The sequence below is a fragment of the Sapajus apella genome, unplaced genomic scaffold (assembly GCF_009761245.1).
Source record: "Sapajus apella isolate SASKATOON/1434 unplaced genomic scaffold, GSC_monkey_1.0 scaffold6, whole genome shotgun sequence".
Classification (NCBI taxonomy): domain Eukaryota; kingdom Metazoa; phylum Chordata; class Mammalia; order Primates; family Cebidae; genus Sapajus; species Sapajus apella.
In genome coordinates this window covers 76,645,565-76,717,653 of record NW_022436946.1, presented here as the reverse complement: position 1 = coordinate 76,717,653, position 72,089 = coordinate 76,645,565, and the positions used below count along the sequence as shown (strand labels likewise).

At 37.4% G+C, this 72,089-nt stretch overlaps 1 long non-coding RNA gene and 2 pseudogenes across 2 annotated transcripts; 1 reads left to right on the top strand and 2 right to left on the bottom strand.

The window, feature by feature from the left end:
- Positions 1 to 20,739: 20,739 nt before the first annotated feature.
- Positions 20,740 to 23,409, bottom strand: LOC116549122 (annotated as a pseudogene).
- An 816-nt stretch (positions 23,410 to 24,225) lies between these two features.
- LOC116549753 lies at positions 24,226 to 27,232 on the bottom strand. Its single transcript, XR_004268046.1, has 3 exons — positions 27,221 to 27,232; positions 26,391 to 26,393; positions 24,226 to 24,315 (listed from the first exon to the last, which is right to left on the bottom strand). It is a non-coding gene; the product is annotated as an uncharacterized LOC116549753 (long non-coding RNA).
- Positions 27,233 to 49,218: 21,986 nt separating this feature from the next.
- Positions 49,219 to 50,693, top strand: LOC116549747 (annotated as a pseudogene). Its single transcript, XR_004268041.1, has one exon. The product of XR_004268041.1 is annotated as a keratin, type I cytoskeletal 19 pseudogene (transcript).
- Positions 50,694 to 72,089: the final 21,396 nt, after the last annotated feature.

Genomic DNA, 72,089 nt, shown 5'->3' with positions numbered 1-72,089 from the left:
TACTATTATTACTAAAATATATTATTATTAAAAGCTATGTAAATTATTTTCTATAAATAGACACCTAAATTTCCTATGTGTAAAATGAAGGGATTGTTTTCGGTACCTATTAGGTCTCTTCCTAATTTAGAATTCTCTACTACATGCTGAGAATGTTTTCATAGTACCATTTAAATTCCTTTTGCTACCTTGATGGCATTCTTTGATATTTTATTATTCACAATCATGAAAGTCATTACTGATATTATAAATGAGAACTTAAAACTTAAAGCATACATTAGGTAATAAGATGGGGAGAAACAGAGATGGAATAAAAAAGATTCTTAATGGTATTTATTATGAAAGTCCATTGAATGTGTAAACAAAGTTCAAAATGTAGAGCCACTCGGTCCAAGAGAATGTAAATTTGTGTGTCTGTGGCCCCAGCCTGAGGCCTCTGCAAGTTCTGAACAACCCAATGTCAAGTCTCATCAGAAAGATCTAGGGAGATAACATTGAAATGTTAAAGTTATTTGCAAAAATTGGAATGTTTAAACGTTATCCTGTGTTAAAATTGGATTTCTAAAAATTTGGTACTTATGAGAACTTATATATTGAAGAAAACACATATTCACATATACATAAATGCATCTCTCTCTCTAATGTTGGTTTCTGCTATTCCTTTGTTTTCTTTCGCCACGTTTGGTGCATAATAAATACCTATCTTCCAAGAAGTTGATTTTATATATGTATATTCTTAATATTCAATCTCACTGTTTTTGTCACGTACTCTAGTGAAATCATCTCTGATGACAAATTTAAACATAAAGTTGTTGGTGAAAGGGAAAATTTGAGCTGAGAGAAGAAATACCCTCACAATTCCAGAAAAGAGTTAATACAAAATTAGAACATGGCAGCATTTTAGGAAGATTGTGTACATGTTGGTGGCCAGGTGGTGACAGAGCTCAGCAACCTTTCAAAGCCAGTAACTCAGGGGAGTGGAATTCACACAATTAGTCTAAGCATGTAGTGTGAGAAAGGATTTGACAATATGTGAAAGGCAAGAACAGGAGGCTATAATTGATTTCACTGATAAGAGGCCAGAAGGGATGTTGTAGGTGAACAATAAGAGAAGTTGAGCGTTTGATGTTATATAAACTTAATGGGCATAGTTCGGAAATGGCATGTTGTGTCTAGGTTACTGTCAATTACAATATAAAAATAAGGAATGGATGCTGTTGCTAGGATTGTTTCTAAGTAGAATTGTGCTATGATTAGGCTAATGGAATATAAAATCTGTTTTGGGGGCTCTTCTCTAAATGTGAAATTAGGGGGTGTGAGAATGGATGAAAAGGAATAAGGAAGTCGAGCTAATGGCTAAGAATATAGACTCAGAGGTGATATTGTGAGTTCTAATTCCTGTGCTGCCACTCTCAAGCTGGGTGAATTCAGCTTTCTACATTTATGTTTTCTCATCTGGAAAAATAGAATAAAAGTGATATTATTGCAAACAGTTGTTAAGATTACTTGAGACCATATGAAATAATAGTCCTCAATGTGTGATGTATGCTTAGTAACTTATGACAATAGTAGTGAATAGTATTACTATCTTCAGGCTATTTTTTCCAGGAGATACATGCATGGCACTGAACAACAAAGAACACCTCAGAGGAGGCAGTTTATCCTACTTACTTACTGGAGGAAATGGCAAATGGCTAAGATTTGCCAAAGGACTAAGAGCCTCTTACTATGGCAGGCAAAAGAATTCCATTCAGGTAATGAAGTCTTCTGGGGAAATACTAAGAGGAGAAGCGCTGCTACCATCCAGGATATACATTTTCTAAGTGGCTTGTCTGTGCGTCCACTTTCCTGTTTAGTAGCGGGGATCCTTCAGAAATGCTGCTCAAGGACTGGGAAGAGTGGACAAGAGTCCCATCTACTGTATCTCTCTAAATTGTTATGGCTTGGGAAAGTGTGTAATTCTTAACAGAGAATTTCACAGATAAGGAAATTTTACTTACAGAGGAAAAATAAAGATGCAAATATAATTGCATACCAAAAATATAGTTCTGCTAAAAGTAGAATTTCTGAAAATTCTTGATTTGACATGAGGACATTTGATTGCTCAGAAGGTAGAAGAAGCAATGAAAAGATTGGAAACTTTAGAGTTTGAACAGGTAATGTGCTGTGGATAGCAAGCAAGTAAATAGGAAAGAATGGGTTAGGGAGGAGTTCTGGCACTTGTGGTATCCCAATTATTCTAGTCATGAAGGAGAAAATTTGAGCCTGATTCATATAGAAGCTCTATAACGGCAGTGAGATACAAGCTAATGGAAAATTACTTATCAGGGGTTTATAAATATGGGGTATGTCCATTGGTTTGAAGTCTTAGTCTTTAAAAAACCTAAGGAGCAACAATTTATTATGTCATATTGGAAAAACCAAATCAAACTTATGAACTTTAAAAGGAATATCCTCTCCAGCTCTATATGAAAAGTGGCCAAGAGGAGCAGTGGTATATTTGCCTACCACTGACATAAGAATCCACATAGCCACGTGCACAGATTTGGACTCCTATACTTGTCTTCACAGAGAAATGCCAGAATTCCTAGGGAAATAGCCGATTCCGTATCTTAGGCAATGGAAAATTCAAAATAAGCAAAGACAATCTTACTATTGCTGGAAAGCAAGAAGTCTTTTTAAGGATGTTTGGGATAGTGTTAAAAAATTAAAGGGCAGCTTAATGAAGCTCCTTTTGACCAAGTTGTGACAATCCAACTTGAATTAATGGAAATAAGTATTTTTAAATTCTTAAAAATTTAGGAAATGTTGGCTGGATGCAGTGGCTCACACCTGTAATTCCAGCACTTTGGGATACTGAGGCAGGCAGATTTCCTGAGCTCAGGAGTTCGTGACCAGCCTAGGCAACATGGTGAAACCCTGTCTCTACTAAAATACAAAAAATTAACTGGGTGTGGCAGTGTGCACATGTACTCCACACCACTGCACTCTAGTCTGGGCAACAGAGCCAGACTCACCTAAAAAAAAAAATGAAAGGAAAGAAAATTTAAGAAATATCAATATAAAGGGCACAATAATTACTAAAGAGAAAAAAAATTAATGTTTATTTTTATTTTAAGTTCTGGGGTACACGTGCAGAATGTGCATGTTTGTTACATATAGGTAAACATGTGCCATAGTGGTTTGCTGCACAGATCAGCCTATCACCTAGGTATTAAGCCCAGTATGCATTAGGTATTTTTCCTAATGCTATCCTACCCCCCCACTATGCCACCCCCTGACAGGTCCCAGTGTGTGTGTCCCATTACTGTGACCATGTGATCTCATCGTTCAGTTCTCACTTATAAATGAGAACAAAGAAAAATTTAATGATATTTGTTGTATTGTCTTGAATTAGTGGGTAATATTTATGTATGAATATCTTGATTTATTATTAAATTTATATGTATAAAGTATAGATATGCATTTCTTTTATTCTATGTAATTAAGAAATGAGTGAGTCAAATAGACATAAGAAGTGTAGTGACTGGACCAAGAACTTTCGGTATTAGTGGGTACATTGAACAACTGGATACAACAGGGTCCCACACATTTCAGAATGTTTGGTTCAAGCAATAACCAAGTAGACAAAAATCAACACTAGGGGCACTAAGATTGCAAATTAACTAACAAGAGCTATAGGAATAAACAACTAAGCAAGCCCTATGCCTTATTTTCTATGAGGGGAAACCTCAATGGTGTCTCTAATAATACGCTATAACAAAACATATGTGAGTTTCCGATAATGTTAGTAGTCCAGGTCTATACAAAATGATGGGATCAGTTATAAAACACTGGCCATACAAGATTGAAGAAGAAACACAGAAGAGACGGTGAGATGCTAGGTTGCAAAAATCCTAGGTGGAAAAATGAAGTTAAAAAGTCTTAGTGACTGGGCGCAGAGGCTCATACCTATAATCCCAGCACTTTGGGAGGCCAAAGCAGGTGGATCATGAGGTCAAGAGATTGAGAACATCCTGGCCAACATGGTGGAACCCTGTCTCTACTAAAAATACAAAAATTCAGTTGGTGTGGTAGCACGCCCCTGTAGTTCCAGCTACTCAGGAGGCTGTCACAGGAGAATCACTTGAACCTGGGAGGCAGAGGTTGCAGTGAGGCGAAATTGTGCCACCGCACTCCAGCCTGGGCGACAGAACAAGACTCTGTCTTAAAAAAAAAAAAAAAAGTCTGAGTGAGCTAAAATATAAAGTTTAACTATAAAAAGCAAAACAAACAAACAACTCAGAGAGCTAACTAGATAACTAGTAGCTCACATGTGACTCATTTTGGGAGAGGTAGGTAGATTCTTTGCCTAGCCAAAAAGCAATTAGTTGGTTATCCAAATCCTGGAACCTCAACAAATCTGAGATGTTAACTGGAGAAGGAGGAAGCACGTTCATTTTCAAAAACATGCTACAATAAAAGAAGGTATAAAAACAAAAATGAGAAAAATATAAAATAATGGAGAAATACTGAGAAAAAGTAAACTCAGTCTAACTTTTTACAAAAATAGGTGTAGGTGCAGCAATAAATTTTTTACTCATTGGATTTATACACATTTTGTCTCTTGGTTTTGGAGTTTAAACATATTCAAAAGAATTAGTGATAGTAGATTTATAATTATTGTTTAAATCATTGAAGAGATTTTAATTAAGTAAGGCTTTAATCAATGTTTAACTGTTTAAAGAAATTTAATTTTCATAGTTTTGGAAATGAGATATGAGTTCAATGAATTGGACATTAAATAAAATAAAAGTGATGGTAAGTGTTTCTTTCAAATAACAAAAGCCCTCCCAGATATTAACTAACCTAGTCATTAAGTTAAATTAATAAAATCTTTAATTTAAATTGATAATTTGATTCCAATACTGCAGAAACAGGACTACCAGAAGCCAAGTAGTGGGCGCTGTCGGTAGTAACTGACCTGGTATTCACAGTGGGGTTTAAGAGTGGGTCAGATTGGGGGTGGAACAAGGAGTGGGACCACAGGTAGAGGAGCCTAGCCCAGTATTGTACTTTCTGCCATTATTGGCAGGAATTGGTGAGAAGTGGTTGGGGAAGGTGGCTTCCTTTTCATAAAAAAAAAACTATTTCAAGAATGATTTAGGGAAGATTTCTTCTTTCTCTATCTTTTGGAATAGTTTCAGTAGGATTTCTAAAAATAAAGATATACAAACAGCCAACAAACATGAAAAAAAAATGCTCAAAGCCACTAATCATCAGGGAAATTCAAATCAAAACCATAATAAGATACTAGGTTGGTGCAAAAGTAATTGTGTTTTTTGCTATTACTTTTAATGCAAAACCACAATTACTTTTGCACCTCTATTACCACCTTGCTTTTGCAAGAATGGCCATAATTAAAAAGTCAAAAAAAGAGTAGATATTGGCATTGATGTGGTGATGTGGTGAAAAGGGAGCAGTTCAACACTGCTGGTAGGAATGTAAATTAGTACAACCACTCCATACAAATAGTATGGAGATTCCTTAAAGAACTGAAAGTAGAACTACAATTTGATCCAGCAATCCCATTACTGGGTACCTATCAAAAAGAAAAGAAGTCATTATATTAATATAAAACAGATACATGTGCATACATATTTATAACAGCACAATTCACAATTGCAAAAATGCAGAACCAACCTAAGTGCCAATGGACCAATGAGTGGATAAATAAAATATGGCATATATACACCGTGAAATGCTACTCAGCCATAAAAAGGAGCAAAACAATGTCTTTTGCAGCAACCTGGAAGGAGCTGGAGGACTTTGTTCTGGATGAAGTAACTCAGGAAAGGAAAACCAAATATTGTATGTACTCACTTAAAAGTGGGAGCTAAGCTTGAGGACACCAAAGCATAAGAATGATGTAATGGACTTTGGGGACTCAGTGGGGAAGGTTGAAAGGGGGTGGGGGATAAAATACTACATTTTGGGTACAGTGTGCACTGCTTGAGTGACGAAAGTGCACTAAAATCTCAGAAATCACCACTAAAGAAACTGTCTATGTAACAAAAACCCACCTTCCCCCAAAACGACTGAAATAAAAAAATCATTTTAAGCTCTTCCCGAAGATGGGTAACAATAAGGTGAGGCTTGCTGCCTTTTCATGTGTTGGTTCTCATTTATCTGAATGTGAAATGTGGTTCTTATGGGGTTAGAATATGTGTAGGTTGGACAGGGGTGAGAGGTGAAGAGGCAAATGCCAGTTCAGCCACCCCCAGACGCCATGCTATTATACAAGGACAGATATGAGTGACAGAATTTTAAGGCATATTCTCGAAGCTGCCCTGTATTCTGCATGAGCAGCTTTTCAATTCAGATTCTAAATTTAATGCTTGATCTGTCATCCCGACAAACAGCATCATTACTCACTTTTCTGCCTTGGATTGCAAAGATTTTCAGCAGTTTGAATTGAGTAACAAGGAGATTCTCTCTGTTTTTTTTTTTTTTTTTACTATTTGCTGCTCAGAACTAGTTTCAGGAATGTCAGTAGTTATTGGAAACCACTAGATGAAACTTAATTAAAACTATTTTCTTTACTGTGAGACTTTCTTTAGGTGAGGTTTCATTTTTAAGGTAGCCACTTGTAAGCCTGAGGCTCTGCAGAGCATATTTTGGAAATTGCAGCTACTTCTGTTTTTTTTTCCCATTCCCAGTGCTCTGAAGTCTGATTAGGGGCAAAGAGTAGATCAGTAAACAAAGAGTAATAAACAAGCAAAAAAGAGCTAAAGGTAAACATGACCTATCACTTGCATGATAGTGAATAATAGACAAAGCAAAACAAAACAGAACAACCTCTTCTCTCTACTAGATAAACAAACAAATGGAAACAATAAAAACGTGGTCTAAGGTAGTAGAGAAACCTGGCTTTGCAAGTGTCTTTATTGCTTATGAACCATATGCAGGCACTGGGGACTAGACCCTGCCTGCCCAAACTAAACTAATAGTCCCTTGAAGGATTGTGTTGAGGGCTCAATGAGGTTACACAATGTAAAATGTCGAATATAGTGCCTGTTACATGGTAGATGTTCAAAAAATGGTAGCTGTTCTTGTAAGTTTAATATAATCACATTACATTAACTTTTTTTGATATAATAAATGCCTTTGAAAAAATTTCTTCAAATTTTTACACTACAGAGTACAACCAGTGTCTCTAAATCTAGTTGACTGAAATTAAAGTAATGCTGTTGATAAATTTCCCAAAATTTCTAGGTAAGTCTCAATTTTAGATGTCTACTGTAATTTGATTAAAGAAAAACTCCTAATAGATTCAGGATATGTTTAAGAGAGACTGATTGTCCACTAAAAGTTTCTTGAAATGGTCAAATTTGGGAGAAAACTCTGCAGTACAGATATAGGCTCCACCAGCTCAGAATCTTCCAACTACTGGGAAGTGATTGATCTCTCAGGGTTGTACTGAGAGTATGGGAACTTAGAAAGACTCAATGGACTAACTACATTTACAATAAAAACAGCTGCTGAGTGGACTAGGTTCCTAGATTCTTGTGTTTTCTGGCTGACATAGCCTTCCTCTGAAGTCAGGAGAGAAGGCTAAATCATATTCTGAAGTTGGCTTGATGAGTGAGTCACAAAAGGGAAGTGGTTTATAATAACAACTGGTTTAGTGTCTACCATGTGCCAGATGCTCTGCAAACAGTATCTCATTTAATAGCTTCCCAAACATTCTGTGCATTTGGTACCATTTGAGCCCCATATTACCATGGAGAAAACTGAGAGATAAAGTAAACTACCAATGAAGACATGGCTAGTAATGCCTGGAACCTTTCAGGCCAAAAGCCTTGGAGTCATTCTTGACAGTTGTCTCTCTTACATTCCACATCCAGTCTTTCAATAAACAATATTTTCTCTCCTTCTGAAATACATCCAGAATATGACTTCCTACTACTTTAATTACTATCAGAATATGACTTCCACCACTTTCATTACTACCACCCCAGACCCTGCCACTGTCATCTCACACTCAAATTACTGCAGGCGTTCTTACAATGGCCAACAGTAACCTCTTCTTTTGATTGTATCTCTTGCTGCCTTTCTATGTCTTCACTCAACTCCTGTCATCCTGGCCTTGAAATTTATGCCAGCAATGTTCCTATGTTTGAGGCAGTTGCTGTAGCCATTCCCTGCATGGAGTATTCTCCCTCAGATAACCACTTGCAGACTCACTTGCCATCTTCAGATCATTTCTCAAATATCACTTTTCAACAAAAACTCCTTGATCATTCAGATTAATTATATGTTGTTTCTTGTTTTCATTTTTGTAGTATTTTGTTTCTGAAATACTATAAAATTTACCTGTTATGATCAATGCTTATTGTCATCTGTTACATAGAGTAGGGGCTCTCTGTTTTGCTCACTGACACACCCTGTCTAGAAAAGGTATTTGGCACATAGTAGGTGCTAAGAAAATATTCGTATGGTGGATGAAAGACTTATCTGGTTATGAAGCCCATAATCCTTCTGCTGTATGGCCATCATCTCAATAATACAGGAACCAACCAGTCAGATACTCTATTCAAAGACCCTCTTATCCAGAGACTTCTTAGATGAATAATACCAAAATTTTCATTTCTCATCTTGCTTCCATAGCAGATCAGTACCTTTCTGACAAAATTTTTATTTGTATAAAGAAAATCCTTATATATGTATATAATATATACAAGATTTTAATATATAACAGCCAATCCTGGCATACCTGACGCTAGTATCTTTAAGGTAATTTTGTATATCTATGTTTCCTGTTGAGAATCATCTCAGGTTCTAGTTTCTGAGCAGGGGCGTATTACATAACACCTGGAAACTGCCAATTACACGGCTGATGTCCTAGTACCCATAAGTCATTGAAATGTACCAAATTTACAATGTTGTATTCAAAGTAAAGTTTGCCAACACCTAGGAAGACCATTAATTTTTTTTTTTTTTTTTTGGTCAAAACCTTTTCTCCAGATTTTATTTTGGTTTGCTACATTTAGTTATTATACACATTGGTGAGAGCCTTTTTTTTTCTTCAGGGTTAGTTATTTTCTTTGCATATTTTGAACAGATGAGAAAACAACTGGTGCTCAAAGGCTTCAAGCAACAAGAAAGTGGTTGTCTACTTTGGCCAGCTGGTGGCTCATTCAAGTGAAGAAGCAGGAACAAGGGAAGAGGGAGCACCTCCTTTCCTTGTACCCCCATCTTAATAAACTAAAGGTCTCATTCTTCTTTGCTTTGGGATGCTACAAAGTAAAACCCATTCAGAACTTTACTAATCTCAACATAACTAGCACAAGTTGTTCAATTATCTTTTCATTTTTCCTTGTTGGCTTTGAGAAGAAAAGAGGAAAATGTCAAGGGAAGCTGTTAGGAAACTGAAAATATCTAGGCAGTTTCAGCAGATATCTGCTGCTTTTTTTTCTCTGCCATGCATACCGTTTTTTGGACATAGGCAGGAAAATGTCAATCATGTTCCTCTCCTACATAAGGGATAGAAAACATGAGCTGGCTAGTCAGAATGCTCTCTTCTGCTGGACACAGAGATTGGTCCAGTCTTGGGTACACAATCCAAGTAAAGACAACATTCACTTGGCAGACTAATAGGGATATTGTGAAAAGAGGAGTGTGGCTTTTTCTCTGGAATACTAACTAGCATTATAGCTATAAGGAGAATCTAAAGTTGAAAGTATAGGTGGACATCTTCTCTGACATGGAAAAGACCTGCCCAAGAATTAAGGTACCATTAAGAAAAGTAAAACTAAGAGAGCAGGGGGACAGAAAATGATATTTGAATTCCTAGCTCTGGCTGTGGCAAAACAAAACAAAACAACAACAACAAATTAGCTTCTTTTTGTGGACTTCCCAATTAATTACATGAGCTATCACCCTTAATCTCCCCCACCATCCCACTGTTTAACAAAACTGGTTTGATTTGGGATTTTTTTCTCTTGCAACTGAAAAGTCCTGAAATAAAACAAGGTTCCACAGTAGAATTACCTCAATGCCCTGCATCTCATTCAATCACATATAGAAATCATGTATAAAATAATGACCTGATGTTTTGAAATAATAAAAAAAATCAATTATGTTTTAGTTTCTTCTTTCGCCCCTTCTCTTATTCCCTCTTCTCTCTTTCCTTCCCATTTTTCCTACTCTGTTAGCCCGTCTTTATTCCGAAAGGTTTGAAACTGGCTGCATCCACTACACAAAAGAGAAGAAAAGTGGATATTATGAGCAGATATTTAGTGTCAATTGTTATAACAGCATATTTTCTGATTATTCTTCAGTTATCAAGAAATTAAATAAAGCAGTATTCCCATTCCGCAAATGCCATGTTACCCGGTTAACAAATTTTCCTAGCAAGTAAAGAGTAATTCCATCATTCCATAAGGTATTTTGTTTGTTTGTTTTATTTTGTGCTTTGCCACTTACTAGTTGTGTTTCCTGTTTAAATTATTTAACCTTCTGAAACTTGGTTTTCTTATTTGTAAATGAGATGAAATCTGCCTGGAATGCCCCCAAAGTGTAATAATGTAATAAGACATTATGTAATAGATACTGGTCTAGAGTAGGTGCTCAATAAATGGCAGTTATTTTTATATTATCACTGTGAAATTACTTTTGCCCACTATTTTTAGAATCAGGAAGGAGAATGACATAAAAGTGTTCTTACTTAGTCTTTAAGAGTAGCTAAGGAAAATAGGACATTGCTAACTAAGCAAGAAAATTTGCATTCCTATTTTGTGCTTACACTTGCAACAATGTAAAAAAGCTAAAAAATTAAGTTTCTTTTATGGTAACCTCCAAATTTTCTATCCCTGTACCAATGATTTCCTGTCTCTTGTTTTAAAGATTTGACTTGAAAGATAAAACCAGTGAGGTGTATCTGCAGAAGTGACAGAGTCCTCAGGGAAAGAATGTTCTTTACTCTCATGCAAATTTAGCATGCCTTTTCTATAACAGAGCAAACCAAGCTTTACTGGGTTAGCTGCACATTTGACTGTAGATATTGTCCCTTAAGCCAGATTTTTACCAACCACTATAATGGCATCTATTTCTGTTGCATCATTTCCATTCAACAAATATGCATATTTTCAATGGCCTAAAACTCCAAATATGCAAAGCATGCAGCTAGGAAGGGTGAAAGAATGCTGAAAGAAGATTGAGAAGGACACATGGCATGACTTTGTTTTATTGGTTTTTGTTAGGCAAAGCTCTTTTGGATTTTTTTTTTTCTTCTTCCAGTAACTGATTAAATGTTCATGCCTATAGCAATGAGGACCCTTAAAATTAACTGAATATCTTAAGGGACGAAGTTTTTCATAACTATGCAATATGTCTTGAATTAATCTTTTATTTTTCTCATAATATCAATACAAAAATAATGTCTTACATTTGCACAGTATTGCTCAGAGATTTACAAAGTACCTTCATGTGCTTTCTCTTGTTTTATCCTTTTACTAAAATAGTAATTGAGGTAGAGTTTGCCTGCATCTCTCTCTCTGCTTTAAAACTGTAAAATTTGAGGTTTATTGTGTGTAAATATTTGGCCAAAGGTCACAAAGTGTGTAACTGACATATTTGGTACAGATTGCTGGGCCTGTAAGTGCAGCACCTTTTTTGCTATAGTATCTTTCAAGGATTTGTTTGTTTGTTTGTTGTTTTGTTCCTTTACCTATTTTATCTGTTTTAAAACACTAATCTTGAATATATTCTTTGTGCTAGTAAAGTCTTATTTTTCAGAAGAATTCAGAATTCCTTTGTTTTCATTTGAGTGAAGGAGTCCCTTTACTTTCCTACCAAATCACTATCCTATAAGATACTGGTTTGCTTCATCATCTTTTAATAAGCAGAAAGTGGTTATTTGGGAAGTACTAATAGCTGGCTTACAGCACACTTACTCCACTCCCTTGCCTACTAAAATCCTCATTTAGTTGTACATAGTGAGGGCATAAGACTATGCAGCAAATTCAGCACATTCTTGGGGCATGTGTTTTAGAGTAGCTGTGCATAAGCAGGGAAATCTCATGAAAGTTTTCCTGTTCTAAATTACTGAATATTGATAAAGTGAGAGAGAGAGAGAGAGAGAGAAGTTCCATGTATGTATTCCCTCTTTATCCATGTTTTCGTTTTTTCTTCTTTAGTTGGGTAATGATAAAAACTGGATGATGATATAGTATGTTGAACTACAATGTCTAGGAATATTTGTCTGGACTAAGGATGCTGAATTGAGAATAAGAGAAGTGCTAATATTTCTAAAAACCCAGGTTCTATGCAATACTCCCCTCTATGAACCTTGTTCCCTTCCATATTCCCCCACTCTTTTTTTAATAATGGACCTTCCTTTTGTTTAATATCCAAATGGTTTCTCTCTCTCTCTCGAGCAACAGCATACCATTAGCTGTTACTCAAGAGTAAATTCAGCCTTCTATTCCCTCACACCTAATGGTCTGAGGAGTCTACAAACTCATCTGGAACAAGTACTTGATATTCCACTACATCGCAGCTCAACTGAGTGTTCTTGCTCTGGCTCTGTTACTGTTAACAAGGTTTCTGAGAAAGTCACAAGTATCAAAAAGCAAATGAAAATGGAAGAACAGCATGAGACTGAGTGAGTAGATTAAAGTTTTGTATAATTGAAATTTCAGAAATGGAGGAGAGGATGAGGCAGAAGGAACATCTATGGACATAACTATGTTAAATTGTCTAAAGGTGAAGATTCAGGAAGCACTACCAAATTTAAGCAAATTCATGTTGTATTAAAATGGCCAAAAATCAAAGACAACGCTAAGGAAAATAAAGCATTAAGGAACCACTGGTAAGAAACAGAGCTGACCTCTGTAACGAACATTCCCGACCTCAGAGTTGTGGGCTTTGACATGTGCCTGGCAGGAGTGCATAATTGTTATAAATCAGTGACTGCTATGATGCCTCTTTTGCTCCCTCTTTGGAATGTGAGTGTTTGGTTGAAGTTATCTTTTTCCCATCTCACCAATATATTTTGGATTTGTGGCATGAAAATAGCTACTTAGTTCACAGATCCATGGCTTAAGAAGAGCTTCAAAATGCTGTTCTTGAGAAATTTCACCCAAGAAGCCTCATTTGCATCAGGACCTCACCCAGATTTCCATAGCCTGGACTTTAAGCCTTATGTAGTGATGGGATGAGATTTTGGGGTTCTTCAGAGGTGGTTAGTAAATCTTGTATGTGGAAGAAATGTGAATCCATGGGGCCAACAGAAGGACTAAGATAGATTTTCACAATAATGCTCCCAGTGAATCAAACCTCCCCGTATCCAGGTGGCATAAAAAGTAGCCTTAGTTAGCTAGGGCTACCATAACAATGTATTGTAATATAAATGACTTTATTATAGTTCTGGAGGCTGGAAATCTGAGACCAGGAAGATATAGCTGGTCTTCACCTCTGTTGAAGGCTTGCTTTCTGGCTTGCAGATAGCTTCTTAACTCTCTCTGTCCTCACATGGTAGAGAGATAAATGGAGAGAGCAAGCTCTCCGGCATCTCTTCTTGTAAGGATGCCCATTCCATAATGAGGGCACTGCTCTCGTGGCCTTATCTGACCCTAACTAACTCTAAAAGGTCTATCTCCAAATACCATCATGTTAGGGATTAGGACTTCAACATATGAATTTGAGGGAAGCCGCACTCAGTCCAGAGCAGTGGGGAAAGAACAAAAAACAAGGAACCAATGTAACAAATAGAAAATAGTTATAAAGACAATAGATATTAATCCTTTTATGTCAATAATCACTTTAAATGTTAGTGGTCTAAATATATCAACTAAAAGACAAAGATTGTTAGAGTTGATTAAAAAAATAAAACAAGACCCAAGTAAATGTTGTTGGCAAAGAATCTCTGTTAAATATAAAACACAGATAAGTTAAAAGTAATGGGATGGAGGAATAAATACAATGCTGTTACTCATCGAAAGAAACTTGAAAGAGCCACATTAATATCACACAAAGTGTATTTTAGAACGAGAAAGGTTATTAGGTATATGAAGGAGCATTATGTAATGATATAAGAGTCTATTCTCTGAGAAGATACTGAAATACCCTAGCTTGGCTGTGATGAATACATTTTAAACAATCCTGCTGACTCCATTTTACCCACCCTTAGCTATGTCGGGCATTCTGTTCCGAGAACTTTATAGTCTCAGAAACCTGGTATCTTTGTAACCAATTTTCTGAGAAACAGGGCCCACTGGCCCATACATCCTGTACCTGCAACTGTGTAACTGCCTATCCCACATCCTCAGTGAAAAACAACTTTAAATAGAATTTTGTTGTTAGGCACCACCCTCTTCCCCTAACCTGCTCCTTCTGCTTCTGTAATAATCTGCTTACCACCCCCTGACCCTAAAGTGATATAAAAATGTTGACTGCCCTTTGTTCTGGGCCCTGGCTGACTCTTGGACACCAGCCATTAAAGTGGACTCTCAACAAACTCAGAGTGTGGCGCTTCTGTTTAAACTCACTGGGGTGTAACAGTTTAACAACACTAAACTTTCATGAACCTGCGAACAGATTGACAAAAAACATGAGGCAAAACTAATAAAACTGAAATGAGAAAGAAAATGTTCCACCATTATAGTTGGCAATAGATCTCTACAAGTACACATATACTAACAAAGTGATTTTCAGTTGAGAGAGGAACTGTGTATCTGGGGATGAAGATAGGAGAGTGACTTACTTTTTATTTTATGTCATTTTTTACCTTTTCACTTCTGTATCCTTTACATCTACTGTGTATTAACAATGAATACATAAAAAAAGAAGAAAAAAGTGTTTGGAATGAGACTTGAATTTAACAATTCTGCTACATAATTCTGCTCCAAAATTGCTGTGATGATTGAGGTACATGCGTATGTCAAGTGGTGATGACAGTGCCAGACCCTTGATAAGCTCTTGATAATTATTACTTTTGTCTTAGGTATGATTCACATAAAACTTAACTGTGGCTGTTCAGCAGCAAAGGTCTCCGTTATTTATTTTTTAGGGCCCCAGGTTCTCTAAATTGTATTGTGTATGTTAATTATATGACTTCCTGCCACTCAAGTAGGATGATTCATATGCACAGTACTCAGGAATTTATTCTCGTGTCACCAACCGACATCACTACATTAGACAACCAGAGCACACATTATTTGTGTCATCTTAATTGTGTCATTTTAATTGACACATAATAATTACACATATTTATGGGGCACAATGTGATGTTTCAATACATGTATAAATTATGTAAATGATCAAATTAGGGTAATTAGCATATCCATCATTTCAAACATTTCCCATTTTTTCATGGTGAGATCACTGATAATCCTCTCTTCTACCTATTTCAATATACTCAATATATATTATTAACTATAGTAACCCTACTGTGCAATACAACATAAGGACTTATTCTTCTTGTCTAATTGTAACTTTGCACTTGTTGGCCAATCTGCCTCGATCCTCTCCTCTCCAGTCTCTGATAACTGCTGTTTTACTCTCTATTTGTATGAGATCAACTTTTCAGTTTCCATAAATGAGTGAGATAATATATTATTTGTCTTTCTGTGTCTGTCTCATTTCACTAAATGCAAAGTCCTCCAGGTTCATCAATGTTGTCACAAATGTCAACATTTCATTCTTTCTGAAGATTGAATGGTATTCCATATATACTTCATTTTCTTTATCTTCTCATCTCTTATTGGACATTTAGGTTGATTTTATGTGTTGGCTATTGTGAATAGTGCCACACTAACCATGAAAGTGCAGATATATTTTCAACCTACTGATTTTATATCCTTTGGTTAAATATCCAGCAGTGGGATTGCTGGATAATGTGGTAGTTCCATTTTTTGTTTTTTGAGGAATCATCATACTGTTTTCCATAATGGTTATACCAATTCAGTTTCTCACCAACAGTGTGCAAGAGTCCCCTGTTCTCCATATCCTTGCTAACACTTGTTTTTCTTTTGTATTCTTGATGATATTCTAATTGGAGCAAGTTGATATATCATTGCGGCCTTGATTTACATTTCCCTTATAGTGATGTTGAACATATTTTAATATAACTGTGGACCATTGATTTGTATGTCTTTTTTTGAGAAATGTCCACTAAGCTCTTTTGCCCATTTTAAAATCACGTTATTTGTTTTTTGGTTATTCAGTTGTTTGGGTTCTTTATATAGTCTGGAAGTTAATCCCTTTTCAGATTTGTAGTTTGCAAATGTTTTCTCTGAAGAGGTTGTCTCTTCACTCTGTAAATTGTTTTCTTTGCAGAGCAGAAACTTTTAGTTTGTCTATTTTTGTTTCTGTCGACCATGCTTTTGAGGTCTTATCCAAAAAACTCTTGCCTGGTCCAGTGTTATACAATGATTCCTCTAATTTTTTTTCTAGTAGTTTCATAGTTTCACAATTTACTTTTAGGTCTTCTCAAGTTACAATACATTCATTTTGAGCTGATCGTTGTATAGGGTCAGAGATGGGCATCTATACTCATTTTGCAAATGAATGACCAGTTTTCTTAACTTTATTTATTTATTTATTTATTTATTTGGAGATGGAGTCTTGCTCTGTGCCCCCAGGCTGAAGTGCAGTGGTGCAATCTCGACTCACTGCAACCTCCACCTCCCAGGTTCAAGTGATTCTCCTGCCTCACCCTCCCTAGTAGCTGGGATTACAGGTGTGTACCCCCAGTCCTGGCTGATTTTTATATTTGTGTAGAGATAGATTTTACCATACTGGCCAGGCTGGCCTTGACCTCCTGACCTCAAGTGATCTGCCCAACTCAGCTTCACATAGTGCTGGGATTATAGGCATGAGTCACTGCTCTTGGCCCCCTACCACCATTTATTATACAGACTGTCCTTTCCCTAATGTGTGTTCTTGGAAACTTTGTCACAAATCATTTTGCTATAGATGCAGAAATTTATTTCTGAGCTCTCAATTCTGTTTCACAGGTCTATGTTTCTCTTTTTATGCAAGTAGTATGCATCTTTGGTTACTATAGCTTTGTAATATATATATACATACATACATATGTGTGTGTATATATATATATGCATATGTATACACACACACACACACACACACACACACACATATATATATAATTATTTTTTTAATTGTACTTTAAGCTCTGGGGTACATGTGCACATCCCACAGGGTTGTTGCATAGGTACACACATGCCATGGTGGTTTGCAGTCACCATTCCCCCATTGCCTACATCAGGCATTTCTCTCAGTGTTTTCACTCCCCAGTCTCTCTGCTCCCTGGTGTCCCTCCCCTAGCCCCCCACCCCTCAACTTACCCCAGTGTGTGATGTTCCCCTCCCTATGCCCATGTGTTTTCATTGTTCAACACCTGCCTATAAGTGAGAACATGGGGTGTTTGATTTTCTGTTCTTGTGTCAGTTTGCTGTGAATGATGGTTTCCAGATTCATCCATGTCCCTACAAAGGACACAAACTTGTCATTTTTTTATGGCTGCATAGTATTCCATGGTGTATATGTGCCATATTTTCTTTGTCTGGTCTATCATTGATGGGCATATGGATTGGTTCCAGGTCTTTGCTATTGTAAACAGTGCCGCAATGAACATATGTGTGCATGTGTCTTTATAATAGAATAATTTTTAATCCTTTGGGTATATATGCAGTAATAGGATTGCTGGGTAAAATGAAATTTCTATTTTTATTTTTTTTATTTCCCCCCACCCCGGAATTTCTATTTCTAAATCCTTGAGGAATCACCACCCTGTCTTCCACAATGGTTGAACTAATTTACACTCCCACCAACAGTATAAAAGTGTTCTTTTTTTTCCACATCCTCTCCAGCATCTGTTGTCTCCAGATTTTTTAATGATTGCCATTCTAATCGGCATGAGATGATATCTCAATGTGGTTTTGATTTGCATTTCTCTAGTGACCAGTGATGATGAGCATTTTTTCATGTTTCTTGGTAGCAGAAATGTCTTCTTTTGAAAAGCATCTGTTCATATACTTTGCCCACTTTTTAATGGGGTCGTGTGTTTTTTTCCTGTAAATTTGTTTACGTTCTTTGTGGTTTCTGGATAGTAGCCCTTTGTCAGTTGGATAGATTGCAAAAACTTTTTCCCATTCTGTTGGTTGTTGGTTCACTCTAATGATTGTTTCTTTTCCTGTGCAGAAACTCTTAAGTTTAATTACCCCATTTGTCTATTTTGGCTTTTGTTGCCATTGCTTTTGGTGTTTTAGTCATGAAGTCCTTTCCTATGCCTATGTCCTGAATGGTATTGCGTAGGTTTTCTTCTAGGATTTTTGTGGTGTTAGGTCTTATGTTTAAATCTTTAATTGATTTGGAGTTAATTTTTGTATAAAGTGTCACAAAGGAATTCAGTTTCAGCTTTCTGAATATGGCTAGCCAGTTTTCTCAACATCATTTATTAAACAGGGAATCCCTTCCCCATTGCTTGTTTTTGTCATGTTTGTCAAAGATCAGATGGTTATAGGTGTGTGGCATTGCTTCCGGGACCTCTGTTCTCTTCCATTGGTCTATATCTCTGTTTTGGTACCAGTACCATACTGTTTTGATTACTGTAGCCTTGTAGTATAATTTGAAGTCTGGTAACGTGATGCCTCCAGCTTTGTTCTTTTTGCTTAGGATTGTCTTGGCTATGTGGGCTCCTTTTTGGTTCCATATAAAGTATAAAGTGGTTTTCTCCAGTTCTGTGAAGAAGGTCGATGGTAGCTTGACGGGGATAGCATTGAATCTGTAAATAACTTTGGTCAGTATAGCCATTTTCATGATATTGATTCTTCCTAACCATGAGCATGGAATGTTTTTCCATCTGTTTGTGTTCTTTTATTTCCTTGAGCAGTGGTTCGTAGTTCTCCTTGAAGAGGTCCTTCACGTCCTTTGTTAGTTGTATTTCTAGGTATTTTATTCTCTTTGTAGCAATTGTGAATGGGAGTTCACTCATGATTTGGCTCTCTGTCTGCTATCAGTGTATAGGAATGCTGGTGATTTCTGCACATTGATGTTGTATACTGAGACTTTGCTCAATTTACTTATCAGCTTAAGAAGGTTTTGGGCTGAGACGATGGGGTTTTCTAAATGTATGATCATGTCATCTACAAATAGAGACAATTTGACTTCCATTTCCTAATTTAATACCCTTTATTTCTTTTTCTTGCCTAACTGCTCTGGCTAGAACTTGGAATACTATATTGAATAGGAGTGGTGAGAAAGGGCATCCTTATCTAATGCCAGTTTTAAAAGGAAATGCTTCCAGTTTTTGCCCATTCAATATAATATTGGCTGTTGGTCTGTCATAAATAGCTTTTATTATTTTGAGATATGTTCCATCAGTACCTAATATATTGAGGGTGTTTAGCATAAAGAGCTGTTGAATTTTGTTCAAGGCCTTCTTTGCATCTATTGAGATAATCACGTGGTTTTTGTCTTTGTTTCTGTTTATATAATGGATTACATTTATAGATTTTCATATGTTGAACCAGCCTTGTATACCTCTGTTGCAGAGGCTATGGGGGAAGCACAATATCTGGTCCGGAGTGCTGCAGGGGTAAGGTCTCCAATCCTCTGGGCCAGTTGCACTTCCCAGGTGGGGCAGTGCCCCACCCTGCTTCTGTTAGCCCTCTTTGGGCTTCTCCCACCCTGCTTCAGTTCACCCTTTCTGGGCTATTCCCACTGTCCAACCAGTCCCATTGAAATGAACCTGGTACCTCGTTTGGGAATGTGGAGATCACTTGCCTTCTGGGTCTCTGTCACTGGGAACTGCTCTCTGGAGTTGTTCCTATTCAGCTGTCTTGGCTGAAGTCCCCCAGTCAAGGTTCTTAGGTGTGGACAAAAGAACACTCCCTAGCCTGTGTCAAGATATTGAAGAGTGTATTCCCACCTCTATATATGAGTTACCAGTGAGATGTCTGCTGTCCCTTTCCATGTGGCCCCTTCATGACTGTAGCTCTCTGTTTCTTTTCCAGTCATTGTATATGAGCCTCTTCCTTAAAAGTGGTGGGTGATCCCATCTGTACTATGCAGCTCGCTTTGTAGTATATTTCGAAGTCAGGGAGTATGATGCCTCCAGCTTTGTTTTTTTACTCAAGATGCCTTTGGCTATTTGGGGTCTTTTGTGATTCCATATGAATTTTAGAATTGTTTCTCATTTCTGTGTAGAATGTCATTGGTATTTTGATAGGGATTGCATGGAACCTATAGATTGCTTTGAGTAGTATGACATTTAAAAAATATTAATTCTTCCAATCCATGAACATGGGATATTTTTCATTGATGAGCAGTCAAAATCCAGTGTTTCTGTGCTGATTTTCTGTGTGGATGATCTGTCCATTGTTTAAAGTGGGGTGTTGACATCCCCTCTTTTTTCCCACTTTCCCACTTGCAAACACATATTGAAAGTACCACAAAAAATTATAACAACACATGCGACACAGGCTGGTTTTCAACATACATAGAGCCTAAGCAAGAAGGGTAAGTAACTGAAGCTCTACAGAGTTCATTCTGGGAGCCCTGCTACAGGAAATTTTAATCTACCAAAACAAGTTTTTCCTCCCACAGTCCAGGCTCGTCACTTCTTCCTAATCCAAGCTGGCCTGTCCACACACGGAAATCAAGGTTGCTCCATATATGTTAATACTTGGTCAACTGTGTTTCACGAGGCATCTCCACAAGTCAAGTCTTGGTTCAAATTCTGTATAGGAAGTTCCTGTTGCTGTCAAAGAACTCTTGCACCCTCTGCACTACTTTGCTGCTGAAGTAACCTGGCTCCCCTGCCCTCAACTCTTCCAGCTTCTGATAATTTGGAAATCTACCATTGTCAGTTCTTCTGGTGCTCTCAGAATCACTGGAGTACTTCTGCAGCTCTCTCTGATGACCTAGGGCTGCAGCAAGAGACATAGAACTCTCCTTCTCCAGTTTCTGGTTTCCTTATTCCTTCCCTTTTGTCTCCTTGGTACATTTGTCCTGTGAGTGTTTGACTTTATCACTTTCAAAGCTGTGGTGTGATTTGGGTCTTTGGATGAGGCATCATGACCTGACATAAGCAATGAGCCTGATACAGAGTGGCCCTCAGGGAATGGCTTTTAGGTATGTACAGAGCCTGGGAGCTGCTGGAGCAAGTAGGCAAGCCCAGTATTCTTAAGGACTTTTTGATCCTGCTTCAGTTTCACCTCCAATGTGGGCACAAACTTGCTTTTTAAAACTCTTTGCATCACATAAGTGCTGACATCAAAGCCTTCAGTCAACCTGGGAACTGACCAGGACTCTGACAGGAAAATGTGAGAAAGTTTGGAACTTCCTAGAGACTTGTTAATTGGCTTTCACCAAAATGATATTCGTGATGTGGGCAATCAAGTCCAGGCTGAGGTAGTCTCAGATAGAGATGAGGAACTTTTTGGGAACTGGAATAATGGTGATTCTTGCGATTCTTTAGCAAAGAGACTAATAACATTTTGCCCCTTCCCTAAAGTTCTAGGGAAATTTGACCTTAAGAGAGATGATTTAAGGTGTCTGGCAGAAGAAATTTCTAAGCAGCAAAGCATTGAAGAAGAAGCAGAGCATAAAGATTTGGAAAATTTGCAGCTTAATGATGCAGTAAAAGAGAAAAACTCTAAAGAGAAATTCAAGTCTGCTGCAGAAATTTCTATATATAACGAGGAGCCGGATGTTAATCACCAAGACAATGGGGAAAATGTCTTCAGGGCATATCAGAGACCTTCACAGCAGCCCCTCCCATCATAGGCAAGGAGGCATAGGAGCTAAAAATGGTCCCAGGGTCCTCCTGCCATGTGCAGCCTAGGGACTTGGTGCCTTGTGTCCTAGGTGCTCCACCCATGGCTAATAGGGCCCAAGATACAGCTCTGGTTGTGGCTTCAGAGGATGCAAGCCCCAAACCTTGGCAGGTCCCATGTGGTGTTGAGCCTATGGGCCCACAGAAGTCAAGAATTCAGGTTTGGGAACCTCCACCTAGATTTCAGAGGATGTGTAGAAATGCTTGGATGACCAGGCAGAAGTTTGCTGCAGGGGCAAAGCAGTCATGGAAAACCTCTGCTAGGGCAGTGCAGAGTAAATGTGGTGTTGAAGCCCTCACAATGAGGCACTGCCTAGTAGAGATCTGAGAAGAGGGCCACCATCCTCCAGACTCCAGAATGATAGATCCACTGACAGCTTGCACTGTGAACTGGAAAAACCACAGACACTCAATGCCAGTCCATGAAAGCAACTGGGAGAGGGGCTGCCCCTGCAAAGCCACAGGGGAGGAGCTGTCCAAGGCCATGGGAACCCACCTATTGCATCAGCATTACCTGGATGCAAGACATGGAGTCAAAGGATATCATTTTGGAACTTCAAGGTTTAATGACAGCCCTATTGGATTTCAGACCTGTATGGATCTGTGGTCCCTTCATTTTGGCCAACTTCTCTCTTTTAGAATGGGTATATTCACCCAGTGCCTCTATCCCCATTGTATCTAAGAAGTAACTAACTTGCTTTTGATTTTACAGGTGAATAGGCAAAAGGGACTTGCCTTGTTTTAGATGAGACTTTGGACTGTGGACTTTTGAGTTAAATCTGGAATCAGTTAAGACTTTGGGAGGATTTGCGGAAGGCATGATTAGGTTTTTGTTTTGTTTTGTTTTTTTGTTTGAGTCTGTTGCCCAGGCTGGAGTGCAGTGATGCAGTCTCAGCTTACTGTGACCTCCACCTCCTGGGTTCAAGCAATTCTTCTGCCTCAGCCTCCTGAGTAGCTGGGACTACAGGTGTGTGCCATTGCATCCAGCTAATTTTTGTATTTTTAGTAGAGATGGGGTTTTATCATATTGGCCAGGCTGGTCTCAAGCTTCTAACCTTAGGTGATCTGCCCACCTCGGCCTCTCAAAGTTCTGGGATTATAAGCATGAGCCACCATGCCTAGTCTCAACATGATTAGTTTTGAAAGCTTTTCTTGTCTCAGATGAGACTTTGGATTGCAGACTCTTGAATTAATGAGTTAAGACTTTGGGGCATGATTGGAAGGGCATGATTGTGTTTTGAAATGTAAGGACATGTGTTGAGAAATGCTAAGTGTATGACTACTGAGAAATGCTGAGTGTGTGACAGAATATACTGTTTGCTAGGAAGAACAATGGCAAGGAAAACCTAGCCAGCCCTCCCCAAGTGGAAAACTACTTGGAGCATTTCAAAATGGCAGGACAATATATAAATATCATATACTGGTTAAAACAATTCTTAAAGATATCTGACCCAGCCCCCTTGGCTCCCTCATAAAGAATACCTTTTAATTTGTCTGTGATCAGTGATAAGCAGGCACCAGCTACCTACAGAGCATAATTTGTGTTATGAGAAAATACCGAACATCTGTTTGCTAATAATAATCACCTCTTCAGAGAGAATAATGGCATGGGTCAGAGTCTACTTGGGGCCCTTCAGCCTGGAATGCTGTTAGCCCCTGAGGTTCTCAGCTCAGAAGGCTGCTGGTCCCCTGGAAACAACCACTTTGCTGTTCTATCTGGGTATCTGCCTCTCAGTTTCCTTCAGTGCCGCCTGGGTGGGGGTCTCTCTGGCCAAGCTGGTACTTAATAGACATAAGATTTGGGAGGGGCCTGGGGTGGAATAATATGATTTGGCTCTGTATCCTCACCCAGATTTCACCTTGAATTGTAATGATCCCCACGTATCAAGGGTGGGACCAGGTGGAGATAACTGAATCATGGACACAGTTCTCTCCATGCTGTTCTTGTGACAGTGAGTGAGTTCTCATGAGATCTGATGGTTTTATAAGGGTATTCTCCCTTCTCTCAACACTCATTTTCCTGCTGTCCTGTGAAGAGATGCCTTCCACCATGATTGTAAGTTTCCTGAGGCCTCTCCAGCCAGGTGGAACTGTGAGTCAATTAAATCTGTTTTCTTTATAAATTACCCACTATGGGAACAGACTAATATAGGAGGTTCTATTTTTATGTATTTTAAGGTTTTGTTCCAAGACTTACAACTTTTTTTTAGCATTTCTTATAGTGCTGGGTTAGTAGTGGTGAATTCTCTAAGCCTTTGTCTGAAAAAGACTTTATCTCTCCTTTGTTTATGAAGCACTGTTTATTTTTTAAAATCTTTTCTCTTTGTCTTTGAGTAGATTAATTCTAAAGCCTTGTCTTCAAGCTCTGAAGTTTGTTCTTCTACTTGTTCTATTTTGGTGTTGAAACTTTCCAGTGCAGTTTGTACTTCTCTAAATTTGTCTTTCATTTCCAGAAGTTGTGATTGCTTTTTCTTATAAGACTTACTTCTCTGGAGAATTTTGATCCATATCTTGTATTGTTTTTAAATTTTCTTTAAGTTATTTTTCATCTTTCTCTGGTGTCTCCTTGAGTAGCTTAATAAGCAACCTTCTGAATTATTTATCTGGCAATTCAGAGATTTCTTCTTGGTTTGGATCCATTTCTGGGGAGCTGGTATGATTTTTTTGTAGGTGTTACACAGCCCTGTTTTGTCATCTTAACAATTACATTTCTGGTTCCTTCTCATTTGGGTGAACTATTTTATTGCGAAGTCTGGAACTCAAGGCCTGCTGTTCAGATTCTCTTGTCCCACAGGTAATTTCTTGATGTGGTACTCTCCCCCTCCTCCTGGAGATGGTGCTTCCTAAGAGCCAGACTGCAGTGACTGTTACTGCTCTTCTAGGTCTAGCCACCCAGCGGGGCTACGAAACTCTGGGCTGGTGCTGGGTGATATCTATAAAGAGTACTGTGATGTGATCTGTCTTCAGGTTTCCCAGCCATGGATACCAGTACCTGCTCTAGTGGAGAGGTGAAGTAGACTCTGAAAGTCCTTGATTATAGAGATGTTTAGTGTTCTGGCTTTCTTAAATGCTGGTTATGCTAGCAGTGAATTTGTTGGGTGGACACATTCAAAACTTCTGGTTGGTCAGCTGTGGTGGCTAACACCTGTAATCCCAGCACTTTGGGAGGCTGAGGGGGATGGATCACCTGAGGTCAGAAGTTTGAGACTAGCCTGCCCAACATGGCAAAACCTCATCTCTACTAAAACTACAAAAATTAGCTGGGTGTGGTGGTGCACTCTTGTAGTCCCAGCTACTGAGGAGGCTGAGGTGGAAGAATCAGTTGAACCTGGTGGGTGGAGGTTGCAGTGAGCTGAGATCACGACACTGCACTCCAGCCTGGTGACAGAGTGAGTCTCTGTTTCAGAAGAAAAACAACAACAACAACAACAACAATAACAACAAACCTCTGGTTAGCCAGGATGTTGCAGGCAGTGGAATTAGCTGTTATCTTCTCTTTCCTGTGATTGGGATTATTCTGTCATGAGTTGCTGTAATAACCTGAGTCGTTTAGTATCCAACCAAGATATGGCACTTTTAAGAGAGCACCAGCTGAGGTAAGGAATTCTTTGTTATTATAATGTTTTTGTAAGTAGATCCAAGATAAGGGGGCACTCCAAGCCACTCAGGACCACATGGGGAAACATCAGGTTGGTTAGGAAGCTGAGGGCACATTATAATTTTTATTTGGCCATATCACCCACATTTATTTGTCCATTTCTAGGCTTCTGTGGATCCTGGCATCTTAGCTATGGCTCTCCTAATACCTGCTGGTCACAGAACCATAGAAATTGAGTGTCTAGGAGCAGAGAACACAGACCAGTGATAACAAGATGTAACTTTTTTTTCTTTCAGCACTTTGATTATATTGTCCTATTGTCTCCTGGCCTGTAAGGTTCTGCTAAGAAATGTGTTCATAGTCTAATGGGGATTCCCTTATATTTGACTTGACACTTTTCTTTTGCTAATGTTAGAATTCTGTCTTTGTCTTTGACTTTTGAAGTTTGATCATAATGTCTCTTGGGGATGACCTGTTTGTGTTGAATTTGTTTGGGACTATTAAGCTTCCTAGGTCTGATATCTATATCTTTCAGAAGATTTGGGAAGTTTTAAGCTGCTATTTTGTTAGATAAGCTTCTTGTGCCTTTCTCTATCTCCTCCTTCTGAAAATTACATAGTGAATATTTACTTAATGGTGTCTCATAAATTCTGTAGGCATTCTTTGTTCTTTTTAATTTTTATTTTCTCCGATTGGTTAATCTCAAAAGAGCTGTCTTTAAATTCAAAAAGTCCTTTTTTTTTCTTGATCCAGTCTTCTGTTGTAGCTTGAGTTGTATTGTTCATTTTATTTATTGTATTTTTCAGCTCCAAGATTTCTGTTTGGTTCCTTATAATAATATGTCTCATCTCTGTTGACTTTCTCATTCAGATTGTGAATTTTTTTCTTCATTTTATTTCCCATATTATCCTGTGTCTCATTGAGTTTCCTTAAATTATTATTTTAAACTCTCTTTCAGCCATTTTGTAAATTTTCTTTTGCTTTTCGAGGTCAGTTATTGGAGAATTGTGCTCTTTTGAGGGTATTATGTTTTCTTGCTTTTTTATGTTTCTTGTATTCCTATCTTGATATCTGCACATCTGGTGGAACGGTTGTTTCTTGCATTTTTATGGAGTAGCTTTTTAAGAGAAGGGTTTTTTTTTTGTTTTTATTTTATTTTTTTCCTGTATATGTGTCCTAGAATGTCAGTTGAGTAGTGTGCATTGGCTTTGGTTCTAGGTAGGAGCCATAGTGCACTTCTATGAGGTTTCTTCAGCTGTAATCAATACTGGTGATGCCTGTGAGTTTCTCAGTGGCCTAGGATGTAGAAATTTGTGGTGGCAGTAGTATGGCTTTGTTGGGGCCAGGACAGTTGGCTGCATCTCAGACCAAGGGTGTTCACTGGCTTTGGCTCAGCATCTCTGTTGTGCATAACCACCTGTACACTGGAGAATAGGACACTACATGGGCTTAGGTACCGCGCTTGCAGCTGTTATACGGCCTAGCTTCCAATTAGTTGATATTGTGGCACTGTAGCTAGATGATGAACATGGTGGAATGGCAGTGCAGCCTCAGGGGTGCAGTGGCTACTGTCCCTCTGAGCAAAATGTACTGTAGCAGTGACTTCAGTTTCAATTTGGCAGTGTGCCATAGCACCTTGCATCATAGTGGGCTTGCTGAGTCCTGGGGATTTGGGGTAGGTTCCTCCCCTGGAATAATGCAGCCATGTGAACTCCAGGCAGTTCCCTAAAGTGGGCTTAGGGCCTTGTATTACCTCAGAATTATCCAGTAATAGGGACTTCAGGTATCTACAGTGGTAATGGAGTATCAATGGTGTAGCAAACAGTGGTAGCAAAGTGGTAAATGGAAGGGACCTCCTGTTTACCTTTTCCCTGCAGAGAGAAGTCTTTCTTAGTTTGGAGCTGATCTCAACTGGGGAGATGGAATGGAAGACGCATGGCATTTTCTCCCCTTGTCTATGCTGCCAATCTGAGTTTCTGTGCCCCATATCATTTTTCTCTACTGTCCTCCACCCCCGCCTATATTCCAGTGCTCTCCTTTAGAGTCTCTAGTTGGAATGTAGTTGTTTATTTATTGTTTTGGTCCTTTTTATGAGGTAACAAGCATTAGGCATGTCAGCATCTTTCTGACATTACTCTTCATCTTCATCTTCATCTTCTTTTTATTGGGTTTAGTGCCCTGTTCACTAAGACCTTATTGCCTCTGCCATCTCTTGGGCACAGTTCTTAGTAGTGAATACCTGCAGACACTTACATAGGCTTATTTTGTTTGTTTGCTCAAGCTTTACAGGGGAAAGTGTACAGCAACACTGAGTAGAAGCTGAGTGTAGGCAGGAAATAAGGGGTCAAATATTTGGACGGATTTTCTGGTTGGCTTAAATATTTTTTTTGAGATCAGTTCCAAAATTATTTGCTTAGTGGTTTAGGTGTTATTGTTTAGATGTAACATTGTAGTAAATTGAATCGATGCATAATCACTCTTAAGTCACTTCAACTTACAATGTATATGAAATATAAGAAAGGTAGTATAAGTTAAAACAGGTATAATAATCATAGTCACTATTCAAAAGCACAATGCAGAATTTGACCATGAGAAGAAATTACATCACTTTGAGTAAACTTTTGAAGCTTTTTGACATTTTGAAGCTAAGAGTTTATAAAATGTTAAAGGATCAAAAATTAATTCTAAATAAAGGTTGATTCATGCATTTTAAGGCAGGTCAGCCTTATATAAATGTACTGTGACCAGATGATGCTGCTAGTGCTGTGGAATGAAATATTTAAAAAGGAAAAATCTTTGTGCTTTGTTGATTCAGAATTATTTATAATGTGCTATCTTTTCCTGTTATCCCCTACCACTTGTGTTTTTGTATTGTTCTTGAATTCTGTAAAATGTCACCTTTTTGAGCTTTATTTTTTTATCTGGCAATTTTTTTCTTACCCCTATATGTCTAAAGTAACCATATTTCTAATTGTGAAAAACCATGAGGAGGTTATATTTTCAATAGAGATGTAATAGGAAGTGGATTTACAGTCTGGCCAAAAAAAATGTACAAATAGGAAATAATGGTTTTCAATATATTGGGCATCAGGAAATGCATCACAGTGATTCCTGGGAGAGAGGAAATGAACAAGGTATACCACATTAGAGCCTTGAGAGTGTTTCCAGGTTGTGGTGTAGGGAGGGGAACCCAGTGATCTCCCTGGGTTGAGGAGACAGAGCCAACAGTCCAAGAGAATATAGTTACTAGAGTTTGCTAGAGAGAGTACTGGATAGGAGAGATCAGTACAGAGAAATAACTCTGAAGATCTGAAGAAGGTATTCTTTGGCTATTCAGTAGAGTCCTGATCAGCGTATTTAAGTGAGCAAACTACTCAATGTCCAGAAAATAACTCATTGAAAGGATTAAAGGAAATGGCACCCAACAATTATACAGGGCTAAGAATGGTGCCAGTTTCTACCTGCTGGAATAAAAAATCTTTATTTAGTACGGCACTGAGTAAAGTACACAGAGTCTTTCTTCAGTTGTAGGAAATAGCCTTAGACTGAGCACTGCTCCACTCTTGCTGAACAAATCTTAAAAGCAGGATCTGACTAACCCCAACTATTTGCAAATAACTTAACTTCATCCCAGAACAAAAGCTAAGAATATTTATAGTAATACCAAAAATTCATTACTCAACAAGGTAACACAATGTCTGGCATCCAATAAAAATTACAATGCATGCAAGAAGCAGAAAATCATGATCCATAATGAATAAGCAATCAAAACTGACCAAGAATTGACACAGATAATAGAAGAGCAGAAGAGGACATTAAACAATTATTATGATTCTATGTAATATGTTCCAAAAGTTAAGTGAATACATGTAAGATATTAAAAAGGCCCAAATGAAATTTCTAGAGATGAAAACTAAAATGTGTGAGTTGAAAAGTACACTGGGTAAGACTGATGAGAAATTAGCACTGCAGAAGGAAATGTAGTGAACTTGAAGTTAGAGCAATAAAAACAATTCAAAATAAAATACACAGAGGAAAAAGAATCAAATAACAAAGAACAGGACATTGATAAGTTGTAGAAAAATATTAAGTGGTCGATGTATGCCATTCAAATCCCTGAAAAGAGAGGAAATGGAAAAATATTTAAAGAAATAATAGTCAAGATTTTTCCAAATTGATAAAAACTATAAACCTACATATTCAAGAAATTCAATAAATCCCAAGCACAAAAATTATGAAGAAAAAATGCATAAAAGCACATTGTTATCAGATTGCTAAAATTACTAAGAACAAAAAAATCTTAAGATCAACAAGAACAAAAAAGACACATAAGAGAAACAAAGATAGGAATGACAGAATTTTATTTTCATCAACAATGCAAATGAGAAGACAGTGAAGCAAGATTTTTATGTGTTACATAAGAAAAAGCATTAACCCAAAATTCTATACTAAAAATATATTTGAAAACTTAAATGAAATAAAAACTTCTTAGGATATTTTAAAAAGCTGAAAAAATTCATTATTAGCAGGTCTGCAATATAGGAAACATCAAAGAAAGTCCTTTAGTGAGAGGGAGAAGTATATCAGATGGAAATATGGATTTACACAAAGAAACAGCAAGCACTGAAAGTTATAACTGCATGAATAGGTGTATGAAACTTTTTTCCTATTGTAAAAAATCTGTTCAAAATAATTGGCTCTTAAAACAAAAATAATAGCAAAGTAGTGTGGAGTTTATAGCATTTGAACATGTAAAACATACTGCAATAATAACATGAAAACAAGGAAGAGAGATAGAGTAGTGTACCACTGTAACATTCTTATGCCATAGCAAAGTAGTATAATATACCTTGAAAATATACTGTGGTAAGTTAAAGATGTATAGTATAAATCCTACAGCCACCACTAAAATAGAAAATAACAGCTAGATCTAATAAGCCAATTGAAGATGTAATTGAATCATTTAAAATTAAATTAATCCAGAAAGGGCAGAAAAAGAAAAAAAACAGATGTAATAAATATAAAACAAATATCATAATGATAGGTTTAAATCTGACCATATCAATAATAATATTTAATGTGGATTGTCTAAATACTTCAACTAAATCAGCAGTTATCAGATTGGATAACAAACAAAGACCCTACTAGCTCTGTGCTGTCCACAAAAAAACCTACACTTTCAAAATAAAGAAATGAACAGATAAAATATAAGTAAATGAAAGCATGGAAAACATATGCCATATGAACACTAATTAAGAAAAACTGGACTGGATTTATTAGTATCAGAAAAACTCTTGCTCTGAAATCTATGTATAAATATATTCATGGATAAAGAATATATATATATATATATATATATATATATATTTTTTTTTTTTTTGAGACTGAGTTTCGCTCTTGTGGCCCCGGCTGGAGTGCAATGGCGCGATCTCGGCTCACTGCAACCTCCGCCTCCTGGGTTCAGGCAATTCTCCTGCCTCAGCCTCCTGAGTAGCTGGGATTACAGGCATGCGCCACCATGCCCAGCTGATTTTTTGTATTTTTAGTAGAGACGGGGTTTCACTATGTTGACCAGGATGGTCTCAATCTCTTGACCTCGTGATCCACCCGCCTTGGCCTCCCAAAGTACTGGGATTACAGGCGTGAGCCACTGCGCCCGGCCTAGAATATTATCTCTTAATGATAAAGGATCAATTATTTAGGAGGACTTAGAAATAGGAAATGTTTTTATGCATCTAATAATAACTTCAAAATATATGAAGCAAAACTCATAGATGGAATCTCTTTAAAAAACTGACAGGACTGATAAGTGTTATTTGCAGGGTTACAGGACACAAGATCACTTTAAAAAATTAATTATATATAGTAGCAATGAAAAATCTGATATTGTAATTTAAAATATCATTTAAAATAGCATCAAAATATTTAATACCAGGGATAAATCTGACAAAAGCTGCCCTAGATCCATGTGCTGAAAATTGCAAAATGTAGCTGAGAGAAATTCAAGAAGCCCTAACTAAATAGAGAAACACAACATGTCTATGAGTGCAACGACGCAATATTGTTAAGATGTTAAATCTCTCAAATTGATTTACAGAATCAATTCAATAAAAATGCCAGAGAGCTTTTGTTTTTGTTTCACAGAAGTTCAGAAGCTGGCATTAAAATTCATGTGAAAATGCAGAGGGTAGAGAATAGACCAAACAACCTTGGAAAAAGAAGGAAGTTGTAGAGTTAAAATTACCTGATTTCAAGAATGTTTATAAAGCTATAGTAATTAAGACAGTGTGGCATTGGCATAAAAAGAGGGAAAGAGAATAACAGAAAAGGATAGAGAACCCAAAGATAGATTCACACATGTATGAACAAAGGCTATTCAACAAATGTGAAGAGAAAATTCAGTTGAGAAAGAATATTTTTTACACTGAATGATACAGAAAAAAGACCATATACATATGCCAAAAATGAACTTCGATTCGTAGCTCATAACATACATAAAAATCTACTCAAAACAGACTATACAACTAAATGTAAAACTCAAACCAAGAAACTTATAGAAGTAAGCATATGAAGAAATCTTTGTTACCTTGGGTTAGGCAGAGATTGCTAAGATAACACACCAAAACTATAATTAATTAAACTTCATCTAAATTTAAAACTTCTGCTTTTTCAAATATACTATTAAGAGAATGAAAAAAAGCCACAGATTTAGAGAAAGTATTTGCAAATCTAATAAAAATCTTGTATCCAGTTTACACAAAGAACTGTTAAGCTCAATAGGCTGAATGTTTGTGCACTGACTCCCAACTCATATCTTGAACTCTTAACCCCCATTATGATGGTTTTATGAGGTGGGACCTTCAATAGGTGATAAATGCTCTCATAAAAGACACTTAGGAGGGCTCCCTCACTCCTTCTGCCATGTGAGGATACAGGGAGAAGATGACTGTCTATGAACTAGGCAGCAGGCTCTCACCAGACACTAAATCTGCTGGTGCCTTGATCTTGGACTTCCCAGCCTCTAGAACTATGAAATAATTTCTGTTGTTTATCTGCCACCCAGTCTATAGTATTTTGTTATGGTGTTCCAAATGTGTTAAGACAGAAAACAACCTATTTTAAAAATTGGAAAAATGCTTGAAGAGACATTTCAGTAATCAAGATAGAAGGATGGCAAGTAAGCACAAAAAAGAGATGTTGACCATAAGTGGTTATGAGAAAAATGCAAATAAGAATCACATGATATGACTATAAGCCTTTTAGAATGGTTAAAATAAAAAAGGCAAACTAAACTCATGAAGTGTTGGCATGTGTGTGGAAGAACTAGAACTCATGTATTGCTGGTGGCAGTGTAAAAAGTTGCAAACACTTTGGAAAATAATTCGGCACTTTCTTTAAAGGTTAAATGGATACAGTACTTCTCTCTTATTTTTGAGTTTTATTTCCCACAGTTTCAGTTATCTGCAGTTAACTGTGGTCCAAAAATACTAAAGAGAAAACTTTAGAAATAAACAATTGATAAGTTTTAAATTGCAAATTGAACACCATTCTGAGTAGCATAATGAAATCTTGTACCATTCTGGCCTGTTCTGCCTAAGACGTGATCACCCCTTTGTCAAGTATTTGTGTGCTGTATATACTACATGCCCATCAGTAACTTAGTAGCCATCTTGGTTATCAGATGTACTCTCTTGGTATTATTTTATTATTAATTATTATGGTTAATCTCTTACTGTGCCTAATTTATAAATTAAACTTTATCATAAACATGCATAGATAGAATAAAACATAGTACTCTATATATAGGGTTTAACATTATACATGGTTTCAGGCATCCACTGGGGCTCTTGAAACACATCCTCCATGAATAAAGGGGGACTACTAAAATATATTTCCTACTATAAAATCCAGCCATTCTATTCCTAGGTGTTTACTCCAAAGAAATGTAAACATATATTCACACAAAGATTTTTGTACAAATGCTCATAGCAGCTTTATTTGTAATGTTCCCAAACTGGGAACAACAGAAATGTCCAACCAGATGTGATTAAATAAATATACTGATGTCTGTTTTTCCAGTGAGATACAACTCACTAATAATAATGAATAACCTATAGATACATAGTATAACTTTCAGCTGTGTCCAACCCTTTGAATGTGAGAACTTTTTTGCTTATCTGTGGTGGCAGATATCATGAAAATTATGCAGAGACCTTTTTTTTTTTTTAAAGCTCATCAGCTATAGTCAGTGTATTTTATACACTTGGACTACAGTCCAAGACAATTCTTCTTCCAGTGTGGCCCAGGGAGGCAAAAGTTTGGACACCCATGAATGAATCTTGAAATAATTGTGCTGAGTGAAAGAAGCCATAAAAATAGAGTATAAACCTTGTGATTTCATTTTTTAATATACAAAATTCTAGCCAATGCAAATTAATCTACAGGGACCAAATTAAGATCATTGGTTGCCTGATCATGGGAGAAGGGTGGGTGATATGAGGAAGGGTGGGAAGGAGAGACATGAGGAAGCTTTTGGGGGTGATAGATATGATCTTTATCTTGACTGTGCTGTGATTTCATAATACATCCATATATATATAATTACATACTGAAAACTATCTGAAACCATATATTCACGGATATCCAAAATGTATAGTCATGATGTGCATATCCCCATTTAACTTCTACAGACATTGATAGTTATCTGACAATTCAAGCTTTCTAAAAGCAAATAACCTTTTTTCAGGAGATAAATTTTATTGTTAGATAACATTAGTAGGGTATTACAGAAAGAATCTGCTGTGGAATCTTGGCTCAGATTCTTGTTGTCTCTGTGAATTTTAGCAAGTTACTTTACTTTCCAATATGCAAAGTTGTGCTCTACCTAAATCTTCTGGTGTCCCTTTTACTATCTTGGTGGGCCCTTACCCTGTCTTCTGTGGGGCTGCTAGTTCATTTCCATACCCAGTCCCCATCCTTACATTTCTGTGGTCTTTAGCTGATGACCGACAGATGTGGGAATTAGAAAGTCTTGCCGGCCATTTCAGAAGTCTCTTGCCATATGAGGTTTTATGAAGCAGGACTTTGAAATCCTATGCATGCCTGGCTTCTTTCTGTCATATTCCCTGCTTCTGACACCCTCTTTCCTATTTTTTTTTTGGGGAGTGCTTCCTTCAAAAATCACTCACACATGAATCTTCATTTCAGAATCTGATTCTGGGGAGCCAGATCCAGGGTAGTCCTCATAAGTAAAGGAGATGGCAAAATGTATCTTGCAAATTTGTTGCTAGAACCATGATATAAGATCCAAAGCTGCTGACACACAGGGCCTTCATTAAATAACAAAAACACTCCACTTGTTACCAAGTGCAAGTTAGCTTAGCTTAAATACAGCATAATACTGCAGAGAAAGAGTATTGCCAAGTAGAAAAAAATCATGAGCTTTCTAATCAGAGCTACTTGGGCTCAAATTTCAGTCGTGTCATGTACAAGCTATGTTGCTTCACAAGTTACTTCATTACTTTGTACCTATCTTTTCCTGTAAGGTGGGGATAATAATGTTCGGGGTTGATAGAAGAAGTATGTTATGTGTTACAACTGAGACTTAGGTCTGACATCAGTTAAGCAATACTCCCTCTTCCCTAAGTATCTATTTAAATACCCCGTTTTATCTTTGAAGTGAGAAAATGTCTAAGAAATACAAGTATGAAATGCAAATAAAACAAACAAAAAAAACAATAAAAACAAAAACAAAAACCCTTGACCTTTGTTCACAACCAAAATTCAGACATAAATAATTTTTAGCTGGCTTGAGCAAAATGTAACAAGACAGTTTTGGTGATGTGTTTTTGGAAGCCCTGAGAATTCACGAAGGGGAGAAGTATAGTACAATGAATCCACTTTAGTCAGCAATGGGAAGTGCTATGAGGGGATTAGTCATTGTGGACAGAGCTCAGGAAATGATTAGAAAAAGTTCCGACCCAGCTACTCAAGAGTTTCCTGAGACTTGAAGGTGTTCTCAAACTTTGTAACACTCTAGGTTCCCACTAACTATGCTGTTCCACCCCAGAGCGTTCCTTAGTAGAGCTGTGGTGGTTTCCATCTCACTCCCTTCATGCTACCAAATGGCAGGAACCATCTCGGGAGCAGAGGTGAATTGGGAGGATTCTTTTCTTTTTAATTGTGGTAAGAATACTTAGCATAAGAACTGCTCTCTTAACAAATGTTTAAGTGTGCAAGACATTGTAATTTATCAGAGGTACATGTTGAACAGAGACTCTTTAGAGCTTATTCATCTTGTTTAATCGAAACTTTAATCTTATTGATTAACCCTTCCCATTTCATCCTTCCTTTGGTCCCTGGCAACCCACATTCCATGCTTTAATTCTATGAATTTGACTACTCTAGATACCAGATATAAATAGAATCATACGATATTTACCTTTCTGTGACTGGCTTATTTCACTTAGCATAATATCCTCAAGGCTCATCCATGTTGTCCATTTTGTGGATTTGTAGATGCCCAGGCGGGAGTGCAATTGCGCCATCTTGGCTCACCACAGCCTCCGCCTCCCGGGTTCGAGTGATTCTCCTGCCTCAGCTTTCCAAGTACCTGGGATTGCAGGCATGCACCATCACACCTGGCTAATATTGTATTTTTAGTAGAGAGGGTTTTCTCCACGTTGGTCAGAGTGGTCTCAAACTCCCGACCTCAGGTGATCTGCCCACCTCAGCCTCCCAAAGTGTTGAGATTACAGGCATGAGCCACCACACCCGGCCAGAATTTCACTTTTTTTTTTTAAGGTTGAATAGAATCCCATTATATGTATATGCCACATTTTCTTTATCCATTCATATTTCAATAAAAACAGGTTGTTTCTACATCTTGGTTATTACGAATAGTACTGCAGTGAATATGGGAGTGAGGATATCTCACCGGGATCCTGATTTCAGTTCTTTCACATATATACCCAGTAGTGGAATTGCTGGATTGGATGGTAGTTCTGTTTTTAATTTTTGAGGAACCTCCATACTGTTTTTCCATAGTGGCTGCACCCTTTTACATTCCTCCCAACAGTGTGCGAAGGTTCCAGTTTCCCTACATTCTTATCAATACCTGTTGTCTTTTGTTTTTATGATAATAGCCACCCTGACAGAGGTGAGAGGATATATTATTGTGGTTTTGATTTGCATTTCCCTGATGAATAGTGACTTTGAGCATCTTTTACATATCTGTCATCCATTTATATATTTTTGGAGAAATGTCTTTCAAACTTTTAGCCTAATTTTAAATCAAGTTATTAGTTATTTTTTGCTATTGAGTTATAGGAGTTTCTCATATATTTTGGAGATTAACACCTATCAGATATATAGTCTGCAAATATTTTCTCCTACTCCACAGACTCCACAGGCTCCACAGGCTCCACAGGCTGCCTTTTTTTTTTTTTTTTTTTTTTTGAGACAGAGTCTTGCTATGTTGTTCAGGCTAGGGTGCAGTGGTGTACTCTTGGCTTACTGTAACCTCTGCTTCCTGGATTCCAGCAATTCTTATGCCTCAGCCTTCCAAGAAGCTGTGTTTACAGGCGTGTGCCACCACATCTGGTTAATTTTTGTATTTTTAGTAGAGATGGGGTTTAGATATGTTGCCCAGGCTGGTCTCAAACTCCTGGCCTCAAGCCGATCCACCTGCCGTGGCCTCCTAAAGTGCTGAGATTACAGACATGAGCCCCTGCACTCTGCCTAGGTTGCATTTTTGTTCTGGGAAGATACTGCTCTTCTTGGAGGCAGAGGCATCCCAGGGCAGTGCAGAGGACAGGCAACATCAGTGAAAGATGTGGGAAAGAAGCCAATGATAGGTGATCACTTAGTGAGTTGATGAATATATGTTGTATGTACTATATATCCAGCAATACATGAATGGAGGTTGTCAAGAGATTAGGAGTTCTGCACTGAGCAAGTGGGACACAGAGTAAACAAGACTGAATATTAACATTAATACAACCTCATTCTTATCTATGAACAGTTGAGGCCTGGGTACATTCATGTTACATAAGAATCAAGTGACAAAATAACGGTAAAAGTCTTAGCACTAGCCCTAACTATACTAGGCACTTATTTTCCTTATTGCCTGCTGTCTTATATCATACATATATAAGAGCAAGTTATATATATGTATACACACATCTATGTACACTCATAATATTCTAATTGACATTTTTAGGAGAAATAAAATGGCATGAAAGATATTAAAGAGGCAGAAAGTCAGGAAAAAGCATGCTCACTTCTAAATTAGATGAACACATTTTGTCACATAAGCTTCATGAAGAAAAAGCCTTGAAATAAGATTTAATTCTTGAACCTAAATTTCTTCAATAATTCATAATAGAAAAGCCTTGAAAAATATGGTAAAACCTCCCAACAGACTTATTACTTTAAAATGTGAATACGAATATTCACTTTTGTAAACCTCTCTTCCCAAACAAGCCTTTTAGAAACAGTGCAGCAGTCTAGAACACAGCAGTTTGCAGCCTGTATTTCACAGAGCCTTAGGTTTCCCAAAAAAAGGTATGAAAGGTATAAAGTTGTAAAAAGGAAGCACTGGTGAAAGGTGAATGATCCCTTCACACTTTTCCTGTTTTAAATATTGTGACTCAAGGCAAGATTTCATTTGAAAAAATAATTCCGCTATTGAAAAATAAAGAGAACAAAAAGAGGAGGAGTAAAAGCCACCATTATAACAGAAAGATCATTGACTAGGAATCATGACATGTGGTATATAATCTAGCCATGTAATTTTGGGCAAATAATTTACATTTTTAGTTTTGACCTACGAAGATTAAGGGCAATGTAGCCCCTTTAACACTTTTAAAGGACCCTAGAATGGATTAACAAGTGATGCTAGTTTCAGCTTAAAAAAATGATAATTTGAATTTCAATTACTTGCAATTAGATATGTGCAAATGACGATAATTAAAACATCTATGTGAAACGTTTGTTTTCAAAATTATGTTAATATTAATACCTTGCCTATCAATGTTACTATTTATTAAAGTATTATTTCATTTAATTGAATTCTTCCCACAGTCCTATGAGTTGCTATTATCTCTATTTTATTCATAAAGGGTAATGAAGCTCTGAGGTATTCAAAGACTTGCCAAAATTACATTATTTTCCAGGGCTTTATGAATGATGAGTCTGTCCTTTCTACCCCACAGGCAGCCTTCTTTTAGGATAGTTTTGGACCAGTTGTGGAATTTATTTGTGGAATCAATGCCTGAGTGTCAAGGATACTTTGGGTTTCTGTAATTTAATGAATCCGTGTCTAGTGGAATCAGTCTTAGTAAGAACATATATGATGACTGTGTGGTCAAGATTTTTTTGAACAGACTCAATTGCAAGTGTTTTCACCCTGCTTTATTAAAGTAAAATTGAGAAATAAAAATTGTAGGTGTTTACAATGTACAATATGATGCTTTGGTATCTATACATTTTGAAATGATGAAATCAAGCCTATTAGCATGACCTTTTTCTCACATACCTATTTTTTTGATGAGAACTATGAACATCTAACTTCTTATCAAATATACAATACATTATTATGAACTATAGTGACTATACTGTACAATAGATCTTCAGAACATATTCATCTTAACTGAGACTTTGTATCAGTTTAACTAGCAACTCCCCTCTTTCTACACCCACAGCCCTTGGCAACCACCATTCTACTCTCTGTTTCTGTAAGTTTGACATTTTTAGATTCCATATATAAGTGAGACCATGAATTGCAAGTGTTTCTTCCCTTTTGTTCACTAATGGCAGAATTTCATTAAATATAACTTGCTTGGCTAGGTAAGTGGGAGAGCAGAGCTAAGATCAAAACCTCCGTCAGATTCAAATAGCTATGCTATTAATATTTGGCTTCCCAATATTTTCTTATCCAGTGAGTGCCAACACACCTACTATTAACACTTTAATTCCAAAATAGTAATCCAGTTACAAAAATCAAACTGAAAGGATCTGAAGACATTGAGTTTCTTTCTCTCCTTTTTAGCACTCGACTTGTTTAAATGCTGCATCATTAATCCTGACAGAGATCTTATGTCTGTCTGGGCAACTTTTAAACTATTCAGGATATATATTAACTCATTCTCTAAATTGTGGTGTCTGGATTAATAATGAGTTATATTTACATGCATATAGAGTTATGTAAAATGCTGTGCATCAATAAAATACATTTATACAATTGATTAGGCTTTCTTACTCTTGGGCTGTTTAATTGTTACTAGATAAATTACATTAAATGATGACTTTACTCACTATTTGAGACAATGGGAAGATGAACATCTTTGAAACATAGCTCAAAATCATAACATTCAGTCAATCACACTGTTTATTGTTACTTTAGTTTTGCTTCCGAGATGGGAAGTTATTTTTCCTGATTGTTAATCCAATATTATAGCTGGGTCTCAACTCTCATAGATTCCCTAAGCCTAAATATTTAGTATATTAGCCTGGTTAAAATGCAAAATGGCTGAGCTACAGACTGCCAGCCTAAGGCCACAGTTTGGATTTTTGTCTTTATTTTTTTTCCCTGTATATTAAACATCACAGTAGGGGCCTGTTAACAATTGGGGTTTATTGGTTATGGGATTTCTGTTTTATAGTGACAGAAAAATTCTGCACATCAATAGGTACACAGCAAAAGACTTCTATAATGAAACCTTTTTTAATTGGGTTGCATTTTATAATATCCAAAACTGACATAGGAGGAATTAGAATTCAGACATTTACCCTCAAAATTTAGAATTGGATTAGTTACTAGTGCTACTAAATTCCTTTACCTTATTCATTTCCAAAATGATTATAAACATATATTATTATGGCAGCTCTCCTCCAAAGAGTCTAAGGCACTTTGCAAAGAATAATTCTCTCCTTGCCTCTGGGTAGAGGGGAGGAAGCTTACCAGAAACCACTCTCACCCTAGTTCTATTCCATAGTCTCAATGACCTAAGTAATATAATGGAAGATCTGGATTTCCAACCCCATAGGCCAATGGTTATGCATTAAATCAAACATATTCCAGTACTATATAATTACATGAACGTGATAGACTGAAAAGTAAGATACAAATTATTTATTAATATTATTAAGTGTTTTAGGGAAGGTAGTTTTGCATGAGTGTTTAAAAGCTCGGGTTCTCTTTTCAGACTGCCTTGAATTTGAATTCAGGGACCATAAAAAATAGTTTGTGTACATTAATTACAGTGAATATAGATGAGATCATGTCTCTCTCTCACCCCTCGTTTTCCCTTCTTTATTCTCAATTCTCCTTGTTTCTTTATAAGGAACAATATGAAGAAACACTCTACCATGCATTACAGTGGAGTTGGTGCAGCATTCCAGCGAACCCAACTTCTAATTACAGCTCTGCCTCCAAACCAACTGCATAATTCTGCTTCGCTTCAATAAGGGGGTTGCACTAGGCCACTAAATATTTGTTTACTTTGAGACTAGATGGGAACAAATTTAACAAGGTTTTTCTTTGTTCATTCTGAACCTGTGCTACCCATCTACTTAAACAGGCTCTGGAAATATTGCTCACCTGCATCCCATGGAATACTCACTCACATTTTGTCTGGGAATGAATGGCAAGAAAACACATTATTTTTGTAATTTGTGAGTAAACCAGACTCTTTCAGTTGTAGAAAATTTTGTAATTTAAATAAAATTAAATTGAATATGTGTTTTTAAATTTAAGGAGTATGCTCCTTCCAGTGGTTAAAAAAAAATTGTAACTTAATTAAATGCATTCATATTCCCATTCTACTTCTGAACAAAATTTCTAATTCTGGAACTGTCCTTCCATATGTATGTATGTATTATTAACATCAAGAGTGATATCTTTACTCTTGTTTTTTTTCCAGCTTGGGTTTAATCTCTGTCATACCTACTCCTATTGTTTAGCTGTAGCTCTTTCAGCTTTCTTTCCCCTATCTTTTATAAATAAAACATGATCCTTAAGAATGAAATATTATTAATGTTGTTTTATTAGACTGAAGGCAGCATGATATTTCATAGGCATGTCTTATAATGAATGAAATACAGCCACACAGAGATGTCCACAAAGCAAACACATAACACAGAAACGTGTATTCAAACTGAGGATGGAATGCTGAACAGGAATTCTAGTCACTATATTTTGTAATTTTGTTTTCCCTTTTGCCACCAACCTGGGACAAATGATTTAATGTTGTGTCTTAATCCTTCATTTGTAGAGTAAAACCAATATCAAACTTGTTTAAACTGCAAGATGAGAGTTGCTGCTGCACAACTTTGGCATTGGTAAATCATATTCTTAGTAAATCTGAAAACAGTCTGAATCTTGAAGCAGTTAAACCTGGGGATAATCATTTACCTTATCCAAGAGATATATCATTCATTTGTAGAACTACACTATGAATGTCAGTGGACACGTATATGAAGAAATATATTGTGGACAAGTATAGGGGACAAAAGGGGGGCCTAAATATACTATACCACAAAGCAGAAGATGATGATGTGTGCTTCAACACTAGCATTAAGTTCTACAGGAATTGAAACGTAGAAGACTCATGGAACAATTTTACTATCTCACTGGCAATGTAACCAGAATTATCTGAATTGGCAAATTAAAGGAGTAAATTACCAAATATCAAATACTGCAAAAAATTAGGTAATATTGTACTTTCCCAAAGATACTTCTTGATATTATATGGGTTACATGTTAGATGGCCATGTACTTTATCTTTCAAAACAGGGACGCTTTTGAGAGTGAAAGGAGATATATTAATTACTCTGGATAACAGGCATAAACTAAGACTGTCTCGGGCAACCTGGGATGCAGTGTTAAGTTTGAAACTGGACAGAGTTAGGAGACATTAACGTACTTGCAAGCTAACAAATTAGCCTGCAACAGCATGTCTGTGTATGTGAATACTTGTATGTGTGCATGCACATATTTATGTGTGTGTGCATGCATTTACACTCTAACAGAAATACGAGACCTCTAGTCAGATCAGAAAATAGGTTTCTTATCTCTCTTAATAGAGCATCTTGTGTCAGTTCCCATACTCCTATTCCCCATGTGGCAATTTTTCGAGAGCCAGATATACCTGCTCAGGTAGCACAAGAGAGAACACCACATTGTGAAACTCAGAACTTACATAGGCCAGCTGGCATGCCTGCACATCCTCTTTGCTGGGGAGAGAAAGAGTTAGAGAGATAGAGATACCTTTGCTCTGGAATGTGAACCAATCCTATTTGGGGAAAAAAGAGGAAGATGTCTACTTCATCACCTTCACCACTCTGGAATGTAAATAAGTGGCTCCCAGGAGCTAAATCTCTATGGGTCTCTGGAAGTATATATCTTTAGGATTGCTATTCAATTATCTGTTTTTTTGTTTGTTTGTTTTGTTTTTTGCTTTTGTTTTTTTTGTTGAAGTCTCACTTGTTGCCCAGGCTGGAGTGCAGTGGCACAATCTTGGCTCACTGCAGGCTCCACCTCCCGGGTTCCAGCAATTCTTCTGCCACAGTCTCCCAGGTAGCTGGGATTACAGGCATGCACCACCACGTCTGGCTAATTTTTGTATTTTTAGTAGAGACAGGGTTTTGCCATGTTGGCCAGGCTGGTCTTGAACTCCTGATCTCAAGTGATACACTCTCCTTGGCCTCCAAAAGTGCTAGGATTACAGGCATGAGCCACTAAGCACAGCTCCAATTATCTGTTAACCCAGGTGCCAGTGCTCTTTGCTCGGAAACATTACAGCATTTATGAAACTCTTGTCTACCAATAAGTCTCTCACCCTAGTTGAATGCTGGGTACATGACAGTCTTTTAAAAACCAAAGACAGTTATGTTAAGTTCAGAATTTTCTGTGAAACCTAATCCTTCCCTAGGTTTCTCAGATAGCCTATTTGGGGCTAATTTATGTATTTATATCTGAGTTGCACATCCAGAGTGAATCCAGTTGAATTCCCCACAGATTTCTGGGATGAGAAACATAAACATTAGGTCTATTTTTGGTAGTAAACTACAGAAGTCTGATTTGAGCTAGCTTAAGCCCCCAAAATACAATTTGTTATAAGGCCATTGGGTGTCAGAAAACCTAAGGGAAAGATCAGCTGAAATGAAGGCTTCTGCTTCTCTGCATCTTTTTCCTGGTGCTTCTGCCTCATTCTTCTGTCTCATTGCAGATCAGCTCCCTTTGTGTCTCTGTCTATACAGCTTAATATGTAAAATAAAGAACACTTTTGTTTCAAAAAGTCCTCGCATAGCTTTTAATGCATATTTTACATATCTCTCTGTCTTAGGCTTTGTGTCAAGAAACAAAGATTCAATCAAATTACTGTGGGACATTTGTGTAATAACAAGAGAGGCCATGTGGAGCTTAAAAAAAGCAAGAGTCATGGGTTTCTAAATAGGCAGACTCTAACACTGAGTCAGAAGCTGGAACTGGGTTAACTTTCAGTCCCTAGGAAGTTAGATTTTGTTCATCTTTTGTGTTTAACATAATTCAGAAGCTCACTCTGCTCCTTCTACAGCTAGCACTGGTGCTACCCAACAAAAGCCATGTTACCATGAGGCCGTCTTTATGAACTTTCCCACCAGAGCACCCTGGCCTCCTTTGTATGTTTCCAGCTTCTGGTAAGAACTACTCAAGTCTCCTTTCAGTGGAACCTTTAGGATTTCTGTATGGGTGAGACTCAAGGGCAGGCATGAGGTTTGAAAATTGCCTGTTTTTTTGTTTGTTTGTTTGTTTTTAAGGAATTGAGGTGGGAAGTGATAAAGATTAAGGAGTAGAAGTGAGCCTTTTTCCCAAGCCAATGTCAGGTCTAAAAATGTACACATTTTTGAAAAAGAAAATCTGATTGGAATGGAAAGTGGCTGTCATCTCTGTTTGGGCAGAGCCTTTGCACTGTCCTCAAGTCATGTGCTCCCTCCCTGACCTAATCGGGAATGTCCAGAGAGGCATGGTCACATGGCATAGCTCAAGATTACTCCCATAGAAGGAGCTGCCTGGACCATATTACCCAGGGTTCCTGTATCATCACCATTGGTGTTCCTCTGATTAAAGCAGAGGGAAGCTTATTTGTAAGAGTACCAAGTTATAAACCTGAACCCCAGCTCTATGGTTTGAAGCGTTGGTGACTGTAGACAAGTTATTTCCTGTCTGTGAGGTTCCATTTTCTTGTCTTCAAGATGGAGACACTAACGCCAGTTGAGACCAGTTGTGAAGACAAAATGAGACAGTGGATATAAAAGAATTTTGTGGTTGGTAAAGCCGTGTGAAAGTAAAGGGTTAACATTTGCAGTACTGTAAAACTTTCAGAAGACTTGAGTAATATTAATAATTAAATAGCTAACACTTCCTGAATGCTTCTGTTCTAAAAACATTGTGCATATTATTTTAATTAGTCATCATAATTACTCTATGGGGTACATACTATTATAGTTTCTATTTTCAGATGACAAATCTAATGTACACGGAGGTTAAGTAACTTGCCCAAGGTCACACAGCCAGTAAGTAAAGTTAGGCTCCAAAACCAGTACTCTGTTCTACCTAGGTCTCTAAGACTCTAACAAAGTTTCATGGTAACAAACAGTACAAAAATATAAATTAATCTATAAGGTAGAAAAATCAACTTCTTTTACTGTCCTAAGGAGGTAGTGATAACCTTAAGAACCTGATTTTTGTATGAGAAGAGAATCTACTTTATATATAGCGAATCTGGCCAAAGTTATGCCACTTGCTGGTTTAAATGATTACTTTCATTTATTTTTTTGTTTTCACATTTATAGTAGGTGGGTCTCCTCACTCTGTCAGAAATACTTATAGGTGTTAGTGAACACTGGTGGGTGAGTTTCTGGATTAAAGAAGTGCTATGCCAACAAATTAAATCTTTTGATCTTTTGTAAAGAAAATAGCTCTATAATTGTTAACTCTTTTTGTTAAGAAACTCAGTTCCCTTCAACCATAAGCAATCATATGGCTGAAGTGATAATAGCCCATACAAACATTGATTTTTCTGAATTCCACAGTTTTCTAATTTTCCCAGTTAATATCTTGATGTATACATATAGATTTTCTGAAAATAACATAGAAATATTCTACTACTCCAAACTGGTTCCAGAATTATTATGCAGCGTTTTATAAATGAAAGGGTAGATGGACAATTATTTTGTTCTTTTTACATTTATTTATTCATTTAAAAATTAAAATATATTTCATATTAATACATAGTTATGTTTAAGTTAAGGGATCTGAATACTTCTCATGATTCTCACTGTCCATGAAGATCGAGTACAAAAGTGGTAAGAAAACACTGGTGAATAGTAATTCACTACTACTGTATTGTTATTGTTTTAATAGCTAACAATCATCACAGGTTTACTATGTTTTAGGCACTGTTTTAAATCTTTTTGTGTGTAATTCTTTTAATCTGCGCTGCTTTAAATCATTGGTGTAACAGAGATTACTAGTTTCCCCCCTAATTTCTGTTCTCCCATCTTGCTATAGTGATAAAGTTTTAGCAAGGCATGTGGCATCTCTTGAAACTAAATGTGGCCATTGACTAGGTTCTGGTCAATAGGATTGTGAGTGGGAATGATGTGGGAACTTCTGGTTCATCCTTCTAAAGGAAATGAAGACATTCCCTTTTTTCTTATCCTCTTCTGCTGGCTAGAATGCAGATATCCTGGTGGGAGCTGAAGTAGCCATCATGGTTCAGGAGATGGAAGCCACCTTTTGAGGGAGCAGAAGAAAAAAAGACACAAGAAGTCAAACTCCACAGAATCATGGTGCCACCTTACCAGCCCTGGACTCCTATATTGAGGGGAAGCAAACTTCAATTCATTTAAGTGGCTCTAATTTTTGTTCTTATTATTATACAGCCAAACCACTACTGTAACTACTGAAGTTGATGTCATCATTATTCTCATTTTAAAGATGGATAAACTGAGACACACAGAAATTAAGTGATGGAGTGGCAGAGCCAGGTTTGAACTAGAGAATCTGGCTCCAGAGTCTTCCCTGTTAACCACAGCCCTCTATTTTTCTGATAAGATGCCATGCACACTTGTGTTTAATTAATTTTAACACGTGATTTTCTGCCATTTGTGACTTAGGGATGGGAAAGTCAGAAGGTTTTTTTGTTTGTTTTTGTTTTTTATGCCTTTCTGCATTTTGTATCAGTGATCAGGTTGAAATCAATATGGATGTGTCTAGATTCATTCAGGTAAGGATGGTGAGGCTGATAATGGAACCAGAAACAGGGTGGCACAAGTGATGATGTGCAGAAGATAAGGATGGGGAGGTAATGAAATTAAGATGAGAATGTGACTAAAGAGGGCCAATTTCTGCACGGCTGATATGGAAAGCAAATAAGTGTGTGATAAAGCATAAGGAGATAAAGTAAGTATTTTCACATCACTGACAGATATGACCCCATGTCAGGTGCAATCAAGATTGCCTGGCATCTTGCATTTGGTCCTTCTAGCCAGCAGGTTCCCTGGGACAACAATGATCCTGCAGCCTAAAGGAACATGTAATGTTCTGGAAACTTGAGTTTCAGTGTGACCCTCTCCACAGCAATCTTTTCAGCTTTAGGCCTTCCTGGGAAGCCTCAGAGCAGCGTTTCCTGCAGCTTCATTAAAGATACTGTTTCACTCACCTGTCTGTCCTGGCTTCTCCTTCTGTCAGCTTTTTGGCAGCAAAGGCAGGATAACCCTTGGTATTAGAAAGGTATGATGCTTAAAATTAGAAGACTCTAAAATCATCTCAAATTGACTCCTAACTTTTCATATAGGTTGACCTAAATTTCATGTGAGAACAGAGATTCTTCCTCTTCTCACATAATTTTTGAGCATGTTCTTCACTTTTCTCTATTTCATTTTCCTTAGGTTTGAACAAAAGACTTGAACTAAGTGAGTGCTGAGGGCATTTACAGGAATAGCTTTCCATGGTTTGCCCTTCTTCATAGCTTTGAATTTCCAAACCACTGAAAAAGAAGTCACAAACCATGCATTTTCCTTAATACATCCTTACTTTTCACTGCCTCAGTCACTTAGATAATGGGAAGTTTTGTGTGTTCATGCCTTTGTCTAAGAAATCATGAAAGAGGAAGTGTTTCATTAGGAAAGGTGGCTTGTATTTACTTACACTATGATTAAGGCAAAAAGACAATTCCATCTTTAGGAAAGTGGAGTTGTTCCAGGGAGAACAAGGAGAAGATGCATCTGGACTCCACATTTCTGCCCTCTAGGCTTGCTCTCTCATTGAAAGGAGGATTTCCTAACTTCTAACTTCATAAACATTGCTTTAGGAGAGAAGTAGTGATGACCCTCACTGACAGAGAAGGCAATGCAACTCAGAATATGCTTGATGCAAATCATCATCAAGTTGATAGTGCTTTTTACACTTGGCAAAGTGTTCTCACAGTAGAAGGCCCCCTGCCCAATGTGGACAAAACACAATGAATAAAATATGATCCCTGCTTAGAAGGGGCCTATAATCCAGGGTAGAAAATAGACAAGTGCATAAATAATTCTAACTCAAGACAGACCCCCCCATTTATGCTTTATTAGAGGTACAAAGAAAATAATAGCAGAACAGCAGAGGGAAAGGTTACTTCCCATAGAGTTACAAATGAAGGATTCTTGAAAAAAGTGAGAACTTGTCAAGGTTATTGCTAATAGCAAACATAATTGGTTACTTTACCTATTTCTTTAATTTCTTTAAATTTTTACGATAACCCAAACTAGGAAGTACAACAGGAAGAAAAAATTTGAAAATGCAGGAAATTTACTGTCTTATGTAGACAAGACATTCTCTGGGGTGAATAGCAGCATCAACCTGTTCTACCTAAGGTTAATGCTGCTATTCACCCCAGAGAAAACCACAGAGTTGTCTGTGTGAGAAGCATCTAGATTATAGAGCACTTCCTATAATTGGAGAGTGTGCCTGATGACTTTTGATTTGTGGGTACATAAAGTAAATTTTATGCATGCTTCAATCTATATTTTAAGTTTGACCATACCTAACATGCCTATCAATAGTAGTCATTTTAGTACAATGAGAATATGTGATTTTTTTCCTTTTATTTATTTTCCAAATACGATTTAAGGGTATGCTTTTAATAGAGATAGAAAATAATAAAAAGAAATAAGAATAGTGACAGAGTAAAAGCAAGAGAGTGAGACATGAAGATGTTTTTCATATATAGGTTTCTTACATTTCATTTTTTTGTGTGACTGAATGTATTGCAGTTCTTATCTTGATCCTTGAGAGTGCATATTGTTGTTAGTAGACACTGTCAGCTGGTGAAAAGGGCACAGATCCGGAGACTTAGGGAGCTTAGGTTTTAAACCTGGCTCTCTTGCAAAAAGAAAAAAGAAACAAAAAAATCTTTTGGTAATATGCGGTTATGTGTATCCCTCCATCTTTCTTCTTCACTATAATTCTGTGTTTTTTGAGATGGAGTCTCACTCTGTTGCCAGCCTGGAGTGCAGTGATGCGATCTCGGCTCACTGCAACCTCTGCCTCCCAGGTTCAAGCGGTTCTCCTGCCTCTCACCTCGAGTAGCTGGGACTACAGGTGCGGGCCACCATGCCCAGCTAATTTTCATATTTTTAGTAGAGACGGGGTTTTCACCATATTGACCAGGATGGTCTGGATCCCTTGACTTCGCGATCCGCCCACCTTGGCCTCCCAAAGTGCTGGGATTACAGGCGTGAGCCACCGCGCCCGACCAGTTAATGTTAATAAGCCTTTTAACCTCAGCCTCAGGTAGCTCTTCTGTTGAGCGGTCATTTCCCTCATCAAGTGATTGTACAACATTGATAAACATATAATCTGTTATTTATTTTAGCTATTTAAAAAATATTTTTAGGCTCCTCCCGCTAATCGCAGCCCCTGGGACTTGCTCCATCTGTGCTCCGCCTCGCAATGACTTCCTACAGCTATCTCCAGTCGTCCGCAACCTGGTCCTTCCAGTATCTGCGCGGCGGCTCCGTACATTTTGGGGCTGCGCGTAGCGTTTCGCGCGCTCAGCATGCACCGGGAGTTCCAGCGGCCGCGACGTGTCTGTGTCCTCCGCCTGCTTCGTGTCCTTGTCCTCCTCGGGGGGCTACGGCGGCGTCCTGGCCGCGTCCAACGGGCTGCTGGCGGTCAAGGAGCTCACCAGGCAGAACCTCAAGGACCGCCTGGCCTCCTATCTGTACAAGGTGCGCGCCCTGGCGGCGGCCAACGGCGAATTGGCGGTGAAGATCCGTAACTTGTACCCGAAGCAGGGGGCCTGGGCCCTCCCGCGACTACAGCCACTACTACAAGACCATCCAGGACTTGCCACCATTGAGAACTCCAGGATTGTCCTGCAGGTCGACAGCGCCCGTCTAGCTGCAGATGACTTGCGAAACAAGTTGGAGAAGGAGCAGGCTCTGTACATGAGCGTGGAGGTCGACATCAATGGCATACGCAGGGTGCTGGACGAACTGACCCTGGCCACGACAGACCTGGAAATGCAGATCGAAGGCCTGAAGGAATAGCTGGCCTACCTGTAGAAGAACCATGAGGAGGAAATGAGTGCGCTGAGGGGTCAAGGGGGAGGCCAGGTCAGTGTGGAGGTGGATTCGGCTCCGGACACCGATCTCACCAAAATCCTGAGTGACATGCGAAGCCAATACGAAGTCATGGCCGAGAAGAACTGGAAGGATGCTGAAGCCTGGTTCACCAGCCGGACTGAATAATCGCTGGTCACATGGAGCAGCTCCAGATGAGCAGGTCTGAGGTCGCTGACCTGTGGCGCTCTCTCCAGGGTCTTGAGATGGAGCTGCAGTCACAGCTGGGCATGAAAGCCGCCTTGGAAGGCACACTGGCAGAAACTGAGTCTCCCTTTGGAGCCCAGTTAGTGCAGATCCAGGTGCTGATCATTGGTAATGAAGCCCAGCTGGGCGATGCTCGAGCGGCAGAATCAGGAGTACCAGCGGCTCATGGACATCAAATCGTGGCTGGAGCAGATCACCACCTAACGCAGCTTGGTCAAGGTCCAGGAAGATCACACTGCAACAGACTGTCCGCCTCCAAGGTCCTCTGAGGCTGCAGGCTCTGGGGCTTCTGCTGTCCTTTGGAGGGTGTCTCCTGGGTAGGGGTATGGAAAGGAAGGGACGTTTACCCCCAGCTCTTCCCCTGACCTGCCAATAAAATTTTATGGTCCAAGGAATATATATCTATACACACTCACGTATATATTATATAAAAATATATTATAAAAATATATATTATATATAACATATCTATAAAACAAATAAAAATATAAAAACAACACATGATCATTGTAAAAATGTGGAAAACACAGCAAACTAATCAGAAATTCATAAATATCACCCCTGACTTTACCACTCAGTGAGATCCACATTACTTGCACTTTGTTGAATCTACTTTCCATTTGTTTCTCCATTACACACTAAGAAAGGTAAAAGCAGGGAATCCATCTTTATCTGGCTCAATGATCCTGGTCAGGCAAGGAGGCATTTAACACATGTGTTGAATGGATAGGATATAAGCATGGTTTCCTTATTATGTTTTTTTGTTTGTTTGTTTTTGTTTTTTTTGAGATGGAGTCTTGCTCTGTCACCTAGGCTGGAAAGCAGTGGTGTGACATCAACTCACTGCAACCTCCGCCTCCCAGCTTCAAGCAATTCTCCTGCCTCAGCCTACCGAGTAGCTGAGATTACAGGCACACCACCATGCCTAGCTAGTTTTTGAATTTTTAGTAGAGACGGGGTTTTACCATGTTGGCCAGGCTGATCTTGAACTCCTGACCTCAGGTGATCCACCCACCTCAGCCTCCCAAAGTGCTAGGATTACAGGTGTGAGCCGTCGCCCCTGGCTGTTTCATTATTATCTTTTTCAAAACTCTCTTGTGCCTCAGGCTGAATTTATTGCATGCCGTAAAAATAGGCCCTCTCAAAACTTGGTATCTCTTGTTTTTTTTCAGGGCCTGCTCCTGTTTACCCTTTAATCTCCCAATTATCTTGTGAGGCTTCTAGGACAGACTTCCCCTGCTCTGGTGCATACTTGTAGAATGATAGAGTGGTGGATGTAGACAGGCCCAGGGAATCTTCTGTTCTCTTCTTTAGTTTCCAAGAGGGAAATACAAGGCATCCAGAGGGAACTAGATCAAAGTTATAGAGAAGGTTCTTAGTGGACACTGGACTCATCTTGAAACTCCTATAGCCCTCACCCCAGAACAGAACATCTAGAACCTGATGATATAGTCAATCTTGAGATATTCCTGTCCTTGTGTAGAGAAGTCAACTAGAGTTTAATTTATATCTCTACTTCAACTTATGAGGCATTTCTTTGCTGATACAAGGTCTGATTTAGATTTTGTAGGCTTTTCTCCCCACTAACACTACAAAGAAGACTCCCTAGGGAGTCTCATAACTGTCACATTGGTCTCTGTTGACCTTAAGTTTACCTCTCAGAATATTCTGAGGTGCTTCATTTGCTTTCCTTCAGTCTTATTTTTCTGTTTTTAGTATTACATGTTCTGTCATCTATATGCATTTTTTTGAGCATAGCCTTTAATGTAGGAATACAGGAAAGATCTGAAGAAGCTCAGTCAGCAGCCATGTTACGTAGTAATTCATGTTAGTGCTTGAAATTATTGTGTCAATTTTAATGGAATTGATAGAGTTCTGGTATAAATCTGTGTTGTTTTAGTGCTCAGCTCTACAAAAAACCTCCTGCTTAACAATTAATAAGAAACGTTCACGTTATGAGAGATAATCCTCTGAAGTATATTTTCAGTGTGGAAAGGCAGGGACAGTCCATCTTCCATTCATCCTGAGTCTTCTGTCAGTTGCCTCCTGTGAAGACGCCAGTTGCTCAGTGATCAAGATTACAGGCCTGATTCTCAAGGCCCAGAAGCAGCTAAGTGCATTAAAACACACACTTTGGGAGCTAAACAAACCACACAGTAATTCTGGGAGAGTTTTAGAAACATTTCTGCTTTGCAAAGTGCTTCAATCACATGATCTCCCATTTTTGTTTCTTTGTTATGCATTTTTTGCTTCTGATTATTTTAATTTACAATTCAAAACTATATTTTTATGATATACAACATGATGTTTTGAAATATGTATATATTATGAAATGGCTAAATCAAGCTAATTAACATATGCATTACCCCACATATTTATTAATTTGTGGTGAGAATACTTGAAATTCACTCTCGGCCGGGCGCGGTGGCTCACGCCTGTAATCCCAGCACTTTGGGAGGCCGAGGCGGGTGGATCACGAGGTCAAAAGATCGAGACCATCCTGGTCAACACGGTGAAACCCCATCTCTACTAAAAATACAAAAAATTAGCTGGGCATGGTGGCGCGTGCCTGTAATCCCAGCTCCAGGAGGCCGAGGTTGTGGTGAGCCGAGATCGTGCCATTGCACTCCAGCCTGGGTAACAAGAGCGAAACTCCGCAACAAAAAAAAAAAAAAAAAAAAAAAGAAAAAAAAAGAAATTCACTCTCAGCAATTTTCAAGTATACAATACATTGTTATTAATTATAGTCACCATGTTGTACAGTAGCAGCCGCTTCAATAAATGATGTTGGAAAACTGAATAGTTTTAGACTCTTATCTCACACTATATACAAAAATTAACTGAAAAATAAAGACTTAAATGCAAGATCCGAAACGGTAAAGCTACTAGGAAAAAAATTATGTTTCTAAGAATTTTTGTTCAATTTTTGTATTACTTTTCAATATGCACTTCCATATGATACGTGCATATCGTTAGTACTGCATTCAAGTGTCAGGAAATTATAAAGTAAGGGGATATATATTAAGGGCCACATATCTTCAAACACATAATGCCTTTCGAATTACTTCCTCTCAATCCTAGCAATGACCGAATTTAATTTTCATGTGTAATGGGCGCTTTAAAAATAAAAGTGATATGCAACAAAAGAAAACAAATCGGAAGAATGGGACGATGTCTCTTTTAACAGCAGGAAGTAGTTACAACACGACTGTGACCATACAACATCAACTCCAGCAGCTGCCAACTCGCTAGCCAGGCGCGCAGGTGGTAGCCAGGAGCCCCCATTGCGCTTGCGCGCAGCAGCGGCGTTCCAAGGAACCCAGGCCGGCCAGGCGCTCTTCCCGTCCCAGTTTATCTAGGACCCTGCGCTCGCGCTGGCGGCGCCCCACCGTAGCTTTCCAGCTTCGTTTTTTAACCCTGGTATTCGCGTAGCGAAGTGACAATGGGGAAGGGAGCAAGTGGGACTGGCAGCGGCAGCCTAAGAGGCAGAAGGGACGAAAGGGGCGAGACCTGCGAGAGTTCCCCATGGAAGGAATTCCATTTTATGCCTGCAGACCTTGGGAAGCTGGTATTTCTCAGGGTGGAACTGCGGGGCGCCCTCTTCCCCAAAGCAGGGAGGACAGGAAGCACCAGACACAGGAGGTACCGCGGGCCCATTTCCCGCTCGCCACCGGAGTTCAGTTCCACAGAATTCGAACCCAACTTCCAAGAACCCACCACTGGCCCCTCTGGTTGGTTATTATGATTCACTAATTTTCTGTTTAAAACCTGCAGAATTTTCGCATTGTCGGCACTTCTAAATACATTATATATATATATATATTTCCGGTAACGTTATGGAACCTCCATGACCAACCTACCTACCACTCAGTCCCTTATTTGTAACGTCGTCAAATACAAGATGCTTTAAAATTCTCAAAAACATGGTTGGCTCTTTGAACGCATTTGGGGCATCCCCTTTCTAGTATTGGTGTGTTAGACTTACTGTCAAAAATAGAATTACAGTGCAGTGTAAAAATATTGGTTATTATTTAGTCTTTTTCCCTCTCAGTAGTATACAGCATGAATCACAGGAGCATAGATCTGGAATTTTAACCTTGTTAATTAACATAATTTCCTCATCACTTCTGTGAGTCACGATCATGTGAAAACTGCTGAGAGTTAGACATAGGCACAATGCAACACACCTTTTCTAAATGGAGATGCCAGTGTCCTCCTTCCCACCCATCCCAATTTCTCTGGTGATTAATGGGTAAGAGTTTAAAACCTTGTAACTATTAGTGATGGGAGCTCGTGAAAAAAGTTGCTAATTTGAATTGGTTTGGTGCTCTATCAATTCAACTAATTTGTAAAATAATAATACAGATAATGCTGAAATATAACTTTTGCTGCCATACAATAGAAGATTGTGGGCCAGGGTAAGATATTTAAAGAAAGGGCCTGGAGTTTCCAGCTCCCCTCCCTCTCCCTGAAGAGAAGTTCAGCTGAAGGTGTCCCACTGTCTGCCCATCTTAGTAGGTGACCTTTAGGGAGGCCCCTTTACAGGGGCTGTCAGATTCCAAGGGACCTTCTGCCCGGGTTAGCTTCCACCTAACAGTCTTTTCACTGTTCAGTGCCCCTTGTAACTTCTTTTGCTGACCATAGGGCTTGGCCCATCTTCTCAGGCTTCCTGGAGCAGAAAAGGCATGAATGTTCCAGCTTCTCCTGTCCTGTGTCCAAACAACTGTCCTGATATTTTAAATATTTTGAAGACTTCCACCCTCATCATGTAAATTACAGAAATTGGAACAATTCTACATCCAACTACATCCTTGGGTTTGAATTCTGGCCCCGTCACTTAACAGCTGTGAAAGTTTGGACAAGTTATGAAATAATTTCAAGCTTATTTTCTATATTTGTAAAATGGCAATAGTAACAGTGCCTGTTTCCTAATGTTGTGGTGAAAACTGAATAAGATATTACATGTAAAGCCCTGATACATGAGCTATTAATAAGTATTATTTCCTTTATTTTGTTTTTTGCTTCACTTCCTAAAAGCTGTGTTATTTTGGACACAGTTCATTAATCAAATGGGAGGGGCAGGTAATAGTAGAATCTATTGTTGGTGTTGTTGTGAAGATTACATTAATGCATGAAAAGCATTTAGAACAAGACTGGGCTTATACTAAATGGTAAAGAATGTTAACTAACTTTATTCCATACATTGATGTTTAGATCTAGACCCTTAATTAATTGTGGACACAGAAGGAACACAGAGTCAGTTCTCTTTTCTGTTTTCTATGTGTTCAGTGTGAAGAAAGGAGCACACAGACTTCCTTTGAGAACTACGACTGCTGCTTTCTCTTCAGTGTCTACTATCTACTTCCAGACTGCTTTCCAGGCTCTTCCACTAGGTCTTGCTCTGACCTGAAGAGTGACTAAAGGAAGGTAGGATTAGTGTTTGTTTTGGCCCTTAATTGAGGACTGGAAGACATGCAGGGGACACGTATTCTGAAGACACGGAACCATCCTAAATGTATGGGATATGGAGTGATCTTGGGCTTTTGGTGTTCTTCAGGGACACTTATACTTCTCCCTTCAGGCTGACTGGTCATGGAAATCTATTTTCTAGTCTTTATTACTTCAGTTTGAGGCTCTAGCACTTGCTAAGTTCTTGAGAGGATGCATACTATTAAGTTTTCTGCAGTTAACATTCCTCAGTTCCTGCAGCCAGGATTGACTGAGCATCTGGTATGGAAGGTTGGGTATTAGAAGCCAGGTGTATGGTGAAGAGAGCCGATCTGGTAAGCCCCCCTTTACAGACATCAAAGGCATACTTCCAGCCATTTATTGGCATTAGCTTTGCAGATTATGTAATGGTGCAGGTACAGTGAACCTAATGCTGGGTTTTCATGAAGGAGAGAAGGCAGGCCAACCAGATGAGAGGGGTGAAAGAATGGTACCAAAAAGGTCTTTCTTGACATTTTTTTTTTTCCAGCTGGATTTTCACAGCTGGCTGCTTAAACGCCAGGTAGGGAATGAAAAACATGTTTCTCTTCTGCCACTTATCTAAAGTTTCCTAATTGAACCAAAGCATATATCATATATATTTTCTACAGCAGAACTCAGCATTTAGTCCAATGGCCTGCTGAAAGAGATAGCCCTTCACCTGGAAAATGCTGCTTCTTGCTCTTAAGGCTCAATGTCGCTCTGTATAGCTGTTTTGAAAATAGCATCATAATTGCTCACTTGGCATCAGGAATAGGGTGGTGATAGGGTTGATGAAAAAGAATGTGTTTCTACTATAAGTTAAAATATTTTTAAAATATTTGGATGTCAGATCTCCTTGGCTGCCAGATTCTTAGTTCAACTTTCTCCTTATTTTCACTAAAACTGAAGGCTTTTCTAAACACAGAAGGCAGAGTACCTCCTGACATCTAGCACTAGGTTTTTTACCCTATTGACTAATGCTTTACGGTTAAAACAGAATATATTTTGGCCATGTGGTTATCTGAGAAAAACTTTTGGTCATGTTTAGTATGTGGAAAGAATTTTTTTATCCTTTTTTAAGGATGGTGAAGGATGGAAATGAGAACGAGCTCCCTAGAAAAATCTGCAAGACGGCCTGTGGGATACAGATAGTTGCCTCCTAAATGTAGGCAGACTGCTGAGTGTTTTAGATCCAGTGATTACACAATCTGTTATAACATAAATAGATATCAATTTTAAGCTAAAAATGGATTTTGCTAGTGGGTCATGTGTAACAGCTCTCTCCAAACGAAAAAAAAAATCTGATTGTAGTTAACTATGAGATATTTTAACAGACTAAAACTATAAAAAAGATTAAAGAATCTGTTTTCCATACAGTATATCTTTCTAAGCCACAACCAAAACCAAACAGCTATATGTGGATTAATTTCTTGAATAGTCCTGGGGAAGGTCACAGTTATGCTGGTGATTATATCTGTATAGAAATAGTTGAGAACTAACACACTTATTCTCTTAAAACTGTGTTTTTACTTTCATGGAAAATAACCCATTGCACACTGAATTGGTTTGTTTGGTAGACAAGATTTTAATCAGCACTATTGTAGGAGAGAGTCAAATTCCTGGCAGGGCCTGGAAAAGAGGGTCTGGGGTCTATGGATACTTCCATAAGTATACTTACCAGATTTAACATATAACACACAATATATATGGGAATTGCACAGTCTATTTGGAAACAGCAGTATGGCTAATATCCAAAGAAATGAGAGAAAGGCTTTGGCCTAAGTTCCTGGAACATTTGTGTGATCGCTGTTTTGAGTTTCAGGAATACTTCTGCAAAAGGTAAAGGGCTTTCAGAAAGACCACCTATCCCTATCCTACAGTGGTTTAGTTAAATAATTTATAATTTTCAGCTACATTTAATTACTTTTTCACCTTGCTACTCTTAAAAATGCCATCTCATATTGAATAATGACATTGTGTTTATTTGCTGGGTAGATGAGTAAAGTCAAAATAAAGGCTTTAAGTTTGCAAATGTAGAAAACTGTTATTTAAACAATCAAAAAAGAAAGAAAATAAGATGACTTGATTTATTATATAGCATTTAATTATGCTATTTAGGAATGTTTTTACAATTTTAAAACAGAGTTTCCTAACCTGGGTCTGTGAACTATAGATGAATTGTTAGGCTGCACAAGGTCTGTGAATTTACTGATATTATAAGCAGAATTTCAAATATGTGTGCATATGTGCTCTTTGTTGGATACAGATTTTTCTTACTTACATGAGATTGCCAATGATGTTCAAGAATTTTAAGAAACCAATTTAAAAACCACCGGTTTATAGGAGCCATGCATGCCAAATTTTAAGTAAAAAAAAAAAAAAATATGTAGACAATTTGTAAAAGTTGCAATAGAATTAATTTTCTCCTAAATGTTAATTGAAGGATATCTGAGAACATCTTTTCAAATAAATATTTTTCTTAAGGGATTATTACAAGCAGAGAATGCATTATGCTTTCTTGGCATATTGTACTTGATCCAATATTTAAGGCATGGAGTTTGTCACACTGAGTAGTGACATTCATTTGTAAAATTGATAGCATGAAAAAATAGAACAAACTTGCTATATCAGGGAACTGAATATTTGGATTATTGTATATATCATGTAAGAAACATAGAATATTTGGATTATTATGTATATAGTGTAATAAACATGGATAATATTTTAAGAAATTTAGTGCATATCTCTCACTTTTGATAAGTACTTCAGTTTCCCAGTCACTTTCATATCTACTATCTTGTTGGAGCTTCACAACTAACTCATGCATAGATTGTAAGAATTATAATTCTCTTGATTTTAGATTAAGCAAAGTGAGGTTGTTGCATGGGTTCACCACAACTAATGAGTCAGATTTCAATTTAGATCTCTTGACTTCTAAAATTTTAGAGTTTTAAAATTGTAACTTATTCTTTCTCTATGTGTAACAATAGAAGCTACTTTTTTTTTTTTTTTTTTTTTTTTGAGATGGAATTTTGCACTGTCGCCCAGGCTGTAGTGTAGTGGCGTGATCTTGGCTCACTGCAATCTCCGCCTCCTGGGTTCAAGCAATTCTCCTGCCTCAGCCTCCCGAGTAACTGGCATTACAGGCCTGTGCTGCCATTCCCAGCTAATTTTTTTGTATTTTTAGTAGAGACAGGGTTTCACCATGTTAGCCCAGATGGGCTTGATCTCCTGACCTTGTGAACTGCCCGCCTCGGCCTCCCAAAGTGCTGGGATTACAGGCGTGAGCCACTGTGCCTAGCCGAAGCTACTGTTCTTTAATAACTTAGAGGGCACTCTCAGGATCACATGTTGATTGTTACTATGACTGTTGTTATCACTACATAGTTCAAAATAAAACTTCTCATGATTTAAGCCTTCTGATAATTTGGAGTCTAAGCATGGTGATAAACACTATCACAGGATTGTTTTCTAATAAAAGTGATGGTTAACAAAGTTCACTTTGCAAGTGGCAAGTTTCAGACTCTTTCATAGTCATATGAATAAAATCATTACTGTCATCATATAGTTCCCATATTAAGCACTCTAGCTCATATCCACATTTTGTTTATATGCCATATATAACAAGAAAAGATATTCATCTCTGCAAAAAGAAGCATAAAATAAATATATTTATGGAATAAGGACATTAGAAAAATTTTCAGATGATTTACATATGGATATTCTGTATTATAAAATTTTAGGCTGTGTGCGGTGGCTCACACCTGTAATCCCAGCACTTTGGGAGGCCAAGGCAGGTGGATCACAAGGTCAGGAGTTTGAGACCAGCCTGACCAACATGGTGAAACCCCATCTCTTCTACAAAATACAGAAATTAGCCTGGCATGGTGGTGAGTGCCTGTAATCCCAGCTACTTGGGAGGCTAAGGCAGGAGAATTGCTTGAATCTGGGAGGCAGAGGTTGCAGTGAACCGAGGTCATGCCACTGTGCTCCAGCCTGGGCAACAGAGTGAGACCCTGTCTCAAAAAAAAAAAAAAATCTAAGTTTGGTTCAAAATTATTGACTGAGTGTTGACATTATCAGGCACTGTGATGGGCTCTAGGCATACAATGGTAAATATGATGAACCCTGATACAAGTTCTCAAGGAGCTTGTGATTAATGGAGAATTGGGACTCTAAGATCTGGATTGTGTCAAGTGATTTTTTTTTAATACACAATATTTGTATAGTAAATCTGTGTGAATTTGTGGAAGCCAGGACATCAGGATATTGGTAGAGACCTCTTTCTAGTTTCATGTTGTGGATGGAAGCTAGAGAGTTCATGTTTGGTCTTTCCAGATGCCTGTCCTTTGTAAAGAAGGAAACTTTTCCTATTTGGGTTAATAAGTTTTCTGATATGATCTTTCAGCAGGGATTTGATAAGCTCTTACAAGAGTCACAGAGGAAAATTAAAACATAAGTGTGTAGTCATTCTAAGGCAAATTACAATTTTCTACAAGTTAGAGATACCATGACTTTTGACAAACCCTTCGAACTTAATGCAGCCTTAGGTTTCTTCAACTTATTACATAAATTAAATATATTTTATCTGTCTACATTACAGGATTGTGGTAGCTCTCTGGATAATTTAACAAATGTATACTAATGAATAATTGCTGAAGATTAACAATTTGCTTTCTCATTTTTGGCTTATAGTTTTATTTTCTAAAAAAAAGGATCAAAAATTTATATTCCTTCCCAAACTAAAAAAAAAAAAAAAAAGCCCAGATTTTTAATTTATTGATAAAATTTCATTACTTGGAAAAAATTATTTAATATAGACTTGTTAAATTTACCTTTGTTGTTGGTTTATTGACAATAATTGGAGGGAAAATAACAGCCTTATTAAGTTATAATTTACAGGTACATGCAGTCAAATTAATGCTTTGTAAGTGACAAATGATTTTTAGTAAATTTATAGAAATGTGCACCCATCTAGTTTTAGAACCTTGTACCATCCCCAAAATATCCTTTAAACACATTTATAACCACCCCTTGTTCCTCAACCCCAGGAAACCACTGATTTGCTTACTGCTTTTATAGACTTGTTGTTACTGGAAATTTCAGATAAGTGAAATTATGCAATCTATAGTCTTTATAGTGTGACTCCCTCTACTTAGCATAATGTTTTTGAGAATCATCCGTGTTATAGCAGTATTTCATTCCTTTTAATTCCTGAACAGTATTGTGTGGTATGAATATAAACATTTTGTTGATACATTCACTACTTTATGGGTACTGAATTGTTTTCAGCTTTTAGCTACTATGAATAATGATGTTGTGAACATTCACATACAACCGTGTGGATATAAGTTTTCAGTTCTCTTGAGGAGGTAGAAACCTTGGAGTAGAATTACTGAAATTTATAGTAAGTTCATGTTTAATATTTTTAAAAATTGCCATATTGTTTTTTCAAGTAGCTGTATCATTTTACATTTCTACCAGCAATATATGATGGTCCCAGTTTTTTCACATCTTTGCCAACATTGTCAGTCTTTTTGATTATAACCATTCTAGTTGATGCATAGTAGTATCTTATGAGGTTTCAATTTTCATTTTTCTAATGACTAATGATTTTGAACATCCTTTTACATGCTTATTAGCCCTTTGTATATATTTTTGGCAAAATGTTGATTCAAATTTTTTGCCTTTATTTTAATTTGGTTGCTTATCTTTTTGAGTTGTAGAACTTCTTTGTGTATTCTGAATACAAGTTTTTTATCAGATACACAATTTGAAAATATTTTCTCCTGACCTATGACTTGTCTTTTAATTTTCTTAACAGTGCTTTAGGAAGAGGAAACTTTAATTATGATGAAGTACAATTTATTAATTTTGGTTTTAGAGATTTGGCTTTTGGAGTTAAATGTAGTCACTCTTTGCCTAATCCCAGGTACCAAAGATTTTGCATGTTTTCTTTTTGAAGTTTTATACTTGAAGGTTTTACATTTATGTCTATGATTCATTTTGAATTAGTATTTGAAAATAATGTGAGGTGTTTAGAAAATTGGTCAGGAAGACACTTTTGGAGTTTAACTTGGAAAATAGTGCCTTTAGCAAGTAAATGTGTAAGAAACAAATTGCTCAAATGAGCTCTTATCTTTTCTATTATAAAATGAGGACTTTCTTATTACAAAAGAAGGTTGGAAGGGATTTATGATTTGCATCATTGGAGTAGTAGGGACCAGATGTACCCTTTAACCTGGAACAACAACAACAAAGACAAAAATATACAAAATAATTTTTTTAAGATACTGGACTTAAGGCATCCAAATATAGTGACCACTGAGAGATAGGAAAATGAGGCAAACCTTATGATTTCCCCAGTTTACTGCCTTGACAGAAATTCCAGATTTTGGGCAGGGAGGGAGAAACCAAATGGAGCCCAGCAGACACTAGGAAGACCAAAGCAATTAGAATGATTAGGAGAGACTCCTGGAAAACAGAAAGATACAGGGAAAGAACACTAGGTATTTGCAAACGGTCACGTACAGTTTTCAGCCGAGTACTGTTTAGTACATGAATGTGAAGAAAACTATGTTAGGCCAGAAAAAGAGCTATCCAAAAGGTTTAGCTATAACAGTTCACGTGGTTCACATCAGACCCTAAATTGTGTTTGTTCTCACTAGACAGACTAGACATCTCATAATCCACATAGCATTAGAGAATAATTAGCTCTAAACTAAATATGCCCTTGTCCCACCTAACAAATACAAAAAGCAAGGCCCAAGGGGATCAAACTGTTTCCAAGTAACTTAACTGTACCACAGGAAAAAACAAAACAAAACAAAACATTAAGTACTATTTATAGGAATACAAAAATATCCAGCAACCAACAAGTGAAAATTGGTAATTCTTGAGGCCTAATAAATAATTACTGATCATGCAAAGAAGAAAGAAAATAGGACCTATGATGAGAAAAAAAAATTAATCTATCAAAATTGACCCAGAACTGATTTGAAAATTTTCATATGAGAACATTAAAACAGCGATTATAACTTTGTTTCACATATTTAAAAGTTAGGCAAAAATATAGACAATCTAAAGAAAAAGATCCAAGTCAAATGTCTAGAGAAGAAAACTACAATATTGGAGATAAAAAATATACAGTGGGATGGCATTATGGTAGATTACACATTGTAGAAGAAAAGATTGATGCTCTTAAAGATATAGCAATAAAAACTAACCAAAATAAAATACAGACAAAAAAAATTTAAAAAAACAATCAGTGAGTTGTAGGACAACTTCAAACAAAATCCCTGAATGTCAGGAAAGCAGAGATATCAAAAGTATTTGAAGAAAAATGGCCAAAAATTTTCCAAATTTGTTGAAGACCATGAACTGACATATCCAAGAAATTCAATCAACTTGAAACACAAGAAACAGATTACATCAAGGCATATCACAATCAAGTTGCTCAAAGCCAGAGATAAAGAGAAATATCTTAAAAGCAACCGGAGAATAAAGATACGTGCGCGCGCGTGCATGTGTGCGCACACACACACACACACACACACACTACAGAGTAACAAATGTAAGTTTGACATCACTATGTCATCAGAAGCAATGGAAGCAAGAAGATAGTAACACAGCATCTTTTAAAAACTGGACGACAGCAAACAAAACAACAACATACAACTCTAGAATTCTATACCCATAATTCAAAATGGAGACAAAATAAAGTCCTCTTCAGACCTGTGAAAGCTAAAATAATTAATCACCTGCAGACCCTCACTACAAGAAATGTTACATAAATTCCTTCAGGAGTAAGGAAGATGGTACCGGGTAGAAATATGAATGGGTGATCTAAACAGAAGAGGAGCACCAGTCACAGTAACTGTATTTATGTACATGAACTGTTACCACCAATCCTTTTTTGATAGTTCTTTTCTTGGTCAAGTGTAGTTTCCCTGAATTCATGCAATGAACAGTAGGAGACAGCTGAATACTGGAGGGGACACTTTGCAAATATCCAGAATTTTTTCTCTGTGTATTTTTCTGCTCTCCAGTACTCTCTTCCAAGAATTCTAACTGCATTGTTTTCCCCAATTTAGAGAGTCTGCTGAACTCCACTTGGTTTCTTCCCTCCTTCTGCTCCATGAGCTGGAATTTCTGTCAAGGCAATGAACTAGGGCAATCATAAGGCTCACCCCATTCATTTCCTGTCTCTCACTGGTCATGTATTTTTGTTGCTGAAAGTCTAGTATCTTGATAACCACTGTTTTATACATTTTGCCTTTTGTTGTTATTGTTGCTCCAGGTTAGAGGGTAAATCTGGTACCTACTATTCTGATGTTGCAAATCAGAAGTCCCTCCCAATCTTCTTTGGTAACAGGAATTTTCTCATTTTCCAATAGACAAGATAAGGGCTTATTTTAGCATACAATTTGTTCCTTACACATTTGCTTGCTAGAGATACAGTTTTCCAAGTTAGTCACCTGAGGAGTTTTCTTGATCAATTTTCCAAACAGCGGCAAACTATCTTTTCTTTGACCCCTATTGATCCTTTTTAGAACACAATTTAATTGATAACGTTCCTTTTATTATACAGTTTTCAAATAGTCTTGGCAGTTTTCTTTTTATTGCTTTTCTCCTTTATGACTGGATTTTAGTCCCAGCAGAGGAGCCCCACTCCTTTTGTCAAATATGCCTCTGAATAAAAGCTTTCTGGGGCTATTCTATAGATGGTTTCTTCCAGCTGCAATTTCAAGTGTTGATCTGAAAGGAGAGCCTAATTTGTTTGATTTCTGTTTTCTATGATAGCATAAGTCTCCCTAAGCACAGTAAAGAGTTAAAGTTAGCTGCAGCTTATCATAGCAGGATTTGAATTTCAAAAAAAAAAAAAAAAAAAAAAGGAAATAGAAGGTTTTTATTGAAAGCCCTTAGATCTTTTGTTTCCTTTCCAAGACTTAGAAGAACATTTTTTTTTTTTTCATTCTCAGGGCAAAATGAAATCATTATTCCATCTTGTGCTAGAAGAGTAAGTATTTAGCTAATACATAGTTAAAATATTTCCTTTTCTTAGCATGTGTAGTCCTCAACAGATTTAGTGAGGATTACTGAGCTCTTGTTTTTATTTTTGTTTTTTATTTTTCCTTTTGTAAAATAGGTCAGGCTCCTTAGAGGCAAGTAATTCAATAAAATAGTTGTCTAACATGTGAAGTTTAAAAGACATCTGTTTAAGAGGACTAGACAAGGGGAAAAGGGAGGAAATGACATATATATATATATCACGGCTTCTGCATACAAATATGCCCACTCATGTTGTGGATGGTGACTTACTGGCAAATCCATTAGAGCTGCAGGGGTGGCTAGGGCTCTGAGCCAGGTTGCCTGGATTCAAGTCCTGGTTCTTGCCCTTATTAGCTGAGCAATCTTGGCCAAATTACATATTAAATAATTTCTGTATATCTCCATTTCTCCAATAGTAGGTGGGGGTAGTGAAATCACCTCTTTCATAGGTTTGATATGAGGATAATTCAAGTTAATATTTATAAAGCACTTGGAATAATTCTTGGTAAGCAAAACATACTGTATAAGTGTTGTATAAAATATGCATTTAAAAATATATTTACTGGGAAATGTAACCATTTGTTGACCCAAGAATTACCCCATATTTGGAACTGTGATTTATGCAAATGTTATGAAAGTTGAGCTCTACCAGGAAATTTAGTTCAAATATCTGTAAAAATACTTACATAGAAAAGACTAGTGTTTCCTACACTATAGGAGCTTATAAGAAAACATTTTTTAAACTCAAAAGTGTATTGAGGGCTCTCCAGGTATTAATCACAATGCAAGGCATCAAGAAGTTAAATATAAGTTAGGCCCAGGCTTCATTTAAAGAACACTGCAGTTAACAGACAAATAATTGGATCATTTAAAAATAATATACAGATGCAGTACCAATAATGTTTCCACAGAGTACCAGGTAAGAACACCTAATCCAGGAGTATGGGGGTGGGGGGACTGGGAAAATAGGTCAAAGAAAGCTACCTGGAGTTGTTGAATGTAAATCAGGCCATGAGGAAGGAAAGGGAATTCCTGGCAGAGGAAGAGAATTGCCATTGTGATCCAAAGAAAAAAGTCAGTCATATGTTCAGCATTGCCAGAGCTCTTGATAGGTCACTAGGTTTTGAGACTAGACTGAAGCTCTGAACTTTAAGATACAATTTTATTATTTTTCCCACATGTGAGGTGAGTTTCAGTGTTGACCCATAATAACTAGATTCATAAGTAGCTGATTTTCAGCCATATATCACATTATGACTATACTGGAACTTGAAATCTTGCACAATAGCCAACGGACCATATGTTCACAAAGCCTCCAATTTTTAGCCTGTTTGTTGAGCCCATTTAGGAAATCAAATTAAAGATCAGAATGCTGATCACTCAGCATCAAAATGGAACAAAGGTCATAGACGTTCTTGTGACACATTTCCAACAACCGATATTAGTGGATACTCTTCACTTTTTCAATTTGCAAATATCTCAACCTCAATGATACCTATTGTTCTTTGAGGGTTAGAAGAAACATCCTCTTCTGGAGACAACTGAATAAAATCTGACAATTGAGGCTTTATGACTCTCTAGTTTTAGAATTTGTGCAGGATTATGGATTTAATATACTATATTTAGGCTATTATATTATAATATGATTGATGTGGCAACAGCTTTCTCTAACACCAAATCAATGATTATGTATATTGTTTCAAAGAAATTGTATATATTCTTGATTGCATATGGTGGGTTCTTTTCTGTACAAAAAAATACAAAACCTTTCCCAACATAAGTTGGTTCTGCCATGTTGATATTCATCATTTGTTGATTTTTGTTAGATTTCAAAGGAAAATTTTCTTATCTCTCAATTCCAAGGCTTTTTAAATTTTGAATTTATTTTTACTTTTGTAGCTGACTGCTTACTGACTAAATATAATAGTCATTTTGACCTTTTTATTTCTAGGTCTAGGCAATGAAAGAACTGCTTAAATAAACATCTCTAGTATGCAGAGTATTAGAATTAAAGCTGAGAAATAAAAACCAAAACACGGTGAGAGAGAAAGTTATTATACTTCATTTTCAAATTTCAGAAATAGAAGAGAAACCCCAAATGTACTATATTTTCATTTCTTGCGTCTTTCTTCTTTAGTATGTCACCCAGGCCAAATTAATACCTTGTCCTCTTCAACACCTTTAAGTCAATATCTTACCACATAAATCCATTAAAAATTGTTCATATCTTTTGAAATTGTGTCTTGCCTTTAATAAATCAATAAGTAATGATTTCCTGAGTTGAATATTGCAGTATCTATCAAAGGGGAAAGAATCATCTGTGAAAAACATAGTCACAGTTCTTTGTCATTATGAATCTCAGATTATTTTTGGGGAGACAAGATACATACATTAAAAGATATCTGATATGTTTTTTTATTAACAATCAGTAAGTACAAATTGCTTTACTAGAGAATATAATCAGTTGCATTTCCAAAAAAAAGTTATAACGGGTTTAGAGTACTTCAAAATCTTTAATAATTCAGGTGAGACTTGTGGTGAATCTTAAAGCATGGATAGATTAATCAAGAAGTGGCACAAAGGACATATTAGAAAATGACGAGCTTGAGAACAAGCAGAGATAGGAATGAGTGTGTGTTTGTGTGTGTGTGTGTGTGTCTGTTTTGAAGAACGGGCTATAATATCCCTATTGGGAGAAAGACTGTTCCTGTTCTGAAAGACAGGTAAATATATTTGAATATGTAAAAATAGCTACCATTTATAAAGTGCTTACAATGCTAAGTGTCCTACATAAATTATCTCTCTTAATCCTTAACCAAAAACCAGTGAAGTAGATAGCACCATTTTCATCACCATTTTATTTATGAGGAAGCTGGGGCTTAGTGCCTAAGGTCACACAGCCAAAGAATAGTGGAGCCAAGATTGGTACTTAGAAAGTTTGACTGCTGAGTCTAGGATACCTTTAAAGGAGAATCAGGCTACATATTTAATGATCTTAATTATAAGAGACATGAATTTTGACCTGATGTTTTAAGGTAACATAAGACCATTATAGTTCTGAGAAGCACAATGAAACTGACATCTAAAGATGAGTTGCCTGTCAGAGGTACATAGAGTGATTTGGGGTGAGCTTATGAAATCAATAGGGAGAAAGGGGTGAAAGTGAGGACAAGTCAATGATAAAAATTATCAACACTTCCTTATGTCTCTGTATTGTTTGACTGTACTACTGACAGACGTTTGGGGTATAGTAAAAGGTTGGGCATCATAGCCTGCACTCCTTCTGGCACTACTCATTCCTGCAGTGAGTTCTTTGTAATGTAGCTGAAGGAGCTAGACTGGGCCCCATGAGTGAGGTACTTTAAGGTTTGAGTAATTTGGCCAGTTGGGGAGAGATTATTTTGTGAGCCAGGAAATAAAATGAATAATTCTCCAGATATCTGGAGTGGGTGTAATTCATTACTTGAGCATACGTGATACTCACCTCAAGGCTCGTTAGACCTGGCTGTAATTCAGGATATTCCATCATTTTTATTGACAGACGCCATGACCATGAATTTGTTTCCGGTCTGCTAAGCATGGCAGTATGATATGATCTCTGACTTTCTCTTTTCTTCTTCTTCTTACTCCTTGGCCTTTAACTAAATCCTATTATACAATAGTCATTTTGACTGATTGGTGTTTTTAACGTTTTCAAAAATTCCAATGTGCTTTGACACTGGTAGTTCTGTAAAACAGTGATATAAGTAGAGAATTAAGTCCAAGCAGCAACAAAATTTTTCTTTTGACTTCAGCAGGCAGAAATATTTTAAATTCCTAGTCTACTCAATACAGAAAAATGTTCTTGTTAAAAAAAGGAAAAAATAACTGAAGTATATAGGTACTATAGTCTCTGAGATTTTCTGTAACAAAAACAACAAAATAAAAATGCCTTCATGTTGTAGATAGCTGATTTTAAAACTCAATGAGTAGTATTATTGCCAAGAGTAATTAAGTTATTCAGATTTTGACCATATGGTAGTTACAATAAAACAGTTTTAATGTCCTTTTTAACTAATTCTATCATCTATGCTACTTTGTACTTTGGAGGCTGCTTCTATTGATTGATTATTTTTTTCATTATGGGTTGTATTTCCCCACTTCTTTGTATATCTGTAATTTTTGACTGAATGTCAGATGTGAATTTCATGTTGTTCAGTGCTGATATTTTTGTTTTCTTTTAAATATTCTTAAGCTTTCTTCTGGGTTGCAGTTATTTGGAAACAGTTTGATCCTTAAAGTTGCTCCTTTCAAGTTTTGTTAGGTGAGACTAGAGTACTAAATTTAGCACAAAATACTCCTCTCTCCTGGGGCAATACCCTTCCAAATACTCTACCAAATGCTTTTTTTTATTATGAGTTTTTTTCCCCCTATTCTGGCTGGTAGGAATATGAACTATTTCCCACCTTGTGTGATCTCTGGAGATTCTCCTGCTTGTTCCTTGCTGCCAGTTCTCTCCCTGCTCTGGTACGTTCCTCACACACAGGTGCTCATCAGTACCCAGCTGAAGCCCTCTACCAATCACTGGATCTCTCTTACTCTTTCTCTCTCTCTTTCTCTCTCACTCTCTCTGTGCAACTTTCCTGGTCATTCTCCTCTCTCTGTGCAACTCTTTCCTGTCACATGAAATCTGTGAAAGCCTGTGGCTGTAAAGAATGTTGAGCTGTGGATTCCATCAGAGATAGTAAAAGGGGCCTCGAAATATTCTGAAATTTGCAGGAGGGTGAAGTAAATACCTAAGGTAATTGTGATAGATAGTGCCTGAAAGTATTTGCTCTGCAAATTCCGTCCACCTTTGCCTTTGAATTCTCAACTTCGTCTCAGCGCAGGAATACCATCAGACTCCCAGCACAGTGGCCAGGAAACCCTCTACAAGCAGTAAGTGGGGACATCCTGGGCTCACTTAGCTTGTTTCCCATCTCTCAGAGCTCTTTCTCGCACTGTCTGTTTTTGATGTCTAAAATATATTTAGACTGGTTTCTTAGTTGTCTAAAGATAGTGAGTATATCTTATCCTCGATACCTGTCTTGATTGGAAGTGAAAGTCCAGTTATTCAAATTTTTAAATATATCAAAAAATAAAGTAAAAATTTGAAAAATTTGGTGCTTACAGTAAATTGTGAGAGACTTACTTGTGCTCGAATTGAATCTGGACTCACTTAGTAGATGTCCTGCAAGTCTTGTGTGCAGAGGATCTCTTCCAGATTATCATTACGTCTCTTCACAGCAAAACTTGATGTTAAAATTATATTGTCCTACATATCAAATTTTTGTGAGGACAAATGAGCCAAAAAAAAAAAAAAGAATTTCCAGAACAGCAGTTGTGGCAGTCTGTTAACTACATTTGGGATTGAAACGGTGGTAATATGTATATTTATATATATACGAAAACCTACATATTTTGTTTTGAGTACTGTTATAACTGATTACTGACAATAAAATGTTTGAGTGCAATGAGTGTTATGATTGATTGGGTTTTTGGTTAAATTAATACTAATTTGATACCTCTTGTTTTATGCCTTGCTTTGAAAATCTTCCTAATATTGTTTAATTTGTATACTTGGGAACTAGAGAAAATTTGATGTGATTAAGCTTTTGCAAGCTTAATTAAGTTTATATTTTTCATATACCTATGATTCAAGTAGTATATCTAGGTCAATGTTTTAAATATCAGTAATCATTTTTTAGCACTGTAGATGTGGCTAATGTGATTTCACTGGGCTCAATTGTCAGTACATTGATCAGATAAAAGATATTCAGCATCTAGAAAGCTAGACACAGATATATTCCCACATCGGGCCGGGATATAGTCCAGGGGAGATTCCAGGAGAGCAAGCAGGAATGGTCTCAGCAAGTGGGAAGTTGACAACTAAGAATCCAACAGGATGTGATATACATCTTACAGGTGGGAAGGAAGGTCTTGCAGTAAATAGAACACTCCAGATCCAGGAAGACTGTAACTTTGGGGAGACCTGGATGTAGGTAACTTGGGAAAAAACATGGAAATTAGAACGTTAGTCTCTGAATAAGATGGAGTAGGGAGGGGCAGGCAAGGTACTAGTCTCCAAGGAACTGAGAGAAAGAAAGAGGGGATCTAGAAAAGCACAAGAGTATAAGTACCCAGTGGTATTATAAAGTGACTTGATGAAAGTCGTACTTGCTACAGGGATGAGAATGTGGTTTCCCTGGCACCTTGTCTATGGATCTGATCTGTTACTTTTAAGTAGGGTCACTCTTAAACATGTAAATGACTGTAGGCATCCATGTGAGAGACCTTAAAAAGAATGAGACAAGCAGTTTGTTATGATGTTGGAGAATGTGCTGCGTGTACCATTCCTAACCCTTTAAATCAACTCCATATAACTCCACAAACATATGCTGAGAGAGTATTAAAAGCTGTCAGGGCTTATCACACTAGGAATCAATCCAGATCTCCTCTATTTCACCTACTTGCAGTATTACCTCATAGCAGCTCTCCTTGTGTTTCAGGACTTCAAATCCTCCAACTCCATACTCTCAGTTTTTCTTTTGACACTTGACAACTTGCCCTTGATTAAGATTTTTTTGTTTGGCCTCCCTCCAGGACATTGCTTTGGAAATTCACTCTCTGATCTTTTGCATGCTGTAGATCTTGTATGCCATTAAAGACCCTATGACGTTGACTGGTGTGTGTCCTTTAACCCTTTGATCAGTGGACAGTTTCAACCCTGAGTTATAGCCTAGAAATGACTTATTTGAATAAATGCCTTAGGTAAATTTGTTCTCTTTGGTTTGATTCAACACCCTTATATTAAACATCTATTGTGAGTCAGGGCAGTGACCTAGGTCCTGGAACTGGAAAGATCTGTCTCCACAGCTAAGGAGGTTGCAGTTGAGGGTGAAGAACTCATAGGTAGCAGATAGTACATTAGAGTGTGATGAGTGCTTTGAAGAAATCCATGGATACATTTGCTAAGAAGAGGGGACTATTTAACAAAGAGGAGAGAGACATTTAATGCAGTATGGAGATGAAGGGAAGGTTGGAAAATCTAGGGAATTGTTTTCCCATTTGCTTCCTAGTGTTAACAGAAAGAGTATGGGAAATTCTAATCAAATAGTTTCACCAGATGATCATAAGAAGTCTAATAATGGATTCAAAATATAGAACCATCTACAAAATACTTTGAGTGGACAGTTTTCATCATAGTGCTCTTAGGGTGTGGTTAGAGCCTAGTTTTAAAAATTACCAATC